The sequence below is a fragment of the Peromyscus californicus genome, unplaced genomic scaffold (genome assembly GCF_007827085.1).
Source record: "Peromyscus californicus insignis strain IS unplaced genomic scaffold, ASM782708v3 Scaffold_12__1_contigs__length_115047231, whole genome shotgun sequence".
Lineage (NCBI taxonomy): Eukaryota > Metazoa > Chordata > Mammalia > Rodentia > Cricetidae > Peromyscus > Peromyscus californicus.
The window spans coordinates 91,864,875-91,936,963 of record NW_026294413.1 but is presented as its reverse complement, the minus strand read 5'-3'; the positions used below and the strand labels follow the sequence as shown (position 1 = coordinate 91,936,963).

Sequence of the window (72,089 nt, the reverse complement as noted above, 5' to 3'; positions counted from 1 at the left end):
AATGAGGCTATTCTGCTTCTCCAGGCTTCTTAAGAACAGACCTAGATTCAAGAGTCTCTGATGCTGAGTTTAGGAGAGCCATGAAGTATTCAAGCTGCAACTGCCTTTCTGGGAACTCCTTCATTTCATTCAGACTGGCAAAGAGGGGCAGGAGAAACAGATGGACTAACGAGCTGTCCCTCTCTGGGAGGGTTTTGCTTCACTTCATCCTAGTGGATTCCTACAGTTTCCATGGGAATCTGATGCCAATAAGAAGGGAGGGAAACTCCCCTGGCCATCCACCACAACCTCAGACATTCAGATGCTTTGGTCCTGGGCAGGTGTGATCAGGATTTGGTGCTGCTAAGTTCTAGGCACAACAGGACTTACCTGCATCACATCAGATATGAGGTGACACTGTCCTCCAAATCTTCATGGCTGGGCTAGCTTATGCCTTCCAGAGTCAGGGGACTGCATTAGGGAGGGAGACACATGCCTAGCCATGGTGCTTGATACTGTAGAGGGGACATTTGGAGTAGCTGGTGGCTGCCAGCAGCTTTGACCTTCCTTGAAGTGTTGTGGTGGAAAAGTTCCCATCAGAGGTCCTGCCCCTTACTACAGAGGCTAGGTCCCAATACAAGCCTGAGTCAGACATCTGCCTGCCAGAGATTATATTCTAAAGAAATGGAGGAGGCCATTCTGCTTGATTTGGGAGAAGGTTGCATCTCATTTTCAGAATTATACATGTTGCAAGTTTCTGAAGCAGCACCAGGCACATTGTTGAATGCCAGTATTCTTGGTGACACACACTGCAGTGCCCATGCTCATCATGGGGGTGTCAACTCTGGAGTAGGATTTGTATCCTAGTGCTGCTGCCTGAAATCCCAATTGTATGAGTCTAGAGGAATTTCAATTCTAAATGGACCCTTTTTGCTTTGAAAGCAATAGGAGGCATCTAGTTGTTGATGACAATGAAGACCACACAGTAGTCATCCCAGTCCTTCCTGTTTTAGGAAGGAGTTTTTTCCCATCACAGGATGTATGGAGTAAGCAATACATGGTCTGGAGGTGTTCAAGTTAAAATTCACATGGTCTGAGACACCCTCCTCTTTATGACAGATCCAATGTGCTGTTATTTTAGGCCTTTCTTCTTTTTTTTAAAGAGCACCCATTTTTTTTTTACCTATAGACACTTTTTTTAAAACCAGAGTTATTATCAAAAATAATTATTCGAATTTCAAATCTTCAATTATAGAAAAAGACCAGATTCTTAAAGTACTGGGTTTCCAGCTTCTCCCCTCTTACTCAAGAAACCACAGACTGGTATTTCATCCTATTTCAGCCATGCATGGCCATAACACAGCCACTGAGAGTCATCATGACCATGAGATCTACAGCTGATTCCCATGTACCTGGTGATTATTGCCACTCCTTCCTTTACATCTCTGATGGAGCTCAAGAATATTAGTAGATAGGATTAAGAATTTGATGGCTATTTTTAGATGTCAACATGATGGCATCTGGGAATAATATAACCCCAAAATAGAGGGAACACCTGTGGTCAATTTCTGCTTAATTTGAACTACTTTATTGTGGAACTTTGAGGAATGAAATCACACCTTTAATTCAGATCTTTAATCCAGATGAAATCTAAACCATTCCTTCTGCTGGAAGCCTATATAAGTACATGGAAAAAGGAAGCTTTTGCTCTTTCCCTGCTTGCTCTCTCCTTGTTAGCACATCCATTCCTTCACTGACATTAGAGCCTACTTCTTTAAGATTACAGCATAATATTGCAGATAGCTGAGACACTCAGTCTAAGAACTGAGAAACTACTAGATACTTGGACTTCCCATTCATTTCCAGCCATTGTTGGATTAGCTAGAGTACAGACTGTAAACCATTCTAACAAATCCCCTTTTAATATAGAGAATCATTTTTATAACTTCTGTTACTCTAGAGGCCTGATAATACACCAGGCACGTAGAGAGGAAATTCTAGAGCAGTTTGGGTCTCATAACAGTCTCAGCTCACTTACAAATTCTCCATGGCCGTCTTCTCTTAACCTTAGCATTCCTCAGGTACTTGCTCAAATCATAGAACTCAACCCTGCTCCTCCATATCATCATGATCTAATTTCTTGGCATGCTTTATTTCTCATATTATTGAGTATGGATGTTAAGGAGAGGAAGTCCATTTTGGGCAGTGCTTATAAAGTGAGTGTTCAACTCTCCATGGGTAAAGTAGTGAAAAGATGCTAAGGAAGCAGAGAAAAATTCCCAGCTTTAGAAGGAGGAGGTACTGAATGGCTTCACCTGTGTCACAGGAGAGACTCCTGGAAAAAAATCTCAGCTTCTGGTCAGTTCAGGGAGAATATATTAGCAAGGAGGCAAAGGCTGCTCCTTGTGACATCAGGAGTACCTTCTCTGGAAATTCTATTGTATCCTGGAGAGCAGAATTCTTGGAATCCCCTGTGATGTCAATAGTGTTGTAGCAACACCAAGTGCCTTTAGGATGTCCGTTCAAGCCTATACAGTTTGCCTATGGACATGTTGTCAAGACTTAGGCATCTACTTGGGAGAGAGAATGTATTTTGTGGAGATACCAGAGCAAGGCAGAAGGAAGCTTACCCTACGTCTCACTGGAAAGAACAGAGAAATCAATCGTCCTGGGGAAGATGCATTGAGTTCAAGAAAGGGTCTGGGAAGCTTTCTGGATGTAATGGGCTTGAGCCTTCCAGGGTCAGTCAGGAACTGGCAGCTTCTGAGAAGCAATAGACGTATCCTGCTTCTCTGGGTAACTAAAAAGCAGACCCAGATCAAGAATTCATGATGGTTAATATGACATAGTCAGGAACTGACAAGACTGTAGTCTTTGTGCTGGGGACCCTCTGCTCTCACTCTGAGTGGGGAAGGAGGCACAGAGGAATGTTTAGATTTCAGTACCATCATTGCACTTCATCCCCACTGGAGTCCTTAGGGTGTGTGCCAGCAATAACAGGGACAGGAGAGTGCCATGGCAAAGCCTGAGCTTGTCTTACTTTACGTCGTAGACACTAGCAGGGCTGAGGCACCAAGTGCTGCTGTCTTTCAGTGACCCCCTAAGATTATGACTTCCCAGCTGTGGGTGGGACACAGGTCTCCAGTTCAGCCTGAGAACTGTTAGATTCAGTGGACCTGGACTGACACCGTACCCTTCCTACAGGATCTAGGTGTCCTGGGATGCCAGTGAAGATGGCTTTGTGAATCTGGTGACTATGTTCCGCAGCTGCATGGCTTCTCCACTAACATGAGACTCTGAAGCATCATCCAAGTGATTTGGGCATCCCTATACTACCTGAGTGCTTGTGAGAGTAGCAATTATCTCCAGGATTATGTCCAGGAAAGGACATGACTGAGGGCTCTGAAGCTTGTGCATCTTCTGTAGCTGTTAATAAGCCTTAGGAGGCTGTCCCCTAGGTCACCCTGTGCAGGGAGACAGAGGAAGCCAGGTAACTTCTGAGACACTCATCTCCCTATAGATAGATGTGAGAACTGACATCCACAGAGTGAGAGACTCAAGTCATCTTTCAGAACCAGCTAGGGCAAAGACTCATCTGTCAGTTACTTCCTGATAATCCTTTAGTGTGTCAGGATTGACTGAGGTGAGGTCATGTGTAGAGCAGGTGGTGTCCATTGACTTCTAGAATTGGTGATTACCTAACCTTGTCTAACATGGTTGTCAGTACGATATAACATCTGAATGGACATAGTTTACCCCACATCACTCATTTCTTCTGGGGTCCACCAAGTACACTTCTGAAGCCCCAGTCTAGACTTCTGCTGAATATTCAATCCAGGCTGAACATGGTGGTAGCTCTTCATTTTAGGACTATCAGTAAATTCAAAAGTGTGAAGTGTGGCTCTGGGAAAGGTCTATGGTAAAGGACCCCTAATAATCTGTCCTCTTGTGCCATTAGTCAGCCTCTCTCATGCTCAGGTGGATGTTGCAATTTAAACTGGCTGTGTCCCCTTTTGTAAAGGCATGAGCATTGTCACAGGCGGCTCAAGATCAATGAATTTGGCTTTCATGTAGCTCTAGGTGAAGTACCACAGCAGTGACACACTACATACTATCCCTGTGACTATGACACATTTGATTTTCTGTAAATGCCATTGCATATCTGTGTGTGGCCTCTCAATATCCATTCATCTTTCTTCAAACTTTAATACAGGAATGGCGCATCATTCTTCATGGGAGTTTTTGCTCTTGTGTCTGAGGGCTCCCCTGGGGAACTCTGGTTCTTAATATCTCCAGCCTGACATGTCACTAGTTAACACACTTTTGGTATCTACAATGGCTGGAATGAATTCTGCTGAAGTTCAGAGGTAATTTTCATCAACTATGGTACTTATCTTTGTTCTGACAAGACACCCACAATCTCCCACCACACTAACAGCTTTGTGCATCCTCAACAATGTGCTTGTTGCTTTCAGGGGACTGAACTTTCCTCCTCACTATCCTTACTTAGTTACCTAGAAACCTTTTCTTCTTGTGTTATTGACTAGAGGTTTCACGAGTTGGATGAGCCATTTCCTGGGATGTGTTTGGAAGTGAGTCTTCAACTTCCTGTCCATGATGTAGTGAATATATAACAATGAAGCAAAAAGAGATCCCTGGGTTTGTAATGAGGAGGTGATGAAGATCTTCCCTTGTGTTTTTGGGAAGGCTCCTGGGAAGGGCAGTATGGCTTCCAGTGAATTGCAGAAGATGTAATTTGTAGGTAGGTGAGGGCTACTGCTGGTGAACCCAATAATTCCTTCTCATGACGAGCTATTATACGCTGGGGAGTTCTTGGCATTCTCTTGATGTCACCAGTGCTGTGGGAACACCAAGTGACTGTGGGGTATTCCTTCACTGCCCATAGACATGTTGGCAAGACTGAGAAGGTTACTTGGGACAGAGAATGGAGAACATGGGGAGACCAGAGAGAGGTGGAAGGAAGCTGGCTTCAGTTTCACTGTAAAACATGGAGAAATAAATGGTTCTGGGGAGGGCACAGTGAGTCCTAGGTGGGGAGCTTTCTGGAGGAAGTGACGCTTGATCTGGGCCTTCCAGTAGTGGGGCTCAGCATCTGTGAATTTCTGGGAAGCAATGGACTTATCCTGCTTGTCTTGGTTCCCTAAGAACAGACCCAGAGTAAACAATGTCTGATGGTTAGTTTGGGAGAGCCATGAATTTTCAAACCTGAAGTGGCTTTTCTGTGAGATCCTTAATCTCATTCTGAGTGGAAAGGAAGGCCAGAAGGAGCAAAGTGGTAACTAATTAGGTTCCTTCTCTGGGTAGGGTGTTGCTGCACTTCATCCTAGTGGATTCCATCAGTTTCCATGGGAATCTGTTGCTAATAAGAAGGGAGGGAAACTCCCCTGACCATCCACCAAAGTTTCAGACATTCAGATGCTTTGGTCCTGGATACATGTGATGAGGACTTAGTACTGCTATGCTCTAGGGACAATAGGACTTGCCTGTACCACATCAGATATGAGGTGACACTGTCCTCCAAATCTACATGGCTGGGCTATCTTATGCCTCCCAGGGCTGGGGAACTGCATTAGAGAGGGAGACACATGAGTAGCCATGGTTGTTGAGGACAGATACATAACTCATGGAGCTAATTTGAGGATAGCTACCCTACTCTTTGGGGCCCTCAGTGGGTCCCTAGCATTTCTTCTTCCTGGGGCTTCCTCTTGGGACTAGCATGGATTCTCCTGGCCCTATGCCATTCAAGTATACAAGTTCACTTTGCTTTATCTTCCTGCAGGGACTACTGGCAAGGCACCAACCCAAACCTCCACCTCCACTGAGCAGGAACAGCAGATGACAAAGTTGGAGAAACTCACCCTTCAGCTACAGAGTATAACATACGAGCAAATTGAACTGCATGGAATCCTGGCCAGTTATACAGACAAGGAATTGCAGAACAGGTAGTCATTATGTGCAGTTCTCTGCTGACCATCTTGACCCCACAGTATGTAGCTAAGCTTTCCTGAGGAACAGGAGGCTGAACCTCCAGGGTGTCCTGGTGCCTAAACTAATTTTCCCGAGTGCACAGAATTTGGAACCTGGGTAGGTGTGAGATGGAGACACAGGCTATTCTTATTCATCCAAATGAAAAGCAGAGCCTGTGGCCTGAATTACAGTCTGGGGATAGGGACATTAGTGTGTGAGCTCTCAACATACATTTCAAGAGGCCTTGGCAGGTGTTGGCTTGTGGGAGATACTAGGTTCTGTGAGTTTGTGGTCTTTGTCCTTGACCAGCAGATGAAAGGCCTGATGCTTATCACCACTTCTCACTTGTCCTCCTCCTCATACTCTGAAGCAGTTCCACCAACCTGCATTTCATGAGCAACCTGACTATATGTGGTGTGTTTGTTTGTGTACGAAGTAATAGCCTGAAGCTTTTCTTCACTCCTCCTAATCCTCCGAGACAGTGCAAATTCTATGTATTACATGTGCATTCTGAGTATATGTGGTGTGTGTGTGCGTGAGTACATGTGTGTGTGTGTGTGTGTGTGTGTGTGTGTGTGTGTGTGTGTGTGTGTGTGTGTTAGAGGGCATGAGTGTGTGTGTGTGTGTATGTGTGTGTGTGTGTGTGTGTGTGTGTGTGTGTGTGTGTGTGTGTGTTCTCCTGGGAGTCTAGGGTCTGTGGCAGGGCCTGAGGATTTGCCATTTTCACATTTTCCAGGGGATGCCATTGATGAAGCCAGAGTGCTCCAGTTTGAGAAGCTCACATCTTGGCCACTGTTCTCACTTTGGTGGAACATTGGAATCCCTTGTGGAGTTTATAAAGCCTTCGTGAAGTTGGAACTCCTCCCTGGAAATGCTCAATGTATGCTCTGATCCTCTGTGTATAAGGAGGAGCACCCAGGCATAAGAATTCATGTTGTAAAGACAGGAAATATGTAACTATAGGTTTCCGGTGGCACCAGATATGTGGCACAGACTCCTGGGATCTTCTTAGGTAGATAATCTATAGCTCCAAGTTCACTGAGGGTGCTCATGCAGCCCTGGATAACTCTCTTGAACAACCTTCGTCTTCTGGCCTGACGACATGATAGGAAGTTTAATAAGCACCAGTAGGTCCCAGTGTATAAGTGCCAGGCTGTGGCATCCATGGGGCTGAGGAGTCTAGAACATAAAATGATTCCATATGATCCTTGTGACCTGTGTTCATGGGGTCCTTTTCTCCTGGGGCCATGCCCTACCACAGGCTGAATTCTTTTGAGATGCTGAAAAAGGAGCATAAGCAGGTGATGTCGGACTTGCAGAAATTGCCCATGGAGATCAGTGACGGTGTGAACAAGGTCAAACAGCTGATTGAGGAGAATGTATCCTACAGGTATGTGTCTGATTTATCTCAGGAGGGACTGATTCTGCCATCCTTCTCTTTCACCCAAGAGAGGGCTCTGGTTCTTGCCTGTTTTCCTCTTAGCAAGCAGCCTGACATGTGGTCCTTGGCCTTGTGCCTCTTGGACTCAGTTTTGCTAAGTGTGAAAAGACACTGAGCCCCTCCAAGCATTGTGGTGCCATCCTCAGGATACCCTTGACAGAAAAATGTTTTGTACCATGAAGGGAGTGTCAGGTATCCTATTACCTCTGGAGCTCTGACCAGGGCTTCACAGAGATGGTTTCCATGGTAGCCATAGACAGAAATGATTCTGGTTGGAGTTTTTCCCTCCTTTTGAGAGTTTTTTCCCTCTACCTGCTGCTGCTTTCCCAATATCATGAACAGTTAAGCACAGGTGTGGGCTCCACCCTGTTCTCAGGGAGACAGGATCCCTTTTGACATCAGGGTTTTCAGAAGTAGTTTGAATCTTTCTGGAATTTGGCTACTCTCTGGATTTGGCCTGCATCTAAGTGATGCTGGCTTGGCAACTGAGAGCTCCATTCTTGGGCTGTCTGTGGTCTGGGACTTTTCAGCACTGGTGGTACTTGGTGGAAGAAATGGTAAATGGAGACTGGCTGGGGCTCACCGTGTTTTGGCTGTTGTTCAGTTATCTCCACGGCCAGATCCTCCAAGATTGGACTCAACTGAAGGAGAACATACATGTGTTGAGACTGAAGAATAGATTGCTGTGGAAGGAGCAGATTGAACTGCAAGAGTCCTGTGAGGAGCTGAAGAGGCTCTTGATGGAGGCCCATGAGTTGATCATTGACTCTTCTGCTGAGCAGCAGCAGGTAATCTGAGGCAGCGGGGGAAGGTGCCCACCTTCCAACCATAAACATAGAGACACCCAAATAACCATCCACCCATCCATCCAGACTCCCACCTACATACCATCCAATGGTTAATTTTTGTGATCATTCTCAAGTCTTTCTGGAGAGTTAGCCTCTTGCGAGAATCTGGATAATTGTCAAGCCAACCCTCCTGCTCTGCTAGAAGCCGCAGTACAGTGAGAGGGCTGTGTCAGTCACATATTACACACCTACATGTCATTATGATCAGAGGGCTGCTATGCAGGGAGCTACTTCGGGAGCAGCACAAAACTTTCATTGATGATGTCAGTGGCCTGTGGCTCATTTGCTTTGCAGGGTCATGTGAGATCACAGGGAGGAAGCAGCCTTCATGTACTAGAGCCCCAGTGCCAAGTGAGTGGTTTTCATTGTCAACATTTTGGGTGGCATGTGGTCTTCTCCTTTCTTCCTGCATCCCAGTGTGTTCTCTTCCTTTTGCCAAGCTCTTGGTTCAAAGTGACAGAAGCCTGAGTACCACCTTGTCAGCCCTTTTTCTGGACATGGTGCTGGTGAGTTCTCCCATCCTGGAGCTTCCAGTCTGGAGATGACTGGATGATCATAGATGTGGGAGGCCTTTGACAGACTGATGGTTGGGGTGACAGATTTGAGGCTACATGAAAACATGTTCTGCTATCACCTCAAGATGGGTTCACCAACTTGTGGGCTTTCCCAGGAATTTTTAGGCTCCAAGGGATGGATAGCAGTGTAGTGGGGCTCAGCTGAAACACCTTATGTGCATATTTTAAATTCAACTGTTCGTTCAGCATCATATCCTCTTTATTGTTTTCTGCTCACTTCTGATTTCTGTGGTCTCTGTGTGACCTATGCAGGTGTGTGTTAATGTGTACATTGGTGGGTGTGTTCCGAGACTACATAATGAAATCCGTGTTGTCATCTGTTGCTCACTCCCTTATTCCCTTGAGCCCAGGTCTTTCACTGAACCAGAAATTTTCTGTTTGGGCTAATCTGGCTGGCCAGCACTCTTTGGATCAAGACAGAAGTTAGACCTTCTGTCTTGTTTTGTCTCATCCAATTGTTACAAGTTTCAATTGCTCAGAAAGAGGAAGGACGTATTTTTTCTCTTTTGTTTATTTACTTTTATTGTTTTGATGTTATAAATAACAAAAATCAAACAATACAGCTATTTTAAAAATAAACATTAGGCTTCTTTCCATTCACTGCACAGAGCTAACACCACAGGAAATGTCTGGTTTGTCTTTGGCTTCTCAACAGAGAATCCCACAGTGCATCTCCTTGCTGACTTTGTGTTGCTGACTATATCGTGTGCATGGTTGTGTCTCAGAACAGATTCCCTCTCATAGTTGTGCAGAGTGCTGCATTCCTGAAAAGCACTGCAGGTGATGTCACTGGCCTCCTTCTGACTGACATTGGGCTGAATTCATATCATATGCACTGTCATCTGTTGAAAACTTCCTGGGTGTTGACCATGGGTCACTTTCTTTCTCTTGGGCTATCAAGGTCATCTGTGGAGGAGCCGGGATAAGTTTAGTGAAGAGACTGTGATGGGTGAACTTGGAACCTGTGGGGTCAGGGGGTTTTGTGATGGATAAAGTTCGTTCAAGGAAAAGTAAGTGCAGGCCGGAGTAGCAGAGCCTTGCTGAGTCTAAGTGCCTTGTAGACAGCATAGAGGACCTGCTACCTCCACATGCATCAGAAAAGGTGATGCAAGGCAGCAGTTCTCTCACTGACCATACTAGGTTCAGGAAGTATTTGTGTGTGTGTGTGTGTGTGTGTGTGTGTGTGTGTGTGTGTGTGTGTGTGTGCCTGCACACACGCACGAGTGCAGGGTGGCTGTTGTGTGGTGTGTTGTGCTTTCCTGTGCATCTCTGTGTGTATGGTTGTGTGTGTGAACCTCTGTGTGTGTGTTTGTATGTGTATACTGTCTATTGCTTACACAGTAGTGTTCCTTTGTGTGTGTATGTGACCATGTGTGAGTGAGTGTGTATGTGTGTGTCCATGTTCCCTGTATACGGGTAAGTATATGTGTGTGTTTGTGTGTACAGGTGTTATACGTGCAAGTGTGTGCTTACACCTATAAACCTCTCTTGTTTGTGTGTGTTTCTGCATATTTGTATATTCACTTACTCATCTTTAATGATGATGGAACCAACTTTGTGGAAAAAGTACCTTGCCCCCTCACTTGGCATCCATCAAATATTGTATGCTGCTGCCCATCTTTCTGCATGTCCTCCTAGCTCACTAGAACAAGGACACAAAAACTACTGTAACTCAATGGTTTTCAGGTATTTGTAGAGACAAAAATATTTATTGCCTAGAAATCCTTGGAGCAAATCAAAGGAATGTGGTACATGAAGTTTAGGAGGAGGTCACTGTGGCAAATCAAGGTGTTTGAGAGGCCGGATAACCTGGCTGAGGGTTTGTGTCCTTCTCTGCTCTGGGTGAATGGTGACTGCATACTCAATGGTCACGTGGCTTGCTGTGTCTTCTCTGTATCCTGTTTTGTCCTCATCCACATTGCCTGCTACCACTTGCTTTCCCCCTTTGTCTAACTTTGGCTCAGTTAACCTTGGCCTTGGAGCTTGGCCTGCATGTTAGTCCTTGAGAGATTCTGACCTGCAGTGTGCTTCCAGCTGCATCTCAGTCCAGCAGAAGTACCCTAGCCATGCTGTGGTGTGAGAATGGGGCTGTCTCAGTGCACTTCACTTAGGCTCCTGAGGGTCTAAATTACTCGCCATGTGCTGTGTCTGTAGCACTCAGTAACTGCTTTTCTCCAAAGCTATTTACTCTGAGTTAAAATCAGCCTCATGGAGGGTTTGGAGAAATGAGGACCCTCAGACATTGCTGGTAGTGTAAAATGGTGTAGCACAGTGAGAAGCTACACACAAGTCTTCAGAAAGTTAAACTGCAATCCCCAGGTGACCCAGTGATTCCAGAACATGAAGTAGGTGTCCACATAGTCCCCACATACTTAGGAGACATTAAGGTTTTTTTTTTTTTTTTTTTGGTTTTTCGAAATAGGGTTTTTCTGTGTAGCTTTGTGCCTTTCCTAGAACTCACTTGGTAGCCCAGGCTGGCCTCGAACTCACAGAGATCCCCCTGCCTCTGCCTCCCGAGTGCTGGGATTAAAGGCGTGCGCCACCACCGCCCAGCTGACATCAAGGTTTTATCAGCACTCCTCGGAGCAGCCTCCTGATGCCTATCATTCACTGAGTGAAAAAGTACACTGTGATCGGGCTCTTCCATGGAATATTGTTCAGCATGTAATGACACACAGAATCACTTGGCACTGACTTATTCACCTTTTGTTACTCAAACACATCCCTGGCACAATCACCTCACAGGAAGGAACTGTTTCTTTTGGATCCTGGTTATGGAGATTTTCTAGTTTCCTGAGCTCTTTGCTTTGGGTCCAAAGTGAGGCAACCTGTGGTAAAGGGAGCCCCTTTTGAAGGAAGTTGCTCACTTTGGGGGAAACTGGGAAACAGTGAACAAGACCAGTGGGGTAGTCCACAACCATCCAGTAGTCCTTTGCTGGGGAACATTCCTATACTGCACAGCCTGGGGAACTTCTTAAGCAGAGTTAGTTAAGGAGCAAGGACCCCAGAGGGCCACCTGTCTGTGCACAAGGTCGCAGGATAGACACTTCAGTGACTGAACTCCCTATCTCTCATGCCCTCTGTGTTCTTCTCTCATCCAACAGGTTAATCTTCTTTTCGTTAGTATCCCTAGTGGTTGCTCCTTATGTTAGCATGAACTGTGAAGCTAAACATGTTAGTGCATTACAGTGTGCTTGTATGTGTGCACACATGTATTTGTGTGTGTTCATGAATTTATGTGTGTGCATGTGAGTGAGCAAGTCTCCACTGAGAACACAATCTTCTAATGAACAGGAGCAAGAGAACCCAGATAAAAGATTGAAGGACCTGATGAAGCAGAAGGAGCTGGTCACCCAGCAAGGGAACTTGGCAGAAAAGCTGCAACATCACTTCAGTATCTCTGAGATGAGGTGGGTTCCAAGCTGGGAGGAGTGGTTAGAACCATGTAGGTCACCTGTCCCTGGATCTCTGTCCTTTTGGGATTCCCACCATCTGAATAGCTCCCTGCCATAACCAGGGAAAGAACATCTCAGGACATTGTACTGGCCCAGTCAACAAGAACTTCTAGAGGAAACACTATGTTGATCCTTAGTGTTTCTGGGGTTGTGTACCCCTTATTGCCATCTGAGCCCTCTGAAATCTTCTCAGTGTCCCCTGTGTCTCCCCACAAATCTCCCTATGGTAGTCCTAAGCCTAGCAGGAGGAGGGTTAGTGATGGAGGACAGTGTGTGCTCCTGCCCCTTTATTTTCCTTCCAGAACATCACCTTTAGAGAAAAGTTCATACCTTTGCACAGATCTGCATGCAGCACACTCCTGCAGATTACAGGTTCTCTGCAGTGTGAATCTGTTTCCTGTGAAAAGATTTTTGTGTTAGAAGATTTAGGAGTTGAGGATTTGAACAAAGACAGGTTTCTGTTCTTTAGCAATAATCAGATCCTTCACTGCTTTTCTTTTGTAGGCTCTCCTAGAGGGTCTACATTCAATTTCCCAGGTTGCTCACATTCACCTGGTATCTAATCAAGGCCATGTATATCTGCCCTGAACTGTTACTCAGACATTGCTACACTGTTATTTTTTTTTTCCAGAGAAACGTGTCAATTTTCTTGCCCTGCACAGTGTTGTTCTCAGTTCATCTTCTAGTAGATTTTAAAAGCTGAGAATAAAATCCAGGCTCAGTTGCAATCTGACCTTTCTCCGTTGGGGAATGCAAGGAACGACCTCAGCTGAAAGGTCATGCTGGATTGTCCAGCTGACTAGAGCTGGTTCAGGCTCAACAGCTGACATTGTAGGTCCCCACCAGGCCTGTTCCCTAACTGCCTTCCTCCTCTAGGTCAGAAAATCTTCAGTCTGAGTTGGAACAGGCCACAGCTCAGGATGAGAGCCTCCTGCAGACAGAGCTGCTGCAGCAGGAGCAATAAGTCTCACAGGTAAGAGAGCCACCCTTGCATCACATCCCCAGCAAACAAGGCATTGGTGGGAGACTGGGGGCTTTTGACCTTGGCTTCCAGTGTGAATAGGTCTTCATTTTGTTCTGGCCTGTGGCCCAGCCAGGCTGCTTCTGGTTCTGATTGCCTTTCCTTCTCATATAGCAGATCTTGGGAGAACTGAGGAGGCCAAAGAAGCCACAGATACCTTGAAACTATGACATTCTATACTCTGAGATCAAGGCCTCTTCCTCAGAAGACACTCCTTTAGAGCTGTGAACTCATCAGTGAGAAAAATACCAGCTGTCTTCCAGGTGATCCAGCCCCCATCAGATCCGTGGGTCTGTTGACTCAGTACTCCTAAAGAAAAGAAAGCATCAAAATGAGCTTGAGACACAGAAAACCTGAGCCAAGAATTACTGAGAATCCTGACATTCAACAGCAAGTGGCCCCTGTGAGGGGTACTACAACATGGAGGGAAGAGATGGAGTGAACAAGACATTTCCTGACAGTTTAATTTCGATGGCTTTGGCAAGCTGACTGTGTTCTCAGTCCTACCTATGTGGTGTGAAATGTGTCATGGATGATTGTGTTAATGTCAAGCTGTTCCTGACAGAACACACCCAAAAGCATCATATTTCATTCTCCAGTTGAGTGTTGAAGCTGACACAATGTCATGCACCAGTGTTGCTGAAGATAATGCACCAAAGAGATCTCTACAGTCCATCATTCCCCCTGTAGACATTTTTTCCTCCATATGTGAAATGAGTGGTTATTCTTCAGTTTCACAGCCTGGCCTGAAGTGACTGGTCCTGAGAAAGGATTTACAGAAGACATCTGAGTAATCTTTGATGTTCTTGGGCACTCAGACGCTGCCCATGGATTTGTTGGGTCTCCAGTAAGCACAGAAGTGTCTGAAAGAATCAAATGGTGACCAGAACATTACAGGATCAGCAGTGGGTGATAATTTATCAAAAGCTTCCCAAGGGGCACAAAGTTTGCTCCAGGAAATGTCTCATTGTTAGTCTCTGTGAGGACTTGGCCTACAAAGCCTGCAGGAAGCATGGCTATACTAGCTTTGAAAAGGCTTTTTACAATCGCTGACTGCCATCCTCCCATGTTTCCAAGGCCAGCCACAGGCTGTAGGTCTGTGCTTCTAAAAGTGCAGCAAGAGAATGCTGCTGACCTTAATTTTTTGTTTGGTTTTTGGTTGGGTTTTGTTTGCTTAGGTTTTTTTTTTTTGTTGTTGTTATAGATTGAGCTTTTGCTATTTATTTGTTCTTTCATTTGTTTTTGTTGTTGTTTGGGTATTTTGCTAAGGCTATTCACTGTTTATGTTGACTGATTTCTTTAAGCCCCTATTGAGTAATAGTACTGTATTTTTGTTAATAATAAAGTGATTTTGAACTCTTCTGTCTTAGAACCAATTTCTTTGGTCAGGTGTGTTGTGTCACTCCAGTAACCCAGAAAGTCCTGTAACACCAAAACTCTTATGGGCCCAGCTTGTGCTATATATTGAGTTCCTAGTCATCAGGTCTACACAGGGCTTAGGATGTGGATATCCATCATATGTTGGGAAAGTATTGATACTGTATCTCTGTGTCCATATGTTTAGCTCTCCCTAAAAGATACTATTCTGTATACACATTTTCTGAAATGATCATGAGCACCCAATTAATGAGAAACATAACAGTATTGCTCTAAAGCCTCTCAGGAAATGAAAACATTGATTAAGGGAGCGTTAAATAAATCCATGGCATGCTTGCCACCTGGGGCCATGATAAATGTCCCTTCCTGGGCTGCTGCCAAGGGCCATGTCCTGTCCATGGCCCTGAGGAAGTTGTGGGGGTCTGTGTTGATATCCATATCTCCTCTTACCAGTGAGGGCCTTGCAGCCACCTGCAGTCTGGGCCACCACCTGTGATGATGTTGGTGTCAAAAGTATATGCCCCCCCCCCCCGAAAAGAGCATGTGTGTCTTAGAAGCCTGTGCTACCACATAGGACCATAATGACATCTGGGCCAGGGCTATTGCTGAGGGTTGTGTTTGGATCCATGGCCCTGGAACAGCCAGGGTCTGTGTTGATGTCTCAGGCTCCTGTGGCCTTCAAAGACAGTGCAGATGCCTGGAATCTGGGCCACTACCTATGCACATGGTGTTGCTGAGTCTAATCCAATGTGAGTGATCTACACTGCCAACCAGGCCCATGGTCACATCCAGGCCTGGGCTGCAGTCTAGGACCATGTCTGGGTCGATGTTGCAAAGACAGTCAGGATCTGTGTTCATGTCCATGGCCTGTGTTGTCAACAAAGAAATAGGTAGGTGTCTAGGCTTCCATCTAGGTCCATGTTAGTGTCTAAGGGCTGTGCTTCTGCTGGGGCCATACAGACCTGAGTGGCCAATGCTGCCACTAGGGGCCCTGGTGTCCTCCAGGTCTAGGTTGCTTTTAAAGGACCTGCCTGTATCCGTTGAACTGCAACAGCCTTGTCTATGTGGATGTCAGTTGCTCCTGTTACCTCCAAAGACAGGGTAGGTTAACCTAGAATTAACCTCACCCTTCACAGGCTGCAGCACTGAGGGAGCTGGACCTGCCCCTCATCAACTGTAGCAGTCAGGTGAGTGGGTCCTGTACCTGGACCGAGCAGCACATAAGAGAGTACCTTGTTAGTGGTGGTCCAGATGAGCTGTCCCTGAGGTTGTGAGAGCAAAAGAACTGAGTCCACCTCCTTCTTCTACCTTGTGTTGTTCAGAGTGAGAGAAAGATGTCTGCCCCACCTAAGCACATGCTACCTGCAGCTGGTAGGAGAGTTGGCCTCTGGGGAATAAGAAAAGGAGAGCTGGGACAGCCTCTCACCAACTGCAGCAATTGGGATTGTGGGCTCGGCACCTCACCTGGACAAAACAGCAGAGTTGTGTCTTGTGGTCCAGGATGAGTAAGTCAGAAGCGAAGGCATGAGAGCAGGAAAACTGACCTCTCTCCATTCTGCTGGCTGCATGGGTGAGCTAACTGGGACAGTGCTGGAAAGCTTGCCTGGGTGGTGAGGTGAGGAAAGGTGGTGGGCTAACCAAACTGCTACCATCCAGGCCAGAACCAGGGCTGAGTTATCCCACCCTAATATCCTCTTCATCTATAAACCGCTGGAGCATTTGAAAGGCCCAGATGTGCCTATCCAAAGCTGCAGGATCTCTATAACACAAGGCATCAAAGGGTATCCAACAAGTTCAGGTCCACCATCTATACTGTAGAGAAGCCAGAGAGGCCTGGAACACTCACAAGAAAAGATCTATGGACTAAAGGGACTCACTGGATCACACTACAGCCTCCTCTCCAAGATTTTTGTTTGTTTCTAATTTTGGGTTTTCAGTTTTTCTTTTAAATTTTGGGGTTTTTTTTGTGGGGGAGGTTTCAAGGGCAGAGCTCAGGTGTGAGGGAATGAGTTGGGGGGAAAGTGGGATTGGGATGCATGATGTGAAGCCAACAGAGAATCAATAAAATGTTTAAAATAAAAAGGAAATTAGGAAAACCAGAACTATAGTTCTGCTGTAGAGAGACTATTCTCTCCTGCCCACCTGTTCACAAATAACCTGTCCAAGGCTTAATATTAATTACAAACTCTTTTATCTATGGCTCAGGATTCTTGCTAGTTAGCTCTTTCGACTTAAATGAACCTATTTCTATTCATCTGTGTTTTGCCACACGGCTGTGGATAAAACTAGAAAATACCATCCTGAGTGAGATAACCTAGACTCAGAAAGACAAACATGGTATGTACTCACTCATAAGTGGACACTAGATGTAAAGCAAAGGATAACCAGACTACAACCCACAGCTCCAGAGAAGCTAGGAAACAGGGAGATCCTCAGAGGAATGCATGGATCACCTTGGGAAGGGGAAACAGAGGGTATCTCGATGAGTAAACTGGGGTTGGGGAGATGGTAAAGGATAGGGGATGGGAGATGAGAACATAGGGAAACAGGATGGTCAAGCTGGAACAGGGATGGAGTGGGAGAGCAATGAAAGAGATACCTTGATAGAGGGAGACATCATGGGCATAGGGAGAAATTGGGTGCTAGGGAAGTTCCCAGTAATCCGCAAGGATGACCCCAGCTTAGACTACTAGCAATAGTGGAGAGGGTGCCTGAGCTGGCTTAGCCGGGTAATCAGATTGGCAAACACCCTAACTGCCATCATAGAGCCTTAATCCAGTAACTGATGGAAGCATTTGCAGAGATCCACAGTCTAGCACCAGGTTGAGCTCCAGGAGTCCAGTTGAAGAGAGGGAAGGGATTCTCTGAGCAAGGGGCATCAAGATCATGATGGGGAAAACTACAGAGACAACCAAACCAAACTAGTGGGAACTCATGAACTTTAGACAAAAAGCTGTGAAGCCTCCATGGGACTAGACTAGGCCCTCTGCATAAGCAAGACAGTTGTGTAGCTTGGTCTGCTTAAGGGGCCCCCTGACTTCAAGCTCTACCTAGAGCTACAGTAATAAAAACAGCTTGGTACTGGCATAAAAACCAACATGTGGACCAATGGAATAGAATTGAAGACCCTGACATTAATCCGCACACCTATGAACATATAATTTTTGACGAAGTACAAGAATTTTTTAAGTGTTGCATTCAAACCCACTGTCTCATACTAGGGAAGGATTCCAACACTGACCATATGAAACTGAAAAGCTTCTGTACAGCAAAGGACACCATCATTGGAGAAAGAGGCAGGCTACAGAATGGGAAAAAAATCTTTACTAGCTATACAGTTGACAGAACTCTGCTGCCTAGAATATTAAAACTAACAAGCTAACTAACTAACCAACTAACTAACTAACTAGAAAAACAAAAATCAAGCAAAAGAGCAACCCAACTGGACCATGGTGGTGCACGGCTTGAATCCTAGCACATGGGAGGCAGAGGCAGGTAGATCTCAGTGAGTTCATGGTCAGCCTGGTGTACAAAACAAGTTCCAGGATAGCCAGGGCTGTTACACAGAGAAACTGTCTATAAATAAATGAATAATAAATAAATAAATAAATAAATAAATAAATAAATAAATAAATAAATAAATAAAAACAATGACAACAACAAAACCAGGCAACCCAATTTAAAAAATGGGGCACGAAATGTAGCCAGAAGTTTTTCTGTGTCCACCAGGCTCTTGCAGCCACTCAGACTATTTGGCCTAATGGCTCAGGCTTCTTGCTAGCTAGATCTTACACTAAAATTAACCCATTTCTATAAATCTATACCTTGCCACGTGGCTCGTGCCTTACCAGTATCTTTACATCTAGACTTCTCTGTGTCTGGCTAATGACTCCTGACCCTTCCCACAATTCTCTTCTCTGCTTGTCCCACCTATACTTCTTGCCTGGACGATCAGCACTTTACTTATTAACCAATCAGAGCAACACACTCATAGCATACAGAGCAATATCCACAGCAATGGAACTAAACAGATATTTCCCAAAATATGTAAACCAATTGGCTGATAATGTTTTTTAAATGAACCTCCCATCTGGACAAGAGGTGAGTACCTGGGGTCAGACCCAAAGAGGTCTGCCCCTAGATCCCATCCCTGGGCACCAGCCATTCCGGGAAAGACCTGCCCAACTTGGACCCAGGTTCTGGCCATCAAGCAGGATCCCCTACACCCCCACTGGGAAGGTTACCCTTCTCCAAGACCCCAGCAGACCCTGCAATCTCCATGCCCTACCCCCATGCCCATCTGCCTGAGACTCCAGCCACTTTCTGAGACTTAGAGACCAGCTGCCAGCTCCCGTACTGTCCCAGACCTCCCATCTGGACAAAAGCTCCCATCCTTGCCCTGGAGCTCCCATCTGGACAAGAGAGAGAGGTTTTCTGTATCTGTCAGCTCTGTCTGGACCCAGAGCACTGATAAGACCAAGAACGAATCCACAAGGAGATGGGCAGACATCAAGGCAGAAGTACATACAACAAAATGAAGAGCAGTACAGCATCACCAGAACTTAGCCCTCCTCCAAAAGATAGACCTGAACATCACAAAATGGAAGAAGCAGAAGAAAGCAACCTTATGAATAACACCATGAAGAAGGTAGAGGCTTATATAGAAGAAATCACAAATGAAATTGAGGAAAAGACAAACAAAAACTGGGAAGAACATTATAAAAAAACTAGAGGAAAGGACAAATAAAGCAGAAGAAAACAATAAATCCCTGAAAGAAAATCATCAAAAAGCAATGAAACAGATGAATGAAACAGTCTAAGACCTGAAAAGGGAAATAGAGAAAATGAAGAAGACACAAACAGAGGGAAGGGTGAAAATAAAAAATCTGAGTAAATCAACAGGAACTTCAGAAGCAAGTATAACCAACAGAATGCAAGAGATGGAAGAAAGGATCTCTGGCGTTGAAGATACGGTAGAAGAAATAGATTCATCAGTCAAAGAAAACACTAAAGCCAACAAAGTCATGACCCAAAATGTCCAAGAAATTAGGGACACCATGAAAAGACCAAACCTAAGAATAATAGGGATAGAGGAAGGGGAAGAATACCAACTCAAAGCCTCAGAAAATATATTCAACAAGATCATAGAAGAAAACTTTCCCAACTTAAAGAAGGAAATGCCTACGAAGATACAAGAAGCATATAGAACACTAAACAGACTAGACCCCCCAAAAAAGTCCCCTTGCCATGTAATAATTAAACACCTAAACGTACAGAATAAAGAAAGAATATTAAGAGCAGCAAAGGAAAAAGGCCAAGTGACTTGTAAAGGCAAACCCATCAGAATAACACCCAATTTCTCAATGGAAACTTTGAAAGCCAGAAGGACCTGGACAGCTGTAATGAAGACATTAAGAGACCATGGATGCTAGCCTAGACTAATATACCCAGGAAAACTTTGAATCATCATAGACGGAGTGAACAAGACAATCCAAGACAAAGCAGATTTAAACAATACTTATCCACAAACCCAGTCCTACAGAAAGCACTAGACGGAAAATTCCAACCTAAGGAAGTCAGATACACCCTCGAAAACACAGGCAATAGATAATGCCACAGCAGTAAACCCCAAAGAAGAGAAGCACACACACACTACCACCAAAAAATAATAGAAATGAACAATCACTGGTCATTAATATCCCTTAACATCAATGGACTTAATTCACCTATAAAAAGACACAGGCTTACAGAATGGATACGAAAGCAGGACCCATCTTTCTCCTGCATACAATAAATACACCTCAAATTCAAAGATAGACACTACCTCAGAATAAAAGACTGGGAAAAGACCTTCTAATCAAACGGTCTTAAGAAACAAGTGGGTGTAGCCATCCTAATATCCAGCAAAATAGACTTCAAACTAAAATCAATCAAAAGAAATCAAGAAGGGCATTACATACTCATCACAAGAAAGTCCCTCCAAGATGAAGTTTCAATTCTGAACATTTATGCCCCAAACACAAGGGCACACACATATGTAAAAGAAACATTACTGAAGCTTAAGCCACATATAAAACCCACACATTAATAGTGGGAGACTTCAACACCCCACTTTCACCACTGGACAGATCTCCCAAATCGAAACTTAACAGAGAAATAAAGGACTTAACTGATGTTATGACTCAAATGGACTTAATTGATATCTACAGAACATTCCATCCTAACAAAAAAGAGTATACCTTCTTCTCAGCACCTCATGGAACCTTCTCTAAAATCGATCACATACTTGGCCACAAAGCAAATCTCAACAGATACAAAACAATTGGAATAACCTCCTGTGTTCTATCAGACCACCATGGTTTAAAGTTAGATTTCAATAACAACAAAAACTACAGAAAGCCTACAATCTCATGGAAACTGAATAATGCTCAACTGAATCACCAATGGGTTAAGGAAGATATAAAGAAAGAAATTAAAGACTTCCTAGAGATCAACGAAAATGATGACACCACATATCCAAACCTATGGGACACTATGAAAGCAGTGCTAAGAGGGAAATTCATAGCACTAAATGCCCACATAAAGAAGTTGGAGAAATCTTACACTAGTGACTTAACAGCACACCTAAAAGCTCTAGAACAAGAAGAAGCAAAGTCTCCAAGGAAGAATAGACGCCAGGAAATAAGCAAATAGAGAGCTGAAATCAATAAAATAGAAACAAAGAGAACAATACAAAGAATTAATGAAACAAAGAGTTGGTTCTTTGAGAAAACCAACAAGATAGACAAGCCCTTATCCAAACTAACCAAAAGGCAGAGAGAGAGAGAGCATCAAATCAACAAAATCAGAAATGAAAAGTGTGACATAACAACAGACATTGAGGAAATTCAGAGAATCATGAGTTCATACTTCAAAAACATCTACTCCACAAAACTGAAGAAATGGATAATTTTCTAGATAGATACCACATGCCTAAGTTAAATCAAGACCAGATAAACTATTTAAATAGTCCAATAATCACTAAGGAAATAGAAACAGTTATTAAAAGTCTCCCAACCAAAAAAAGCCCAGGACCAGATGGTTTCAGTGCAGAATTCAACCAGATCTTCAAAAAAAAGTTAATACCAATACTCTTTAAATTGTTCCACACAAGAGAAACAGAAGGAACATTACCAAACTCCTTCTATGAGGCTACAATTGCCCTGACTCCTAAACCAAACAAGGATACATCAAAGAAAGAGAACTACAGACAGATCTCTCTCATGAACATTGATGCAAAAATACTCAATAAAATACTGGCAAACAGACTCCAAGATCACATCAAAACAATTATCCACCATGATCAAGTAGGCTTTATCCCAGGGATGCAAGAGTGGTTCAACATACAAAAGTCCGTCAATGTAATACACCATATAAACAAACTCAAAGAAAAAAACCACATGATCATCTAACTAGATGCAGAAAAGGCACTTGACAAATCCAACACCCCTTCATGATAAAGGTCTTGGAGCGATCAGGAATACAGGGAACATACCTGAACATAATGAAGGCAATTTACAGCAAGCCAACAGCCAACATCAAATTAAATGGAGAGAAACTCAAAGCGATTCCACTAAAATCAGGAACGAGGCAAGGCTGTCCACTCTCCCCATACTTATTCAATATAGTACTTGAAGTTCTAGCCAGAGCAATAAGACAACATAAGGAGATTAAGGGCATTCAAATTGGAAAGGAAGAAATCAAGCTTTCCCTATTTGCAGATGACATGATAGTATACTTGAGTGACCCCAAAGATTCAACCAAGGAACTGATTCAGCTTATAAACACCTTCAGGAACATAGCAGGATACAAGATCAACTCAAAAAACTCAGTAGCTCTCCTATATACAATTGACAAACAGGCTGAGAAGGATATCAGAGATACATCACCCTTTACAATAGCCACAAATGACATAAAATACCTTGGGGTAACACTAACCAAGCAAGTGAAGGACCTATATGACAAGAACTTTAAGTCCCTGAAAAAAGAAATTGAAGATGTCAGAAAATGGAAAGATCTCCAATGCTCATGGATAGGCAGAATTAACATAGTATAAATGGCAATCATGTAGTTAGTATTCCTATTTCATTTGTCCTCCTTGCCCTTAAAGCAACACAGCCTTGTCTCAGTCGTGACAGTGTGTTGGCATTTCATTGAGACTGATGTTGTCTCCTAAGAGGTTGGTTTGGTAGACCATGAAATTGATTTCTGCCTCCAAGCATCCCTCTCTAGCACTCCCAGAAGTCACTACAGTTTTTTGTATTTTCAAACTGCTTTTTAAATACTCCATTGACTAATAAATGCTGAAACCACCACCTGGCTGTTTTTGTGTTCAACAATTATTTTTGTGTAATGCTGAGTCCTTATAACTCAAAACCTGTCCCAAAATTTACAAGAGGACAGTAATTTTCTTCAGTACCAGGCCTTCGTAAGTACAGTTAAGAGATCCAGTTTCCAGGAGCTGTTGTTAGCAAACTCCAAGAGGAAAGCTTCATTTTATCTTCCACTTTGGAATTCACTACTGCTGAGGATCTGGTACACTGGGCTTTGAACTTTCTCTTCAGAATCATGTCCAAAGAATGAAGCCCCAAGAGAGCCTTGAACCTAGCCTTTCCTTTGCTCCCAGTCTTGTCAGCAGCTAACTCACCTGCTGTGGGATGTTCTGTATGGCAAATGTGTTGCTCTGATTGGTTAGTAAATAAAACACTGATTGGCCAGTAGTCAGGCAGGAGGACGTATAGGCGGGACAAGGAGGAGAATAAAGCTGGGAAGTGGAAGGCTGAGTGAGAGACACTGCCAGCTGCCACCATGACAAACAGCATGTGAAGATGGCGGTAAGCCACGAACTACGTGGCAAGGTATAGATTTATAGAAATGGATTAATTTAAGACATAAGAACAGTTAGCAAGAAGCCTAGTATGGCCATACAATTTGTAAGCAATATAAGTCTCTGTGTTTACTTGGTTGGGTCTGACCAGCTGCGGGACTGGCAGGTGAGAGAGATTTGTCCTGACTGTGGGCCTGGCAGGAAAACTCCAGCTACACTCACCCCAAATCCATGAGTTCAGTGATGTCTAATGTTGTATGTGTGTATGTGTGTGTATGTACATGTGTGTGTCTGTGTATGTGTTTGTGCCTCTATGTGCTGGTTGTGTGAGATATACAGCTTGTTCTTGTATGTGACCCCCAGGCTAGCTCTCTGGGGAACTTCCAGGGATTTCCTGTCTTCATCTCTAGTCTCTCAGTAGGCTCCTTCAGCCACAGACGCACCCTGGCATGAATATCAGGTCTTATGTTGCTTCCTGATACTCAAGCTTGCTTCCTTACAAACAAGTGGCAAGTTTTCTAATGACTGAACCAAATCATAACCCTATATGTTTGGCATAATTTCACACTGTTTCAGGTGTTAGAAGTTTCCCCATAAGCTTCAAATTTGTAGACTCTACCAATTTTCATGAAGCTTGTAATTAAAAAAGAAATAAATGTAGAGACAATTGGCTAAACAGGCCTGCCTCCCAACATGATGCCCTAAGTTCAAAATCCAGCACATAAATGGTAGAAGGAGAGAAGCAACTCCCTGAATTGGTCCTCTCATCTCCACACACACACACACTGACACACAACCACACACTGGTGTTCATAAAAGTAGTTCATCATTCCTGACACTGAAGCAAAGGGAATCCTCAACAGACTACCAACATTCTTGTACATAAACAGTAAACCTTGACACAAGCTCCTTAGTCCTCTTAACCACTGTCCAAACTGAGAACTAAATTACCAATTCTTTTAAAAACTGTCCTGTTGCAAGACTGTCTGTCTTCCAGGACATCTCAGCCTACTGCTTTCTCACTGACTCATCAGCTGAGGGGCACACTTACCTAGACAGAACCACAGCTTGGATATCACCATTGTGTCTAACTACACATAATACAAATCACATTCATCCTCATTGCATCCACAGTATGGCTTTGACATTGTTACCCTCTGATGTGTCCTTTTTCTTTTTCACTCTCTCCTATAATTCCCCCTTAGTTATCCTAACACCCACCATCCCTACTATGAGACACTCTACCAAGAGCCATCAGCACACAATCACCTGCTGGTCAAGTACAAAGACTCAACATAAACTCACAACACCCTGCACTTCCCGCAAGCCAACACCTGTCAAGACATCTTGAAATACATGATGAGCAATCACACAATACTGCCCCTATACCCAGACTGTGATTCAGGCCACAGACTCTGCTCTTCATGAAGCAGACCAGCCTGTGTCCCCATCTCACTCCCACCCAGGCATCAAGTTCTGCCTCTTAGATGCACTCAGGAAAGTTAGTTTGTGCATGAGGACACCAAAGAGGTCATCCTCCTGTCCATGAGGAAAACTGGGCTTGACATAGTGGTTTCAAGTCAGTCAACAGAGAACTAGGCATAAGGACTACCTGCTGTTGAAATCATTATTAGTATAATGGTCCAAGATTCAGTGTGGTTCATTCCTCTAACAGGTCATCATCTATAGCTGAATGGTCAGTTTCTCCACCTTGTTCATGTCCAGATCATGCTCAGTGAGTGGAGAGTAGAAATGATGCCTTCCCAGTCATTCATGGAGGTAGATTTAAAAAGTATATTTACAATATTGAATATCATAGGGCCAGGAGAGGTAATGCTAAGTTTAGGGTAAAAGGGCCAAGGAAAGAACTTGACCATGAAGGCTCTGAGACCAGGGCCAAGGAAAGAACATTTTGACCCTGACTTGATTCCAAGCCCATGACCTGGGCCAGGAAAAAGAATCCTATCAATCTCTGAGCTTGCCCCCAAATCAGTTCACAAATGTCTCATCAATCCCAGGTCAAACTGGAAAACTCCACACCCCCAAGAAACCCCTTGTATAGACTGCCTTCTGCTCAGTTCCCTGTGGCTTTTCACCAAAGCAGAGGAGCCACCTTCTTGATGTTTCCATCTCAATAAGTACCTTGTGTGAGTTATGTTGTGTGGTGTGACTTTGTGGAATTTCTTGTCTCCTGATTTCCAGGATACGTTTCAGAGTAGAGCTGTAACACTTGCATTGAGAAACCTCCCCCTACCAGAGCAGAGCTGTTAAATTTGCACTGGGGAAACCTTGCCTGCTGGGGCAGAGCTGTAACACTTCTGTTGGGGAAGCCATTCCCCCTAAAGCTGTAATACTTACAATAAGTCCCAAGTTGAGGCCTGGGGAAGAAGTGCTTGGAACCTTAATAGCTCTGAAAGAACAGGGCAGCTATCTTCAAGCTGGGGCACATAAGCCACATCTGGGTCCCCCACCACAATGGTTAGATATGTGCCTCAACACCCACTGCAGTCCCATGGCCCTGGAAGCCATGCTGGTTTGAAGTACAACCTCAGCTCATATCTGATGTGGTACAGGAAAGTCCTGGAGTCCATAGTGCTTAGCATCACCAAGCCTTGACCATCTGTGTCTAGTACCAAGAGGAACTGAATGGCTGGAACCTTGGTGAATGCCCAAGGGAGTTAATATAGCTGTTATTATAATTAGATATCCATGGAACATAAAGGAATCTGCTGAGGGTGAAGTTCAGTAACACTCTACCCTGGCAGGGATTCCTCATCTATCATCCTGTGCCTCTTGCTGCCCTGTTTCCACTCTGAATGAAATTAAGGAGGTCCCCAGGCACAGTAGCTGCAGACTTGATAATTTCTAGATCTCTGCCAAACTAACCCCAGAAATCCTTCTCTGTGTCTGCTCTTTAGGAACCTAGAGAAGCAGCATAGCCCCATTGTTTTCCAAAGTCTTCCAGCTGCTGAGCCCCATTCCTGGAAGGCCCAGCTCAAGGCCTTCCTCCTCCAGGAAGCTCCCCATTCCCTGCACAAGACTCATTGAACCTTCCCCTGGAACATTTATTTCTTGATGTTTTACCCGGAGACAGTTGGCCAGCTTCCTTCTGCCTCTCTCTCTTCTCTAGTCTGTCCATTCTCTCTCCCAAGTAGCTTTCTCAGTCTCACCAACATGTCCTTGTGAATCCCAGAGGCACTGTAGAAATGCCCTAAATGGCAGTTAGTGTTGCTTCAACAGTGGTGACATCAAAGAGGATGCTCAGGGCTCTCCAGGGTAGAATAGAATGTTCAGGGAAGGTACTGTTAGGGTCACTGCCAACAGCCTTCACCTACGTGCCACTGAGCTCTTCCCTAATTAACCAATAGTTGCCCTTTCCAGGAGCATTCCCATGGACACAGGGGATGCCATTCTGCACCTCCTCCTTACAAAACCAGAGGTCTCTCTCTGCCTCATTAGAACCTTTTCATTACTTAACTGTAGAGAGTTCAAGACTCACTTTTCAAAAACAGCCCAGGGAATGGCTCTTCCCTTCCTAAGATCTCTAATCAATTAGACGAGAAATAAAAGTTTCTAGGAAATGAGGTTAGGATGTGTACTTGTTTGACCCCAGAAAAAATGTGTGACATGAGGTGTACTGTGTCCTTTTAGATGGTGTATTATACTGACAAGCCATAATAGTAGCCAAGATTAGCTATCTCAGGAATACCTGATTCCAGAAGCCAAGGGACAGGACCCGCCCTACACACTGCTTCATCTCAGGCAAACCTGACACACAGATGCATACACATTCAGGAAGTGTCTGGCAAATGAGACTCTGCCCTAGCAGGATCTGAAAGCCCAGTGCAGTCTCACCCCACTCCGTGGCTATCAAATCACCCACCCCTTTATAGGTAGGGGGTGTCTCAGAGTTCAGCTACTCCTTCTGCCTCCCTGCATAAGACAATCTCCTTGGGCTGATACACAGTTGCACAGAATGCAACTTGGCTTCAGAGTCTTCAGTCCTCTTTTGTCAGAGCCAGAGGAAACCTGGTACTATCCACAAGCACTTAGGGAATGGGGGAGTGCCCAAGTCACTGTCTGGATGCTTCAGACCTTCATATTGATGGAAATGTCATGCAGGACAAAACTTAGTCATCAGATTCACCAACACTTCCTCACCCTGTGCTGTCAGGAAACGGACTGTCTCTGTCCTAATACACTGCCTCTAAAAGCTCTCAGGCTACACTGGAGATCTGGGTGCCAACCATGCAGCTGGGATCTCAGACACCTTAGGACTCACTGGCAGACAGCAATGCTTGGTGACTCCGGCCCTGCTAGTGGTTGTGATATAAAGTATGAGAACCCCAGGCTTTGCCAGGAAAGTTTCCTCTCCCTGTTTTTAGTGCAACAATTCCTAAAGGAATGAAGTGGGGATGAAGAGCAATGATGATATTAAAATAGCTCCCCTGACTCCTTCCTCACTCAGAGGGAAAGCAGAAGACATCCAGCAGAGCAGTCTGTAAGCTCCTGGCTCTCATAAACTAAACATCAGAAATCCTTGACTCTGGGTCTACTCTTTAGGAACCCAAAGAAGGATAGGCCCATTACTTCCGAGAGGAGCTGCTGAGCCCTCTTCCTGGGAGGTCCATGTCAAGTCCAACTCCTCCAGGAAGCTCCCAACCTCCTGTCGAGGTATCACAGTGCCTTCCCCTGGAACATTGATTTCTTGCTGTTTTACACTGAGACCAAATCCCACCTTCCTTTGGTGTCTCTCTGGCATCTCTGTGCTCTCCATTCTCTCTCTCTAGTAGCCTGCTCAGTCTTTTCAACATTTCTTTGGTTGAAACACATAGGCACTGGACAAATGCCCCAAGGGTCATTGGTATCTTCACAACACTGGAAATATCAGAGATGATGCCAGAGCTCTCCAAGATACAAGAGACTTTCTGTGGAAGTAATTGCTAATGTCACACCTTAGAGTCCTCTCCTCCCTGCTAACTATCTCATACCAAACTGACCTGCAGCCAAGGTGCCCTTTCCAGGAGCCTCTCCATGATCATAGCAGAAGGATAAGAGAGAAAGTGTCACCAGCTAGATACAGATGGAGCACTGGGTTCAACCAGATCCTGCCCCCTCAGTGAGCTGAAATGAGATGGAGGGCAGGAAGGCTGCTGGGGCTGCTGGGACTGCAGCTCACCTGTGCCCTCTGAGGACTCCTGAGGCCCATGATGCCTTTCAGGTAGAGAATGGGCATCAGGCAAGACTGTGTCTTCTCCAGCACAGCATCCAGGTACTAGAAGTGGTCCTAATGACTCCAGCTATAATCTTCTTTATTTTCCCAATCCCCTGGCACCTCCACAAAAGTAACTTGTCACTTAAGAGGGAACTACTTCTGCAGTTTTATAAAGCAGCCAGAGGGAGCTTTACAAACTCTCTCTGATGCCCCTGAAACTGGTGGCAGGTGGGAGCTTGCCATAGCACCAATAATTATGCTGGACTCAGGTCTGCCACCACTGGTGTGCAAGATAGCAGCTGCACTCCTCTTCCCTACAAACCCAAGCACAGAAATATGGCTAGAAGATTCTGCTAAAGGTCTAAGTCCCTGTACTCTTGCTGTGAAGAGACATCATGACAAAGGCAATTCTGATAAAAAAAGAGGATTTAATTGTGGGCTTGCTTACAGATTCAGAGATTTACTCCATTACCATAATGGTGGCACCAGTGCTGCTGCAGCAGTAGCTGAGAGCTATGTCCTGATCTTCCAAGGGAGAACTGGGCCACCCCTGGCTTCTGAAACCTCAAAACCCAACCCCCAGTGACACACTTACTCCAACAAGGCCACACATCCCAATCCTTCTCAAATGATGCCACTCCCTGATGACTAAGCATTCAGATATGGGAACCTATGGGGACCATTCTTATTTAAACCATCACAATACCCCTGTTCACAATGCAAGATAGATCTCATCCTCAGCATTAGTCACTAGGCATCCCTGGAATGATAATCCTGAACACAAATCCTGTAGGAGAAAGATGCCTTGGATTTTGAGGGTGCCACCTGATTCTTCCCCACTCCCTGGTCCCCTCTAACCTCAGTTCAGCTGCCATAAAACACACTTCCTCTTACTTTGAGAATTCCAGAGGTCTGGTTACTTTCTTTTTTGTTTCTGCAAGGAACCTGGCCTCCAGGCAGGTAATATGCTTACTATTGAAGGTGGTGCAATTGTTACAGCTCTGGAGGGAAAGGTATCCTGACTTGTAGGGTAGTCAGGCTGTGCCTGCAAGTGTTATAGCTCTGGAGGGAGTGGTTTCCTGACTTGTCAGGAAGTCAGGCCATACCAGCAATTGTTACAGCTCCTGGCGGAATGGTATCCTGACTTGTAGTAAGGCTATACTTACAGCTGTGAAGGGAGGAATCCTGGATACCTACAGCTGTGAGGAGAAAGTATACTGACTTGTTGGAAAGTCAAGGTATAATTGAAGCTGGGATGCAGTGGGAGATGGTCTCCTGATAGGATGTAGCAATGTTACTTCCCTCTGAAAGAGAGTCATTACAGATGAGTTCTGCTCTGCCCCTTCCCCTCAAGAGAGCATCCCAGCAGAGGTATCCTTTTCTTCTGCTGCTCTGCTCCCCTATATGGTGATATTTTATTTGTACTGAAATGTGATTTTATTTGTATGTTAAATAAAGTTGCCTGGGTGTCAGAACTAATAGCAAGCCATCGCAGAAGCTGGGCAGTTGTGGTGCACACCTTTAATCCCAGGACTTGGTAGGCAGAGCTAGGTAGATCTCTGTGTGTTCAAGGATACAGTCAGCATTGGAGACACATGCCTTTAATCTCAATACCAACCATAGAAGACCTGGAGGTCTGTACAGACAGGCAGTGACTAGGAGGTCATGTGGTTGGGTTTACAACCAATGAGGAGGCAGAACAGAAACTCTATAAAAAAAAAAAGACTGACTCAGGAAGTGGGTCTCTTTCGGAGAGGTAGGACCACCGCGATAGTGAAGGGTAAGGTTTTCAGCTCTTAGCTATTGCTCTGACCTCTTGGCTTTTATCTCTGTATTGGCTCTGTGTTTCTTATTTAGTAAGATGTTTGGTTACTTCTACACCCCTATGGAAATGTCCCAGCAGAGATATCCTTTTGTTTTCATCTCTAGTGCAAGGTGTTACTTCTTCTGGTTTGCTCTGCAAAAGAAGAACCCCTCCCAGAAATGTAGCAATATGCTCAGGCTCTGACATAAAGTTGTTAATTCTGTCCACTGCCAAGGGAGCTTCCCAGCAGAAGTATCTGTTTCTTCTGCACTGCTCTGCTCCCAAAGGAGCTTCCCAGCAAGTGAAAGATCTTCCTTCACCTAAAAATCTTTTAAGAAAGAGATTTATTTTTGAAGGAGGAATCCAAGAGAAGAGCTGCCTCTGCAAGGTTGGAGAAGAACAGCTGATAAATGAACAGACATAGGTGCTTAGGGATGGAGTTTTTTTCAGGGAGAAGATATTTCTGCACAGGGATAGGTTGGTTTTCCTGCTCAGCAATTGGTTGCTTTAGTTGATCAAGGACAGAGTTGGCTCTGGTTTCAGGGCCAAAGTGTGTTTCTTTCACTGACCCTTTTTAGACTTTTGGCTCTAATTTCAGGACCAGGGTGTATTTCTTTGACTGGCTCTGGTTCCAGGGACAAAGTGTGTTTCTTTGGCTGTGGTTTCAGGGTCAGGGTGTGTTTCCTTGGTTCTGGTTTCAGGACTAAAGTGATTCTTTCACTGGCTTGGGTTTCAGGGCCAGGGTATGTTACTTTCACTGGCTCTGGTTTCAGGGCCAGGGTTGGTTTCTACAAGTGAACTTCTCCACAGGTCTCTACACAACAAGTCTTAGTGTTGGAACTCTTATCTACTGATCAGAAAGAAAAACAACCTCATAATGTTTGTGGGAAATTCTGACTGTTTCAGGTTATCCCTATGAGGAGAAGCAAGAGGTCTCAGAGCAGACACACACACACAGACATGAGTGACCCTGGGAGCTTTCCAACAACATTCTAATAGCAATTGCTTGGGAAAACAGTGCTGTCATCCCATGGCATTTGATTTCTCTGGTTTCAAGGATTGTGAACTGAACCTGCTGTCTAAGCTTCCTTTATTCATGCAGGCAGCTTCTCTCTCCCTGGAATGACGTCTACCCAAGACTGTCACAGCATTCAGAAGGTTGATAACTACTGCCAATGATGGTCTTGGTGACATGCAGATTCCTGAACTTTGGCCTAGACACTTTGGCCAGGCCAATAATATAATAAGCCTTCTCTGCACACTGTTCACTTTATCAGTAAGACTCCAGTGAGCCAGGGCCACATGAATCCCCTCTAGGAAGTATCCAAGATGCTTATGACTGCATGTAAGCTTGGAGAGCATCCCTGACTTATACCTAAGGCTTTCATGTCCAAAGGCCCAGCAATTGTCTCCAAGGCCTTGGCTCTGCTGGGTGGTTAGGGAGGGTTCTGCCTGCTGCAGGATCTCTAGGCTGGTCTATCAAATAAGAGACTTCAGCTCCCCAAATGCTACATGTTCTGGGAGACAGAACCGGACAGCACACAGGGCCAAGTCAGGCCATGTTTCCACATATTTCTCTGTCAGCTCTCTCTCCACTGTGAAGACAGGCTGTTCTTCACTTTTTTTTTTTTTTTTTTTTTTTTGGTTTTTCGAGACAGGATTTTATATTGTTGTCTTAGGGATTGACTTAGGGAGGTTCTCTTGTATCCCAAGATTGCCTCAGACTCCTGATTGTTCTGTTACTACTTGTCTGGTGCTGAAATCAGTGGCATGTCACCACACCACCATGCCTGGTAGCTCATCTTTATTGGATGTTCCCTTCAGTGTTACCCTTTGTGCCTGCTGACACTTATAACCTCCATAATTGTCAGTTGAATGAAAATATGAAGAGAAGAAAAAGAGATTGTTGACAGCTAACAATAATATAAATAGAATGCAGTAGTGCTAAATGCTAGTGGAATGTTACAGAGACAGTAGGGAAGGAAGGAGGAAGGACATTGCCTCCCCTATACTGTTACAACATTGTCAATGTTTCCTCACTGAGGGTCTCTATCCATTTAGAAAACATCAGAGATGTGTGTGTGTGTGTGTGTGTGTGTGTGTGTGTGTGTGTGTGTGTGTGTGTGTGCTTATTGACATGCACAGATCCAAGTCTTCATCCTTGCTGTATGTGAAACAAACCTTCCAGAACATCCAAAGTGTTTGTGGTCTGCCAACCCACCCCAGCATCATTCTGGCAGCCTCATGTTCTTTCATCCAACATTTGTTTAGAAATCTCGACAGAAACATGGTTTTTCTTCATCATTTCCCCTAAATGTCTGTGTCACTTGACAAGACAAGGTTGAGAGTTGCCAAGTGTGGAATTCTGTTCTCAAAACTTTAATACATTTATTCATCTGTATACTTATATATGTGTTTGCACACATGTGCCAGAGCATGGTTGTGGGTCAATGGACAAGTTGCAGCCATTAGTTCTCTACTCTCACCATGTTCATCCCAGGGTCATACTCAGGAGTTCTGTGAATTCCTTGGCTCTGGGTGGTGTATAGACTGCTCACAGCTAAGAGGAATGGGGATGACAACAGAAGGCAATGATAGTGACCTGGACCAAATTTGAATCATTCAGAACATGTCATCCTCATTAGAGGAGTCTGTTAGCATCAGTGAGGCACGGGCAAGCCATAGAGACTGTCTTGACATTCCCAACAGTGTATGGGCTCTTGGAGAGAATAAGAAAGAGACAATAAATGTTAGCGAGGCATCTCTAGAAGATGTGTTGGGGCATTTGGGGAGTAACAAAGGTTAGCAAATCTACAAATTCAAGATGACCACATTCTCTTAATCTGTTTTTATCATAATGATTTGATATTGGCCTTCTTTATTTCTATGGTTCCTTATTGCCAAACTAAAATAAGGAAAAGTCGAAAATCACTTGAATGGAACACGTAGTAATATATTGATATGAGTGCATCAGATGGAGATATTCTAGCATAAATGAGAAATGGGAAGACAGTTGTCTTAGTTTCAGTGGGTCAAGACCTGGCACCCCCAACAACATGCAACTCAGAGAACAATTTCTGGCAGATTTTTTTACTCTTTCTATCAATAAGGTGGGAACCAGGGATATAAATAAATGTCTCCAGGCTTGTCTGCATTAGACATTTTCCAGTCCATCATCAAAGCCACAGATTTTAATAAGCTACATATCTCTGTATATGGTCTCTGTGTATATCTATCCTACTTTGGAAATATTTATCCTCAAAATGAATGTTTGTCACAGTTAATGAAGGGCAAGAATCAGAGTCGGGAGAATTTTAAATCTTCTACGATAACTAACAGTTTGATGTATTTCACTTCATAGGATGTAACAGGGTAAATTTTCCATCCCTGACATAAATAAAGTACTAATTTTCAAAATAATATATTGCACATGCTAGGGAAGTATTCTGTCTCCAAGTTGTATTCCTGGCTTGTAACTCCATTCATCTGCTACAGCTACTACAGGGCAGACATCAAGATGAGCTTTAACTGTCAGTTTAGTCCTCATAAGAATGATCGTGTGAGTACCTGACAAAATGCTTTGAAGACTAGGCATGCTTATCTGAGATAGAAGAAGCACCCCAGTTTAGTGTGAAAGGTTGATAGTAAACTATTATCTCCCTCCACAAATGCAAGGAGAAGAAACTGTGTTAATCTATATGTAGCATTTATTAAAAGAAACAAAGCTATACTGAGGATTCACATGGAAGTAAGGCATGACTGAACATAGGCTCCTTCCCAATAATGGAAAGATGGACAGGGAAACACATGCTGCAGTTCAGTGATTGTTAACGTAGGATGAATGAAGTCTCAACTGGTCCCAGTGTGTCTACAGGTATTATGTCAGAGTCAGTGAAGAATGAGAAAGTGACAAATGAAAGGGAGGAACTGAAATGAACCACCTGCTTCTCTGCTTTAGAGATCTTAAAAGCTATGGTTTGAGAGAAACAGACTTGAATTTACAAGGATAATTGCTTCACACATTAACTCTCTGACTTACTGTGAGTCTCAGCTCAGATCCATTCCAGGAGAACTTCAGAAGGATAAAGCCCACATCTGAAAGAAACCTTTCCTCAATACACTGTGACTTCTGCTGTGGTGAAAGTGCAGCATCAACCATCCCTCTCCCTTTCAAACCTTGCAGAGATACACTCTCCGCCAGAGGCATGTGGCTTTTGCTGCAGATACCATCCACCCAGACAAATGTGAAGTTTCCACTTAACACTGCTTAGCTGGTGCATCACATGTATATCTTACCCCATCTCCATCCCCAGGCGGGTCTTAAAAGCCTGCATTTCATCTGATGGGCCTACTCCGCATTGTTATCTAGATGAGAGGTGACATAAGTGCTCCAATCTGACAATAAGAGATGCTGAGCGATGATCCTGAACCCAGGAGCACTCTGCTTGAATGCCTGGCATCCCAAGTAATCTCCCATGCCTACCTCATGGTCCTGTCCCTACAATTCTCCAGAAATATCTCTCTTCAGTTAGGTGTAATCCAGTCCAAGTAATGCACTAGAGAGACTAGAAGGACAAAAGTCAAGTGCAGGGGCTGGAGAGATCACTCATCCTTTAAGAGGGTGTGTAGCTCTCCCAGAGGACCCAGAAATCAGCTAATAATCTTCTGTGACTCCAGTTCCATGTGGAATCCATTGCCCTTTCTGGCTTCAGTGCAAACTGATTGCTTGTGGTGCATAGAAAACAGGCACAATACCCATATACATAAATAGAAGTAAATGAATCTCAAAGATTTCCATGCAAAATGAATGGTCAAGGCAACAGCACATTAAAAGGACCACATCTCAATATGTCTTAGAAGGTTACTACCCCTGCATTGCCGCTGTCACTGGTGCTATATTTCAGGAAAAGAAAGGCAGAGAGCTATAGGTTTCCTCATTTCTTCTATACTCCTGTAACAAATGTTCTCACTTACTGAGATGCATTAGAAAACTTAGGTGTATTTCTGAAAAATCTGATATGAATGATCACGTCATCAACATGTGTGTATCGATTCTCTGTTTTTTGAAGTAGCTAGACATGTGAAGTCAGGTGTTTTATATGGATCTTTTTCCATCATGAAGTGGCTATTCATGGAGTAGGCCATGGAATTCACACCCAAGATACCATCTTGGTTTGTAACCCTGTCTAGCTGAGAACTCACAATGTAGCCTAAGTTTCCTGGGACTTTGAGAGATCCACCTCTGTCTGTTGATTTCTAATGTTACAGGAGTGTGACACCACACCTAACTACAAAGCTACTTTCAGAATGAAGAGAATGTACCAGGTTTAGCTGTCCCCTATGGGAGCACTTACCCTTTTGGAGGAGGGCAGGAGGGGTGGGGGGAATGTGGTAGGCAGGAAAGGGAGGAGTGATGAGAGTTGGATCTATGGTTGGTAAGTAAATTCAGTAAAAAAATTTAAAGGAAAGAATGAAGAGTTGGACATTTTTTTATTTGTGAAATTACAGAAATTTGATTGAATAGGGCCTTAAAGGGGTGTTTAGTATATCCAATGTATAGCTTTAGCAAAATATAAAATCAAAGAAAGAACAAAGAACCAAAAAATAAAAAAACAGCAAAACAAAACAAAGAACAACAAAACCCAAATTCATGCAAACCCCAAAACAAACCAAAACTATTTACATAAGAAGCTTTCTCTTCATGCAGATATCCTGCAGTCTTTGGCTGGCTTTGGATACAAGTTGGAAGACAATCCTGAATTGAAATAACCTCTTCAAGACAAGTGTGGTCATGCCATTTTGGGGCTTCAAGGTTAAGTCCTTGCCAAAGTTGATCTTATGCCATGTTGGCCACTATATGATTCTGTCTGCCAACATGTGTCTGTGTGCCCATTCAAGAGCAAAAAATGACACGGGTAGCATCTGTTACCAAAAGACATAACAGCTCATGGTGACATCCTTCCTAAATCATCTCTCAGAACAATTCACTTCACCATCGCGTGTGCATGAAATTGAGTAGTTCCCACACTGGACTGGAGTGAGAATATGATGCTTCCTTTGTGTGGTCTGTCTGGATAGCAGCATGACATCAACACAGTCTCTGTTGACATATCTCCCTCCACATATGAACCCTCAGTCAGCTACCAAAAGTGTGTAGCAATAAACTTTCAGAGTAACTATGAGTGGAAACATATTCTCTCTCCATGTTGTTGTGGCCCTCATTGGGAACACTTGCTGGTAGATGTCAGCTTCTTCTGCATAACTCTCGGTGTTTATTTTTTTGAATCTCAAGCATCTTCTTAATGGTTTCATTATTCCATAACTAGTGAGTCAACAGACACATGGATCAGATTATGGATGGATGAACTTCAGGGCAGATGATATTTGCCTCACTGGTGATTTCACAACCAGTAGTAGATGTCTTGTTCTGAGGAGGCCTTGATCCTAGAGTGGAGAATGTCAGGGTTTCTAGTTGACTATGGATTCCTTCAGCCTCCTCAGTTCTCATAAAGGGTGCTGTGAGAGAAGAAAAGGCAATCAGATCTAAAAGCAGCCTTGCTGGATCACTAGCTAGATAAATTCAGGGCCTATTCACACATAGGAAACCAGAATCAAGGAAGAACTCCACCCCACAAATGCCGTGTTGCTGGGGATGGGATGTCATGATGGCTCACTTGCTTATGACACTTAATGCTCCTGCTGCAGCAGCTCTGTCGGCAGGAGGCTCTCATCCTGAGCTGTGGATTGTTCCAGCTCATGTTGGAGATTTTCTGACCTAGAGGAGGAAGTTAGTAAGGGCAGAGTCCTGATGGGGATCCACCATGTCACCTGTCATTCAGTGATATCACAAAAACTCAATTGTGCTGGACAGTCAACACTGATCTTTGGCAGCAGTCATTGTATGTACATCTAAGGAATAAGTGTCACAGAATAGTTGGGCCTTGAATTATTTTCTGCCCTTAACAAGTATCAGATGTTGATATGAGTACTATATGTACTGTGCTCTAATGAGAAAGAACAGGACTTTTTCCTACAGTATGGAGACATCATTTAAATAAAAGGAGTAGCATATTAAAGTCATATATAATAGCACAATGGAGATACACAGACTGTTCATGATGAGTTTCTCATCAACTATCTCATTTTTCTCTTGTCCAATTTCTGTTTATTTCTTTCTAGGAAGTGTTAAAATCTGCATCTCTGGCTGACTAGATACATATTCTAGGATGGCTACAAGAGGCCAGAGATTTCCTGCCTGTGCTCCCAAAGAACTTGGATTAAAGACATGAACAATCACATACACCTGTCCTTATTCCTGATTTTAACTGATATTATTTTATTTTCCTCTCCATGTTTTCCAATGCTGTCACAGGTTGATAGAGAAAACCTTAAAATTCCAAGATGTGCTCCTTCTTGTCTTTTTTAGAAGGATTACATGAGTAAGGGTGGTAAAGATCATGATGGGGATATCTACAGATACAACTGAACCAAGCTCAAAAGAAGTCAGGAAATTTAGACTGACAGTTGTGACCTTCTGCATATGGGCCACAGTTGTGGAGGTGGTTGTGTTTGAGGGGCCCCTGGCAGTGTGATCAGGATCTATTCCTGGTGCATGAGCTGTCTTTCTGGACCCCATTACCTATGGTCGGACACCTTGCTCTTGCTTGATAAAGTGGGGAGGGGCTTGGTCCTGCCTCAACAGAATGTATCAGGCTTAACTGTCCTACCATGGGAGAACTTACCCTGTTGGAGGAGGCGATGAAGGGTCAGGGAAGAAGGTGAGTAGGGAGTGGGAGGAGGGAAGAAAGTGGGATCTGTGGTTGGTATGTAAAATGAATAAAAAATAATTTTAAAAAGACCACCTCATTTTATATACATAGACATAATACAACTTTGCACCCAGGTAATACACAAGATAGAGCCCGTCATGCTAGAGTAGTATTTCTTGAGCCATGTGTCTGAGAACATTGTCACTGCATAGTCTCTGGCAATAAACAAGAAGAGCTGTGTTATCCTTAGGCCTACAGCTGGGAATCTACATCCTGGCACTCTAGAGGAGTCTGTTCCACAACACTCGGTGAAGGTTCAGAGACATCTACCTGGGTTCATCCTGCCAATGACTAAACATATTATATCCCCAGTACACTTTACATGGGAAATGCTCAAACAATGAAGACAGCCAGTGTGACATCAAATAGTGACAAGGGTGCAAATCTCATCCTACAGGTGCTAATCCTGAATAAAAATGTAATTTCAGTCAGATATGGTGAGGCACACCTTTAAATCCCATCACTTGGGAGGCATAAGCAGTCAGAGCTCTATGAGTTCAAGGAAAGCCTGCTGAGAACATACCAGATTGATCAGAAGGGAGGAATGGGACACAAGTGTACAGACCCAGGGAGTATCAAACATATTGTTTGCTGGACAGAAGTTCTTGTTGACGAGACCAGCATAATTCTCTGAGTTCTGAGTTAATCTACCCATGACTGGAGCAGGGAGTCTTGCTGATAAGCAAAAGCCCACAAAGGACAGAGAGCCCTGGTACAGGGGACCTAATTGACTCCATACCCCAACTTCAGCCTGGCTTCCTACCTCATCTGGGAGACAGTCAAATGATGATGAGGTTTTATTGCCAGGTGTTTTTGCTGTGTGACCACCTCCCTCTGCTTCAGCTAGCTCTGGAGTATCTCTTCCATTTTTTGCTGCTCCTATTCATTACAAGATTGGGTCCTAATTGGAGGGCTGAGTAGAGTATAGTCAATACATTCTCACACAAGTGAAAGCACACACACAGAATCTCAAGAGCTTATTGGTCAGTCAATCTCACAAAATTTCAAGCTCAAGGGCACATGAGAAAGCCTGCTTGAAGTTCATAAGACAGAGACTGACAAAGAGAGAAACCCAGTGGTCTCCTCTAGCTGTCATCCACATGAAATATGCACTGCACTCCCACATGCCTCTATTACACACACACACACACACACACACACACACACACACACACACACACACACACGGAGAGACAGAGAAAGGGTTGAAACGAAAACAACAAAGTGTTAGAGGAGCAGTTATCTTTAAAATAAGCACACCAGCCTTTAAGCAAAGTCCCAAAACTCAGCTTTCCATTCCTGGGAACTAAAATGGCCTACGGGGGCATACTCTTGAACTAGTGGAGATGGTTAGAAAAATTTTTACTCTTGAACTCAATTCTGTGTGTAGCAATCCTCCCATCATGATGACATGTAGCTGTGTGATAAGTGATTGACCTGTTTCTCCCCATTGACTACAGGTTCAAGAAGAGTATCAGGGATTGCATGCCAATGACCAAGCTTCTCAGAGGAGACTCACTTCTCAGAAATACTAATGCACAGACACAGAATGAACAATTTTATGTCATGAAGTGGGTGGATGGATGGGTGTATGGATGAGGAAAGTGATGAGATAGAGCACAGGTGTCTGGATGGTTAGATTTGGTAAGGTTACATAAGTAAATGATGCTCGACCTAACTGTGACCCAGCTGCCTGTCCCTACCTGTTGTTGCTGGTTCTGGAGGTCACTGATCTCTTCTTGATCCTTACTGAGCACTTGCAAGTCACCCAAGTGGTGCTTCACCATGACCCAAAACTCCAGTATGTTCTCCTTCTCTTGCCTCAGCATATCCAATTTCTTTTTGAGCTGACTCTGCTCCATCAGGAGCCGGCTCTGCAGATCACTGGAAACACACTCCAAATGGTAAGATCATGTCAGCCACCTCTGCTCACCCACAACACCATGCCTCAACAACCCAACTCTATCCCAGGTTCACAGGAAGATGTAAACAAGAACCTTCAACAATAATGACAGTGGCACTCAAAGCCAAAAGCAGAGAACAGTTATTTCCTGCAAGAATCAAACTATTTCTGAAAACCCCCCCAAATAACAGAAATTCATGTACTTCCATAAACAAGAGGAGTACTCCATCTGTCCTAATCAGTCCACTGTCATGAGGAAACACCAGCAGGTAATGTGCAAGTACACTTGGGGAAGTAGAAGACCCTAAGGGTGCATAGATCCCGTATCAGTCAGCTCCTGCCTGACAACCCTCTCCTGAGGACAATTGCTCATCTAACCAGTGGTTCTCAGTATGTGTGTTGTGAACCCTTTGGGATCTAAGGAGCCTTTCACAAGGGACACATATTAGATGTCCTATGAAGACATTTACATTAAAATTATTAACAGTAGCAAAATAAACATAAGAAAATCCTACAAAATAATTTTATGGTTTGGGGTCATCAAAACAATAAAGCAATGTATTAAAGTATCACAGTATTAGGAAGGTTAATAACCACTGATCTGGAGGCTACTGGATGACAATATGGTGCTTGGAAGAGCTAATAACTCTTTAAACCTTAGCAAAACTGAGTAAAGAGGCATAAGTCCAAAGGCTGCTTGCTAATGCTGCTGGCTAAGAAGCAGAAAAACTAGAAGCACATCTACAGACCCTACAGTTCAAACACAAAGAAAATGAGAACTGGACATTGTACAACAGTTGGGGTCCCTGCCAAGATAAGCACTTACAAACGGAAGACTTTCCCTTTGGTCAGCTCACTGAGCTTCTGTGAGGCCTCCAAATTCTCATTCTCAAACTTCTGCAGGGCTGACATGACCTGCTGATGTTCCATCTTGAGCTTTTCCCAGAAAGGATTTGGCCTGTGGTAGGGCCTGGACCCAGAAGCAAAGAATTCCATGAATGCAGGCCTCAAGGTTCACATGAATTCAGTGTGTGTTCTATATTACTGGAATTAATAAGATGCCACATCTTGGCTCCTATGTACTGGGGCCTCTGGCTGCTTATTACACTAGCTCTTCTGGTCCCAGGCCAGCAAAGTCAGGGTGTTAAGAGGGATGCAGCTGGAATATGCTCCCTCAGGAGTCCTGCACAGCTTGCTATGGAGTTCCCATGAGTCTATCACAGGTCTGGGCCCACCAGAAACTGTGATGTTTCTGCTGTCTTCAAATAAGAGATTCTCATTCCAGGGTGCTTATATTGACAAGGAGACTAAAATCACATCATGAGCATTTCAGAGGATGGGACTCAATATTATGACAACTTCATAAATTCCCCCAGGGCATTCCCAGTTGACACCAAGGTGTTACACTGCAAAGGGCTATGCTGCTCAAAATGGGGCTCCCAGTACACCAAGTAGACAACACCTAGATACTGAGACAAGCAACACTTCATGTGCAACCATAGACTCTTGATTGTAGGGTGAAGAGGGACACATATGCACAAACAAACAAACACATAGATTCAGAAACATGGAGGGAAGGGAGAGAGAGAGAGAGAGAGAGAGAGAGAGAGAGAGAGAGAGAGAGAGAGAGGGAGAGAGAAACTGAGAGAGGGAAAGGGGATAAAATGCTCTCATTGAGATGACAAATTAATTCATGCAATTGTGTCATCTTAGAGAGGACCAAGAGCAGCAGACATCAGTACCAGGCCTTGCTGCCACATATTAAGATGTGGTACAAAAACTCTCCAGCTGCTACTTGAAGCATGCAGCACACAATGTCTTCCCAGGCAAGTAAAAAAAAATAATAACAGCATTCTCACACTAGCCACCACTTGACAAGATCTCTCCAAATGCATGCTGGGAATTCACACACTACTGCTTCAGTTCCTGAGTTATGTGATTCAGGCCACAGGTCTGATTTTCATTTGGAGGAAGCAGAACAGTCTATGTCCCCATCTCACTCCTGCCCATGTGTCAGGTTTTGCTTCAGGGAAGCATTTAGAGAAATGGTGTTGGGCAAAGGGACACCCAACCTCCCAGAAGCCCATTTCTTAGACAAAATAAACTAAGGGTGAAATTGTGGAACCGAGACAGTCACCATGGAGTTTGAAACAGTAAATACCTGTTGTCCAAGGATCCTTCAGTTACTAAGATGAGGCGATCTCTCAGATCATTCCGTTGGGCGGTCATCACCTGGAGCTGAGTGGTCAGGCTCTTCACCTTCTGCTTCACTTGCTTCTTTGTGAGGCTGGTTGGAGTGGGTGGTGGCTCCTTGGAGGCCCCTGTGGGTAGATGAATGAACACAAGTGAACATGCATTGTGACAAGACATAGAGAATGAGCAGGTCATCCTGAGACCTGAGAAGGTGTTTGAGAAAGGATGTAAGCAAGCAATTCAGTGACACCCCAAAGAATTTTGCCCAGGACTGAGATGCTCCCGCTGGGCATCTTAGGTCTCCCATCTCTGTGACAGGAGATAGGTGTCTCAGCCAGCTGATTTCCTCTGCTTCTTTAGCACATGTTTTAGGTAACTAAGGAGAGAGCCTCCTCAGGCTTATTAACAGCTCTGGACTCTGCATTCAACTTGGCTGCAGGGTTCACTAGTCTGTGGCTTTCAAATGCAAGATAAAATTGACACAGTCCACAAGCACTCAGGTCATTAAAGATGCACAAATATCCTGACAGGTCACTCTAAGCACATGGATAAAATGGAGAATCCACCGTGCGGTGGTGGTGCACGCCTTTAATCCGAGCACTCGGGAGGCTGAGCCAGGCGGATCTCTGTGAGTTCGGGGCCATCCTGGTCTCCAAAGCGAGTTCCAGAAAAGGCGCAAAGCTACACAGAGAAACCCTGTCTCGAAAAACCAAAAAAAAAAAAACAAAAACAAAATGGAGAATCCACACAGGGACAGAATATGGTCACCATCCTCACCAAGAGGCCTCAGTGACAAAGGAGGGTGCATAGAGCTGGTGGGCTGTAAATAAATGAAGACACTGAGGTTGAAGTACATTGATGACCTGCTTTTTCACTTGAACTTCCTACCCCAATGCTGGCCTTTTTGTCCCCTCTCAACCCCTACCCTCCTGTAGGATTGAAAGGCAAGAGCTCCCAGCACAACAGCTTTGGCCTTACCCGCTCCTGATTTCTGGGACAGACAAATTACTCTTCTGGAATCCTTGAATTTCAGGAGCCACGACAAGCAGGGAAGTCCAGTTGGTTCCCAGAGACTCCTACCTCCTATGTCCCATTACTGGAAGATTCAGCTCAAGCCCATGTCCTGCAGGAACATCCCAATTTCCTGCCCACAACTTACTGTACCATCTTCTGGATCATTTCTTTCTTGATGGTTCACATTGGAATGGCTGAAGGCCAGCTTGTGTCTGCCTCTCTCTGGTTTCTCTTCCCTCTCCTTTCTCTCGACCAAATAGAGTCCTGAGTCTTCCCAACATGTTCATGGCTGAACTGTAAGGGCACTGAACCAACTGTCCAAAGGCAGTTGGTGTTGCTACAACACAGGTGACATCAGATAACATTCTAAAGTCTCCAGGATACAATAGAATGTCCAGGCATGAGACACCCCTGATGTCATGGGGAACTGACATTGCCTCCCTGCTAACCAGATCTCCTCATAACTCTTCAGAAGTCAGGTTTTCCATTCTAGGAATCTCTCCTGGGACTCAAGAGAAATGCTTCAGTACCCTCTTGTTCCATAGCCAGAGATTGCTCTCTGATTTTTTGGAAATGCCTCAGTACTTCCATGTGGGAAAGAAAGTGAGTATTCATCTCCTATTAAAGTATATGTCCAGAAGGTAACAGTATTATAGACATTGATGTGAGGTATGATTCTCCACAAGTACCTGCATCTCCTTATCAAGAAATGATAGACTTAATGATAATGGAAAGGACACTTTTTAAAAAACTTCCCGGTATGGAGCCTACAGAAATTACTGCCAGTAAATAATATGCAGCTTATTTGATTTAAATTGATGACCACAGCAGATTGCATTAGCATGTTACATGGGATCTATAGATAATCACTACCCAGTACATCAACTTTTAAGAGTTTCTGAAAATGCTCAATGGGTATGACCCAAAATTACATCTAAAAATCCTGTAGAGTTTGCTCTTAGTGATTTTACAGATTGTTCTTCAAAAAGACAAGGACCATATATTTTATACACAAATTCTTCACCCTCCTCAGAATGGTTAGTACCTTCCCATGACTGTACAGCTCAACAGTCAAAACTTACTATATTCCATTAGTTTTTATTAGACATTGCTCAGTAATAGGTTACTTTTAACTCACTTCATGTATATATTTGCACATGAAGGATAGAGTTATACTAAAAATGGAAACTGGCCAACACTGATAGAAAAAAATTGTTACAAAAGTATTTTAAATTTAAAAAAATGTAATGAAAGATGAAAATCTCTAAACTCTATTTTGTACTCTAACACATTTTATCGCTAAATTTCTTTGCCCCCTAATCTCAAAAAATATTATCTTATGATGTAATTTCTTTAACTTTGGATGAATACATTCCTGGGGCTTGGTTAAAATTTGTAAAATGCATAACAAAAATTAGCTGAAAACTTGTAACAAAAGGTTATCACTTTTAAAATCTATATATAGGCAGCATGTATAAAAGTTATTATTCCTACTATCCCCTTTGGTTATTATTGTATCTCCTTTATATACTAAATAGGCAATCACTGCTCCTCAAAATATTTTGGAGAAAGGTGGAGTTTAATATCATGAAATATCCCTAAGGAAATATAGGTCTACTCAGGATAGAAGAATCTGACTCAAAAGATGTATATCTAACCACTCTTGTATTTGCAAACTGTTCAACACCAGGATTCTGGAAAATTTACATAAGAATCAAATATGTGATTGATAAATTGGGTATATTTGATAAATACCTAACGTCTATTTAGGCGAGCAGAATGCACTTGAAAATAATATATCTAGTCTCTTTGTCTTTCCAAACTTTGTTAATCTTTAGCTCTTTGCATAAACTGAGTCATACAAACTGTGATATTCTATTATGGCATACCCTGAACAAGTAAAAAATAAAATAAATTTCAATTCTGGGGACTGTATTTATTTAAGTTTTATATTTGAGGCTAAAGGATCTTAAGTTAAATCTTCAATCCAAATTTTTAAAACTCAAACTCAACAGGGATGAAATTGTAAAATCCTAATCATAAACAAAAGCTTCCTTGTAAATTGTTAAAGACAATTAGGTCATACAAGTTAATGTTAATCACCTCGTAAATAATAAAATTCTTTAAAGTGTTCTAAAACTATGCTTGTAGTCATACTAATTACAAATCTATTTCATTTTACAGGTAAAAGCTTTAGTTAGAATGCTGTTCATATTTTCAAGGTTAGGCCAAAAGCAATGATTAAAAATGAATGAAGTTTGTTTACACAGACCGTTTACCTTGCTGACAGACTTTAGGTTGAAAGAAATAAACCCTCATAGTGTGTTTCAGTGGAACTTCTCACTATTCCTTTATTTCAGGGAACTTGCTATGCAATCAGGTAAATAAAAAAATAATAAATTCAATTCTATTAAAACACGGCAGTAATAGTGAACTGCTTGATCATTCCTCACAGAGAACCTAGAACAAAGAGCCTCCTCAGGAGAAAAGCTAGAAGCAGCCTTGACTCAGGTTGCTGGCAGGAGGCTTAACCAAAGGCTTGGTGCCATGAGTTGTCTGTTACTGTTACTATAGGAGCTTTCCCTGCTTATGCCTGGTCCAATAATGCACGCATCCAATGTGCGCAGTGCTAGCAAAAGAAATTTGGTCTTCTCTTTAACATAAAAAATGGAGACCTTTTCATTGTATGTCTTTCAGAAATTGAAAGCCAGAACATCACCTATATTTCTTGTATTTGTGATTACTAAAACTGAATTCTTTTAAATTTATATTTGTGTATATCATAAGAACTTAAAACAACGTAAACAGGTTTAGCCAGGTTTAAACATAAGAGTGAATTTTTTAAAAGGGTTTTAAAAATATTTCTACTAAATAATATAAATATAATGGCCAACAATGCCAAAATAATTTCATGTTGCTCTAATTCCCTTGGAGGTCAAAAACGGGTTAAACAAAAATGCAATCAGTAGAAGTTAGAGTATTTGGGAGTTTTCATCAAAAACTATTCTTTCTCAGCTGTCAGTATCTAGATGTCTATGCTCAGAATTGGCTCACTACAGGCATACATGAAGCCTCTCTCTAGCTAATCAGTTGCAGAGCACAACATGTGTTTAGCACGGGGCACTTCCACAAAAATACAATAGTGTCTTATCTAAAACTTGACTTGTCAAATAGCTCTTTATGGGTGTCCATGCTAGGACTCCCGTTACAACTTAAAACTGGTAATGATCCTGCTTATACTAGGCAACCCCTTCAAGAATTTTACACTTTATGGAATATTAACCATGTTACTAAAATCCCTTACTATCCATAAGATCCAGCTGTTGTAAAACGCTCTCAAATAATTAAATGGGCAAGTTTCAAAAATAAAAGGGCAATATTTCTGAACTTAGGTAAAACTACACACAATACTACATTTAGCCAAGTTAACCATTAATTTTTCCACTTTAAAGTATAATTGTTTTCTGCTTCCCTTAAAGCATTTTGCCTTAAAGTATATACAGCCTAAAGGAAATGTTAAGTCAAAAGATATACAAACTGATTGATGGAGAGGGACTAATAAACTAACCTTGAGGCAAGGATATGTTTATATTATTCTGGGAAATTCATAAAGTCCTAGATGGTTTTCGAACTGACCAGGATAGCATCCCTGAGACCACCTAATAATGAAACAACTGAATGTAAACAACAAACCCATGACTGTGGGATGGAGAGTAAACCTATCTTTAACTTGGAGCAAGAGACATCAAGATGCTTTCTGATCACTGAGAGTTTGGGGTGAAAACAAGGACACTTATATTACTGAATCAAGAATGATGTTTTATTTCTTGACTTATTACATGTTAACACTAACCTTCTCAATGAAAGATATATTTTGATAGGAGGGATAAAAGGCACACCTATAATTGGAAGCACTATGATGTTGTTTTGCCATGCTAAGGTTTGTTTGTAAGCTTTTATAACCAATCCTAGGAATGGTTACTAGAATATAAATAGAGGTGTCAAATATGGCCTCTGTGATCTGTAAAAATACTATTACAGCAAAATATTATCAGATACTAATCAAGAGATAGATGAAATGATCAATACCCAAGCAAGGGACCATGACTGGTAGAGTGTACTACTTTATTAAATCTGAATACTACTCACAGTCATGAATACTACACTAGTCCTTACTTTGAGAAGCCTATATCAAAGGATTTTGCAGAGCTCTCACCAAGGCTTATTCATTTCAGAAGACACCAGGTAAATATTCCATCATTGAGATTTTAAGAAAAAAAAAATGTAAGAAAACTTTTCCTGATAGAAGGAGCCCTAACTCTTCCTATCTGGACCTGAGAAAACAGTAGCTGACATTCTGCTCAGCAGGGACCTGACTCTTTGCACATTTTACCTTGTACACTGGAGTAATAACTCTGCTCCTCTGACCAGCACTATCATCTTTGTCTACACAGGGGACAACATCACCTCAATACAGTATTTGGGAAGGCTCTGAACAGTCTGGAGGAGGCAGGAAGATCCTGAACACCCTGGATATCTACAGTTGCTGGTCTATAACCAGGACCAGTGATTTTTCATTTGATGTCTTTCTTCCACAAGACTTAGTAACAGGTCAAATGATTTTTACCTGTGAATCACTATGGTGTATCTTTAGTTCTTCTACTATCAGGTCTCTTGAATAGCTGGGTGAATCACTAGGGGCTTACAGAAAATGGCTACAAAGCAAGCAAGAGAAATAGAAATCAGAGTTATTTGGGTTTGTAGGAAGGACACCAAATGGCTGGAATGTCTACTGAGGGTGTTCAATGTTTCTAGATTATTTAAAATTTTCTCTTTCATGTTACTTATAACCATGAAGCATAACAATGATGCTGGGGCAGTGTGAGTATTAGTTTTTTATTAATCATATAATTACTCAAACTGGAGTCACATGGGAAGAAGGAGCCTCAATGAGGAATTGTTTAGATGCAGTTGACTTTGAGCACATCTGTTGGAGATTTAGATATTGTTAATTAGATGGAGGTCTCACCCTAAAGTATACAGAACCACTTCATTTCTGGGACCTGAACTGTGTAACAGTGAAGAAGCTGGAGCATATGCAGAGGCAAGTTGGCAGCATGGCTGCATTTCCATCTCTCTGCTCTTAACTGTGGATGTGATGTGACTGAGTTCCTGCCTTGATATCCCCCAAAATGGACTATTACCTGGACCTGTGGGCTGAAATCAATTCTCGTCATGCTGTGCTTGGGAAATTGATATAAAGAAGATGCTAAGAAACCACCCTGTGACACAAGGGTTTGTACAAGTCAGGGAGATGTGAAAGTAATTCATGTGCTTTTCCTGGAACTTGCTTTGGAGATCAGGCTGGCCTTGAACTCACAGAGATCCGCCTGCCTCTACCTCCCAAGCACTGGGATTAAAGGCGTGCGCCATCATTGCCTGGCCTAAATTCTTTTCATCTACAAATAATGCAATATTAATTTCAATATAATGTATTGTTCTATGGGTTTCCTGACTATTGAAATTTGGGGATATGGGGAAATGGATCTGAAATCACAGTCCTAGAGATGAATCTCAACCTTATTCTATGTCCTTCTTTGGAGGTCAGGAGAAGCTCCTTTAAGGCCAGATCAGGGAAGTACCTCAACTGCCAGGTGTGCTGAGTGTTAGTAATGAGTGGCAATGTGTCCACTAATTACCTTAGGCCAGAGATTAACTCTAGGGCTGATGCACACACATGCCTGTGAAGAACTCTTGTTTGCCCTCTAATTCTGTGCTTCTTCAGCAAGATTTCTGGAAACAGATCTTTGACAAACTTCCTTCTTCAGAAATAAAAAGAACTACTTATAAGGGATAAGTCATTTTGATTTTGTCCTTCTCCTTCTAGAACATGTGACAGCCCCTTCTGAGCAACTACAAAGGGCTATAGAAGGAGGTTAAGGTCTCGGCCCAGGAACTGCAATAGCCATAGTTACAGGGACAGAGTGCAGGTCTGAGGAACAGAGTGCAAAAGCCAGAAGTTCAAGGAGGAGACAGCAGGGACACTTATGAAATGCTCTGTTATGTGGTTGCCATTTTAGCCTCTCTGTATGTGAATTTCTTCCACCTAAAGAAAGGAGGGTGGAGATGGACCATGGAGGTAGGTGCTGCAACCAGGAACAACTTGTAAAATAATGTCTTTCATCATTGGGACTTTTTTTTTTCTATTTCATTATTTTCAAATTTATTATTTTTAATTTGAGATTACAATGACATCATTTACAAGAGATTACATGACTCTCACGTTTCTCCCCTTCCCCTCAAATTCATGGCTGCTTTTCTCTTTTTGGTTGATAGATAATAATCCATTGTGCAAATGTACCACATTTTCCTTATCCATTCTTTGGTTAAGGGGGATTTAGGTTGCTTCCAGGTTCTGGTTATTATAAACAATGCTGCTATGAACATAGCTGAGCAAGTGTCCTTGTAGTATAATTGAGTATCCTTTGGGTACATGCACAAAATTGGAATAACTGGGTCTTGAGGTAGATTGATTCCCATTTTTCTGAGAAACCGCCATATTGATTTCCAAAGTGGCTGAAACAGTTTGCACTCCTACCAACAGTGGAGGAGAGTTCCTCTTACTCCACATCCTCTCCAACATAAGCTGTCATCAGTGTTTTTGATCTTATCTATTCTGATGACTTAATTTTATCCCCACCGATCAATGTATCTCTCAATCCTCAATCTATCAAACTAGAGAAGCCTCTATTTACAGTAGATGATCATTAGCATAGAGACCTACAACTGGTCAGGTGCAGAGAACTAGAAACTTGGAAATCTTTTCTTTAAAATTTTTGCTATATTTATTTTGTGTGCATGTGTGTGTATTCACAGGGCATAGTACATGAATGGTAGTCAGAAGACAACTTATGAGACTTGGTTCTCTCTTTCCACAATGCGGATCCCAGAAAGGCAGTTATCTTTTCCCACTGAGACATCTCTCAAACCCTCCTTTTCTTAAAGGCATTTATTTCTTTTCTCTCTTCTCTCCTTTCTCTTATTTCTCTTCCTCCTTCTATCATGCCCTTCTTCCCTCCTTTCCTCCCTCCCTGTTTTGTTGACATATGGTCTCTATGTGTAGCTCAGGTGATCCTTAGACTTTCAGTCCTTTTGCTCAAGCCTCCTGGGAAAATGGGCATGTCCCACCATACCCAGATAAGGGCATCTCTTTAATAATATATTACTAACGGCAAGCAGCTGCAACACTGTTTTCATGATCTGCGTCTCTCTCTCTCTCTCTCTCTCTCTCTCTCTCTCTCTCTCTCTCTCTCTCTCTCTCTCTCTCTTCTTGTGCAGATAAGACTGTCTTCAAATTTATTATATACATAAGACTGGTCTTGAAATCTTGGTCTTCCTGCTTCCTCTTTGATAGTATCACAGGTGTGCACTACCTCAACTGGCATGATGCCTTTCCTTAGCACTCAAGTGCAGTACACACAACAAAAGTGGATCTCTGGGAGTCCAATTAACGAGAATGAGGAGGGTTTATATGAGCGAGAATTGTTGAGACCAAGGTTGGATAAAGCACAGGGACAAATAGCCAAATGAATGGAAACACATGAACTATGAACCAATGGCTGAGGGGTCCACACTGGATCAGGCCCTCCGAATGGGTGAGACAGTTGATTGGCTTGATCTGTTTGGGAGGCATCCAGGCAGTGGGACCAGATCTTGTGCTCATTGCATGAGTTGGCTGTTTGAAACCTGGGGCCTATGCAGGATTGTTTGGCTCGGCCTGGGAGGAGGGGACTAGACCTACCTGGACTGAGTCTACCAGGTTGACCTCAGTCTGTGGGGAAGACTTTGCCCTGGAGGAGATGGGAATGGGGGGGGGGGCGTTGGGGGGAAGGTGAGGGGGACGGGAGGGGGGAGAACAAGGGAATCCGTGACCGATATGTAGAACTGAATTGTATTGCAAAATAAATTAAAATAAATTTTAAAAAAAAGGGACATACACACCCATTCATACACACACCTCTTTAGAGTCTCTCTATCATCTTCTATCTTTGCTTTCTTTATTTTTTAAACACCCTTTTTAGTATTCCCCACATCAAGTTCATTACAAAGAGGATTTTATGGATAACCAAAAGTTAAACAGTTACTAAATATTAGCAACCTTAGTGGTAAGAAAGTTAGCACTGGTATACTACAGTGAGGCATGGGAACCACTGCCTTTGGAACTAAAAGCTTTTGTTGTGTGTACTGCACTTGAGTGCTAAGGAAAGGCATCATCATTGGGACTTTTAATGGACACAGAAACAGGTCTTTGAACTATAGCCGACAAATTGCTAAAGGATTTTGTTTTTGTTTTGTTTTTTGTTTTTGTTTTTTATTCGTTTTTCCAGCTCCCTTCATTCTCTTTCCTTTACCAGCTTATGGCTATTGATTTTGTTATGTGGATTAATTCACACTGAAGAAGGCAGGAAGCACAGAAGACTCAATCACATGCTCTTTCAATGGTTGCATGTATTAAATATGCAACACACGATAATTCAAATCTTGGCATTAAATCCTTCTTGAGCAATTTAACCACAGCAGCCATAGTTGACTATTTTGTTAGAATATAAATAATTGATAGAGCACATACAAATAATGGCATTTCGACGTGATAAGGTAAAGTTCCTGCAAGGATATACACCATGAGTGCGAGCTCTCCTCCTTCCTCTGCTCTATGCCTTCCACTCTCAGCTCGGTCAGGACAAGCCTATCATCAGGAACAAACTCCCAGAAGAATCCCTCACTGAATATGCACTCATGAATCAGTCACTTCCACATCAAGAACACGGTTCCAAACCACACCATTCACAGGAATCAGTCACCATCTCTCTTCCAGTGGGAACTCAGCCCTCAGGGAAGGAACTGAGCCTCACCAACCATTATAGGATTTTCACATGCTACCATGTAACTTCCTAAACCGAGCCATTACTTCCTAAAGCAAAATGGGTATGGCATTGTGCATAATTCACAGGTAATCTGGACCAGAAAGGATACTGACCTCCAGGAAGCAAGATGGAATAAAGCACAGAGAGAATAGACCCTCATGATACTTAAATGGATAGGCAGGATCAAAACTTAGGCTTTGTACCCCCAGTGTAGAATCTCTTCTTACTGATTTCAACTTCTGGTGAGGAGTTTGAAAAGAGGACGAACCACATCTTTCCAAAGTGTTCTACCACCTCCACATGACACAGGACATCATGTCCCACTGAGGACAACCAGGACAGGGAAGGAAAGGCTTCTGCTATTGTTGCTTGAGAGAATCGGAACAGAAGCAGTAGGTATAAATTCATGTCCAGCCACAGGTCCCTTCCCTGTGGGCTAAGAGAGAAGGTGTCACCCTGGACATTCAGGTAGAGTAGTGGCCACTACCAGATCTAGACACACTGAGTGAGCTGCAGAGAGAAGAGGTGGGTGGCAGTCTAGGGGAGTCCCAAGGAACTAATACTCACCCATGCCCTCAATGTGCTGTGGCAGTCTGAAGATGCCCTTCAGGCAGATTGGGCAGCAGTTGAGGCTGTATCTGCTTCAGTGAAGTAAGCAAGTCCTGGAATTCATCCTGCCTCTTAGGAGGGTGCACCTGGAGCCGCAGTTACACTTTGGTGTCCCCAGCCTCCTTATCAAGCCGCTGTCACTTGCCTGGGCTCAGAGTGCCTACTGCCTTGAAGCATGGCCTCCACCTTGGTCATGTCCTGGGCCAGGGTCTGAGGCCAAATGCCTAGCAGTTCCTGGTGCTGAGTCTCTATACGGTCTGACCAACCTGCCTCACCTTGCCGGCTCTGTGGGTGGCACCAGGGCTATCAGAGACCTTGGTGCTGTGGGCTGAAATGGGTGGCTTCTTAGTATACTGATAGGCCCCAGACAACAGGGGCCATGGGCTGGAGTCTATGGGCCTGGGTCTCCAGAATTCCAGTGGTGCTCAACACGTACACCCTGGGATCCCAGGCATAGCCAAGATGACTGAAAAGGCAGGAAGATTGGAAGAGGAGGAGGATGTGGAGAAGACAGAAGGGACCCTGGTGGGGATGGTAGCCAGGTGGGCCTAAATGAGCAAAATCTTATTTAAAAGCATGTGATAAAGTATAATATAGAGCAGCAATAGTAAAATGATGTTTAGAATGATTTATATTGAGTGTAAGATGCAAGGGTCTTCTCCTTATTTTCTTGGCTGCCTATAGTGGGTGAAGTTTAAACTCTATTCATCCCAAATGTCAGCCTTCTCACTGCTTGAATTGGCACAGCTCTAACTATCACTATTCCCAGAACACTGTACAAATTAGGGAGGATTCTGTGTTAGACCTGTGCTTGACCAACACAGCTCTCCCTTACCACACACAGCAATAACTTCATATATTGTCTTGTTGGAGAAAATGAAGTCTCTTCAATGATCTTGAATTATTGTCATGGTGTTTTTTATCGTGACAATAGGAACTCCTTGACAAGAGATTTCCCATTTCCACAGTAGCTTTTACTACATTTGCTATTTATACTTATTATGCTAGTAACAATTAAATAACTTTTTGTGGGGTGTTTTTTGTTCTACTTATTCATAGTTAATACAATCATAAATACTGACAGAAGAGGAAATACTGATAACTACGAAGTTGGTACTTCCCTTTTACATGGAAACTTGTCAGTATGAAGGCTTTAAAAGATTGTCAGAGTTTTTGGCCAAACACCCTAACTGTCATGATAGAACTCTCATCCAGTGACTGGTGGAAGCAGATGCAGAGATCCACAGCCAAGCCCCAGGTGGAGCTCCAGGAGTCCAACAGGTAAGAGAGAGGAGAGATTATATGAGGGAGAGATATAGAGACCATGACTGGAAAAAGCACAGGGACAAATAGCCCAACTAGCGGAAACACATGTACTGTGAACCAATAGCTGAGAAGCCCCCATGGAACTGGACCAGGCCCTCTGGATAAGTGAGACAGTTGATGAGCTTGAACTGTTTAGGAGGCCCCCAGGCAGTTGGACCAGGATCTGTCCTTGGTGCATGAGCTGGGTTTTTGGAACCTGGGGTCTATGCTGTGACACTTTGCTCAGTCTTGGTGCAGGGAGGAGGGGCCTGGACCTGCCTCAACTGAATCTACCAGGCTAGGCTGACTCTCCAGGGGAGAACTTGCCTTGGAGGAGGTGGTAATAGGGGGTGGATTGGGTGGGGGGGAAGCCTGGGGGTTGGGAGAAGGGAGGACAGGGGAATCTGTGGTTGATATGTAAAATTAAATTAATTATAAAACAAAAATATTTGTTAAAAAATAAAATAAAATGACCATACAGGTATCTCTGAACTGAGAACTTGGCCAGAGGCAAAGGGGAAGAAACATTCAGTTCAGATTTCAAAATAAATTCAACAGAAGGATGGTGCTGGTTGTAAGAACAACTCAGGGCAAGCATTCATTCCAAGCCAGTTCCTCTTTATTCTCCTGTTCTACTTTGTATAAGTGTATTTTACTTTCAGGTCCCTTTTGAAGAAAGAGAAAGCAATACATTTTCATCGAGAAATGGAATCAGAGCTCACGTGATTTCATTTTGTTAGGATTAATACCACAAATTCACACAGGCCTACTGCTTTTGCTGCTCATCATCTCCAATTCTCTGAGGCCTTGCTTGGCAACTCAGCAATGATCCACCTCATTCGTGTGGATCCCAAACTCCACACCCCCATGTGCTTTCTGCTCAGTCAGCTCTCTCATGGACCTGATGCATATCTCTACCACTGTTCCCGAGCTGGCATTCAACTTCCTCTCTGGCCAGAAAAGCATTACCTTACTTGCTGTGGAGTGCAATCCTTTTTCTTTCTGAACATGGCAGGTTCTGAGGGCTTGTTCCTGGCCTCCATGGCCTATGACCATTTCGTGGCCATCTGCCACCCTCTTCATTATCCTGTTCCCATGAGCAAAATGATGTGTCTGGAGATGATCATATGATCTTGGACACTGGGCTCCATTAACTCCTTATCACACACAGTCTATCTCCTTCACATTCCTTACTGCCATTCTAGGTCCATTAACCATTTTTTCTGGGATGTCCCTGCCATGTTGCCCCTGGCCTGTATGGACACTTGGGTTTATGAGTACATGGTATTTGTGAGTACAAGCCTGTTTCCTCTACTTCCTTTCCTTGGCATCACAGCTTCCTGTGGATGGGTCCTTTTTGCTGTCTTCCATATGTGCTCAAAGAAGGAAAGAAAAAGGCCTTCACCACATGTTCAACTCACTTAACTGTGGTGACATTTTACTATGCACCTTTTGTCTACACTTACCTTCGTCCCAGGAGTCTCTGTTAGCCCACAGAAGATAAAATTCTGGCTGTCTTCTATACTATCCTCACCCCTATGCTCAACCCCATCATCTATAGCCTGAGGAATAAGGAGGTCCTGGGGGCCATGACAAGAGTCTTTGGGACATTCTCTTCCACAAAAACTTTGTCATTTCCTCTCTACTCATATTTCAGTCCCTGGAGAATGACAGTGTAGTGTTGCCTATTGGAAATGTAATGTGTCCCCCACACATGTCATACCTTTCTGGTGACTTATAATTGGTTAAGATTAAATAGTATGTTCATTATTACAAAGTATAGCAATTATTCACATGTTTAAATCACAACATTATAGTCAATTATATCAATAGCAGAAATTAGGCAATTACTATTCTAACATAACATGACACATTATACCTTATGAGTGTATAAATATTACTGTAAAATGATATTGTATGCTGATATTGACTTGTTTCTACAAATTAACATAATTAATTGCTTTGATTATATGTTTTGCTTTCATTCTTTTCATTATTAAAAGTTTATGTATATTGAATATTTAAAAAAGATTGTCAGAGTTTTTAATGATTATGATTTGTAAAAAAATTCTGAGAATTGATCTATATCCAACTTTTAAAGTGACAATTAATCTAATCTTTAAAACAACACTTGGGGTAAACTTCATTTACTCATTCAATGAATAGACTGTGAGTAGTCACTTACTGCGTGCTAGGCCATTACCTAACCAATGAGGTTAGAGTGGTAAGTAGACAAACACCTACTGGAGTTGAAGTATACATAAATTACAATAAATGAGACAGACAGACGTATAGTAGTTAGAGGACAAAAAGCAATTTTTCTGGACTGTAAGGGAAGATGGAAGGAACTTAGATGAGTAGGACCAAGTGGGAGAAGCTGAGAGCATGGCATATAAGGAAAATGGAAGGAAATATAAGAAAAGCCTTGTTCAGCCTTGATGCATGGGGGAGGGGCTTAGTACTGCCTCAACTGAATGTGCCAGGCTCTGCTGACTCCCCATGGGAGGAGCCCTGACACTTTTGGAGGAGGGAATGGGGAGGGTGGGTCGAGGGAAAACCTGGGGGAGAAGCAGAAGGAAGGATGAGACAGGGATCTATGGTTGGCATGTAAAAGGAATAAAAAAATGTCTTTAGAAAAAGACTTAAAAAAAAAGAAAAGAAAAGCCAGACAAAAAAAGATTCAAGAACAGGAAGATTCTGGAGTGTTCAGTGTCACTTCCCTGCAGGGAAAGGGACAGAAAAATCCAAGTTCAACTCAGAGATGAAACAGGAGCCAGATCTATCTGTGTCAGGAGACACTGGCAGGTACTGTGAGTGGAACTGGAGGCAAGTGGGTTCTTGGTGAGCAACAGCAGTCTGACTTCTGTGTGGATGAATTCCTCTAACCACAGGACAAGGCAATGGGCTTCCCTCACATTTGCCAGCTGTGATGATTGTATTTGTATAACACTGCTTTCCATGCAAGTAGAAATGGGATCCAACTAGGTAAATGATTGTGATACTGAGAAATGCCTGACTATGGTCTTGAGTATAAACCCATCACAATAAAATATGTTCATCACAAATGTTAGAAAAGAGAATTTGTTTTGTAAGTCAAAAATGATTATCTATTTTCAACATATGTCACGGTCTTACTTATCCTTTTCTCCTTTCTCCTTAATAACAAAATCCTAGCTGTGAGTACGCCCACTGTGTCTTTGTAGAGTGGGTTCATTTTCTTTGTGCTACAGCAGCAGTAACAACAGGTGTAACACATGTAGCAGAAGCATCTGCAGCAGAGGGTGGAGGAGCCTCTGGAGAGGAAGCAGAAGCATGAGAAGCAGAAACAGCAGAAGCAGGAGCAACAGCAACAGATGTGGAAGTGGAAACAGAGGCAGAAGCAACAGTTCAAGTGTTTCTGTGATCAGAGTTCTCCAGTGTGACCTCTGGTTCCTGGAGTCGGTAATTACTCTCTTCTTGAGCCTTTAAGGAAAATTTGAGATGTGTTATTTTTTCATTAAAAGGGCAATTTATAGTGTCATCGATTTTTATCACTTGTCAAGGCCACAGTCTTGATTTTAGTCCACAAATATATGTGTGTTCCTTTTAATTTTATCATTACAGACCACTGACACTTTGTAACCTCTGCTTCTTTTCTGCTTGAGTAAAAGACCCATGGTTTTCAGATATGTCAAAAGAGGACATGACCCGTCTGGCTTTTAAAAGTCTGCACTTTGTTACCTAACACATTCACTTCCTGCATGGTGAGAAGAAGTATCAAGAAAGGGACAAAATGTGTTCACTCTAGTCTGTGCTATCTAGTGTTTAAACAGCCATATTGAGAGAATGTGACAATGAAGTACTTGGAAAAGGAAAGAAACCTCTCCCTTCTGCACGATATCAATCCTTTCCCCATAGCCTTTCACAATTGTCCGTTGAAATTCTGGGATAGCAAAAGAGTGAAGGTGACCTATGAAATATATAAACCATGTGTGCCATAATCCAGAGCTGAAGTAACCTGCTAAGATGCAAGTATGGATTCTGGAGATGCCTTCTGACTTCTCACTACTTATCCATGATTGTTAAACCTGTGATCTCAGGTAGAGTAATGACCTGCTCTACCATTGTAGCGACCCACAGAGGTTTCATAGTGAGAACTTACTCAGGATCCAAGAATCTGAGCTTGTTTTACCCAGCAGCACTGCCTAAGGGGATGATTTGACCAACAGCCTGGTTACCAGATGTTTGGAAGGGTCTACACTTGACTGTGTGGTATACTTTGATCTAGCAAAGGGTAGGTCTTTTGCCCTGCCCCTTAGCATTGTTATAAGAAGAACTTTTGAAGAGGCAGAAGGGGCTAGTAGGTTTTGATCCAGGTCCTCTTGAAGCTATCCTGTGTTTTCTGTCTTTCTCCTCTTCACTATCTTTCTATCTAAAAGTTTCTTATCCCTCTCTCCTCCTCATAGGAACCCTTTTAAAAAGTGGGAGCTGGCCTCCCACAGATGGCACCCAAACAGGGACTTGTGTGCAGTGGAAGTAAGTGAGAATAGGGATCACTGCAGAAGCAGTTGGACATGTCCAGTTTTGTATTGAAGTTAAGGCGGTGGTATTTTATTCTTCAGGAGCAAAAACTGTATATAGAAAAGTTAGGCTTCAGCAAGTATATCTCTCTCTATCTCTCAATGTCTATCTATTAAATTAGGAAAAAATATAGGGTTTAGGTATAGGAGTATTGTGTAGGAAGAAACTTAGGGTAAGAGCAGAATTTCCCTAGTGCTGGACCTGAAAACAGCATCTAGGAACAAGCAGCCACTCCAGACTTAGCAGTCTGAGGAAGGAAAACCACTATAGGGCAGGGAAATAGTAAGCAGATGTTTGTATACTCGCTTGTAGAGAGTTTGGAAACTAGGGGAGTTAAGGCAGAACAGCAATAAGTGCAGAGGTTTTCGAGTTCATAGAGGAACTTTGTCCTTGGATTTCTGACCATGGGAATCTGGATGCAGACTCCTGTGGGAAAATTGGAGTCAAAATTCAAAAATATTATGAAGAGCATTGGCTGGAAAAGATTCCAGTGGAAGCGTTTGGCCTTTTGAGCATTAATTCGGGACAGCTTAGATCTAAGTCCTGAGTTGCAGGGGGAATTTTCCCATTGGCAAATACAGACAGAACAAAACCCTCCACTCTGCCAGAGCTGCTGCTAGATGAGAATGCTTTTGCATTGTTCAATCAGGGTCAGTTCACTCTTGGGCATAAAACTGAGTTTAAGGCATGGAAGTCTTAGGATGATACGAGGGAGTAACTGAAGGGCTTGAAAAACTGAGTTATTTCTCTTTCCCCAAAACTGGAGGCTCTTCACATCTCTCCTTCTCAGAGGGATACTCCTCTTCCTTCTGTAGGGGCAGAATTATACTCACGGTGGGGGGAGATCATCTATCAGAATGGGAAAGTCACCCATAATTGCCCTGGCACAAAAACCTCCCAGAATATGGCAAACCCTTGCTACTAGTCCTGTGTCTCCTCTTCAAGCCAGTATTAGAGAGGCAGCTAGTAGAGGAAAAGAGGTACAAGGCTTTCAAATAGTCCCCATAATTGAGCAGCAGGATAACCAGAAAAATGTCTTGTGAGTGCATGTTCTGGTTCCTTTTTAAATAGTTAATAGAAGTGAAAGTGGCATGTAATCAATATGGCAGATGACTCTATTTACACAAACATTGTTAGAAAGCCTTTCTTTAGAAGCCTTGCCTCCTGGGGACTGGAAACAAATGGCCAGAGATTGTGTGTCATTTGGAGATTATTTGCTGTGGAAAAGCAAGTTTGTGGAGCAATGTCAGGCCACAGCTAAAATAAATCAGGTCCAGCAGATTCCCATTAATTTTGATATGCTTGCCAGAGAAGGTCCTTACTGGGAGACAGGTCAACAGTTAAATTTTGATGTGGCAGTGTATGCTCAGGTTAATGCAGCTGCCAAAAAGGAATAAACTGGAAGACAGACAGAGTATTTATCAAAAATAAAGGCAAGGGCCTGGTGAATTGTTTCAGGATTTTGTTTCCAGGCTAATGAAAACATCAGGCAGGTTAATTGGAGATTCAGAAGCTGGACTGGACTTCTGCTTATTAAACAGCTAGCCTATGAAAATGTTAACACCACTTGTCAGGCCACTTTAAGACTTTTTAGAAAGAAAGGAAACATCTCTAACTATATTCAACTTTGCTCAGATATAGGGGCTTCATAAAATCAGGGGATAGTTATGGCTGTGGCATTACAGAGAAAAACAGTCAAGAATGTTCTTTACCAGCAAAGAAATTATGGCTCTAAGCAAGAGAAAGGTGTCAAACCACTGGGAAGTTGTTTTGGGTGTGGTCAGATGGGGCGTCATGTCAAGAGGTATCCTGAAAGGGGAAACAAGAATAAGAGCAAATAAGGAATCTGGGTTGTGCCTTAAATGCAAAAGAGGGATGCATTGGGCTAATAAATGTCTATCAAGTATGGATACACAGAGGAATCTATTTCAGGGAAATGGATGGAGGGGCCAGTCCCAGGCCCCAACAAAGTAGATCTTTGGGGTGATTTTGCAGTCAGTCTCCCAGCAAAGAAATACATTCAGGAACTCTACAGAATAACCCCAGGTAGTGCTGGATTAGATCTCCACTCTTTCATCTGCATGGTTTTGACTCCTGAAATGAGGATGCAGGCACTCCCTCCTGTTTATGGGCCTTTGCCAGCAGGCACTGTAGGGTTATTGCTGGCAAGAAGTAGTACTACCATACAGGGGATATTTTTAGCTCCTGAAGTAATTGACACTGATTATGTGGGAGAAATTAAGGTGATGACTCATTCCCTTAAGGGAATTTCTGTGATAAAGACAGGTCAGAGACTTGCACAGTTAATTTTACTTCCTCAGATGCAAACAAAATATCCAGTAAAAAGGGATAAGAGAGGAGAAGCTGGATTTGGTTTGTCAGATGCTTATTGGCTACAAGCCATAGGACCACAGCATCCAGAACTCACTTCGGTTATAAATGGAAAAAGTTTCTTGAGTCTTTTAAACACGAGTGCAGGTCTGTCTGTTATCACTGCTAGTCAATGGCCTTCCATGTGGCCAAAGATGAAAACTATTACACAGCTGGAAGGGATTGGTCCCAAGCAGAGTAGCAATGAACTCTCCTGGAAAGATGAAGAAGGTTATGAAGGAGCTTTTCAGCCATACATTGTCCCTCAGTTGCCTTTAAATTTGTAGGGTCGAGATGTTATGAGCTGTATGGGAGTATATTATATAGCCTCAATACAGTCATCACTAAACAAAAGATTCCTGACCAGGAGTTAGTAAAAAAAAAAATAGTGATGGTCAAATGTCATCTTTACTCCCTAAAGAAAAGACTAATAGGGATGTATTAGAGTATTTTTAGAAAGGGTCATTGAGCAACCTGTACTCCATACAGATCTTGTAACTTGGAAATTTGATCATCCTGTGTGGATAGATCAATTGCCCCTAACAGAAAAAAAAAATATAAGCCATCTAGCAGTTAGTACAGGAACAGTTGGATGGTGGCTATATTGAACCTTCTAATTCTCCCTGGAATTCTCCTATTCCTGATCAAAAAGAAGTCATGGAAATTGAGATTATTACAGGATTTAAGGAAAAATTAATGAGACCATACAGCCAATGGGACCTTTGCAGCCTGGATTGCCTACCCCTATGGTCATACCAGAAGATACTTATAAAATTATTTTGGATTTAAAGGCTTGTTTTTATACCATCCCATTGGCTCCCCAAGATTGTCAAAGATTTGCATTTAGCATTCCCTCAGTTAACTTTAAAGAGCCCATGAAAAGATTTCATTGGAAGGTTTTGGCCCAGGGAATGGTCAATAGCCCAAAATTGTGTCAGAAATTTGTGGCTCAAGCTATCCAAAAAGTTAGAGATCAATTTTAGCAAGTTTATATTATTTATTATTATATGGATGATTTTTAGATGAAGAAATTTTGATTGACACATTTGGACATCTTCAGCACTGTCTTACTCATGCAGGGTTAATTATTGCTCCAGAAATGTACAAAGAGAGCCACCTTTTCAATATCTAGGATATATATTGTACCCTAAGGAACCAAAGCCTCAAAAATTTGAAATAAGAAAGGATGGATTAAAAACTTTAAATGATTTTCAAAAGTTATTATGGGACATTCAATAGTTGTGACCTTATTTAAAATTATTTACCAGTGATTTGGGACCTTTAAGTGGTATTTTAAAAGGAGATAGTGATCTTAATTCACCCAGAAAGTTAACTGAAAAAGGTAGACAGGTTCTTTTGCAGGTTGAGAATGCTATTCAATATCAGCAAGTATGTAAATTATGATTTGCTTTGGCATGTGTGTATTTTGCCCACTAGACATACTCCTACAGCAGTATTATGACAAAACAGTCCTCTTTTATGGTTACATTCTTGTTTTACCAGCTAAGGCATTAAATCCATATTATGAACCTGTAGCTTGTTTGGTGTAGAAAAGCAGGATTGAATCTAGATGTTATTTTGGCAAAGAACCAAGTGTGATTAGTGTTCCTTTTATGAAATAGCAAATTGATTGGCTTTCTCAAAATAATGATTTTTGGGCAACTGCCTTTTCTCAGTTTCTAGGTCAAATTGATGACTAGTTTCCAGCTGATCAATTGTTACAATTAGCTCAAATGCATTCATTTATATTTTCTAAAATTGTGATGGAAGATGCCGAAAGAGATGCTATTGCTGTGGGATGTTCTGTATGGCAAATGTGTTGCTAATTAGTCAATAAATAAAACACTGATTGGCCATTGGCTAGGCAGGAAGTGTAGGCAGGACAAGGAGGAGAATAAAGCTGGGAAGTGGAAGGCTGAGTCAGAGAGACACTGCCAGCCACCACGATGACAAACAGCATGTGAAGATGCTGGTAAGCCACGAGTCACATGGCAAGGTATAGATTAATGGAAATGGATTAATTTAAGCTATAAGAACAGTTAGCAAGAAGCCTGTCATGGCCATACAGTTTGTAACCAATATAAAGTCTCGGTGTTTACTTGGTTGGGTCTGACGACTCTGGGACTGGCAGGTGATAGAGATTTGTCCTGACTGTGGGCCAGGCAGGAAAACTCTAGCTACATGCTATGCTAGTTTATACTGATGGTTCTTCCAATGAGAGGGCTGCTTATGTTATCAATGAAAAAAGCTACACAGTACAAACAACCCCAGCCTCAGCACAGATAGTAGAATTGTAGGTGATGAATATGGTATTTCAGTTTCTTGTAGACAGTTCATTTAATTTATATACAGATAGTTAATATATTTATAGAGCTCTTCAAGTTATAGAAACTGTTCCATGCATTGGGACTAGTAACAGTCAAGTTAGAATGCTATTTCAACAAATTCAAGATGCTATTCACCAAGAAAGCTACCATGTTTTGTGGGTCACATTAGAGCTCATTCCAATCTTCCTGGTACTTTAGCCAGTGGTAATGCAACAGCTAACAAATTAACATGGATGATCGCCTTATCCCAAGTAGAACTAGCTCAACAGTCACATGCTTTTCATCATCAAAATAGCAAAAGTCTAAGAAAGCAATTCAATCTTACCAGGGAAGTTGCTCGACAGGCACTTAAACAATGTGGTGTGTGTACAAATTATTTTCCTGTACCTCACTTGGGGTTAAACCCTCAAGGTCTTCTTTCTAATCATTTATGACAAATGGATATCACTCATATTGTTTAATTTGGCAAGTTAAAATATGTACATGTAACCATCAACAGTTATTCAGGATTTTCAATGGCTAGTGTGTAATCTAGAGAAGCTACAAAGCATGTAATTGCTCATTGCCTGAAGTGTTTCTCCTATATGCAGATACCAAAAATTATTAAAACTGATAATGATTCTGGATATAGTAGTAAAGCATTTCAGCAATTTTGTTCCTAATGGCAAATTGAGCATAAAACAGACATTCCTTATAATCCTCAAGGACAAGGCATAGTGGAAAGAGCCCATGGCAGTCTCAAGATGCAGCTTCAAAAAATTAAGAGGGGGGAATTGTACCCTCAGTGATCACATAATGCTCTTTTGTTCTGAATTTTTTGAATGTGGATGTCTGTGAGCAATCTGCTGTGAATAGACTTTGGCATGATGGCACCTGAGTGACTTTTGCTCAGGTGAAATGAAAAGATCCTTGCTCAGTATTATGGAAGGGTCCTGACCCTGTTTTAGTATGGGGTCAAGGGCATGTTTGTGTTTTTTCACAAGATGAAAATGAAGCTTGATGGCTGCCTGAGCACTTGGTCTATGCATGTAACAGAGGAATGTCAGCTCCAATGATTCCATAGCTGCTGATGCTCTTCTAGAGGAGCTGGAGTAAGAGCAGCTGAACCAATGTTCCTGACATTGATGTTCCATCCAGCAGTCTGGAGAAAGCAGGAGACTAACCCCCACAAGACTGCTGAGAAGGAGTTTGGGACAAATGTTTTGTTGCTATTTGGTATTCAAGGGCTGAGACTGTAAGAGCTGAAATGAAGCAGAGCCTGGAGCCACACCGCTTCTGATGGCTAGTGCCAAACCAAATGAGTGGCTCCTTTAAGAAACAGTTCCTGACTCCTACTAGCTGAGCAGAAAGGCAGTTCAGTACAGTAATTTCACCTTTGCCTTTGGGCAGCTTTCCTAGGGGAACACTAACTGATAGTGCCTCAGTGACTGAAAGTGAAGTTTCAGAGCTACTTGTTTGAACTTAGTTGAATTGTTGCATTCAAAGGAGCTGCAAAAAAAATGGGTAAAGGGATCACTTTCTGGCTGGTGACCAGCCACTGCTAGGGGCACTTCTACCATGATGGTGTGCAGTGACCAGCTCCAGGATGGCTGGGAGGGCTTGGGGGAAGGTGATTGGGGAGGTTGTCACCCTAAGTGTTACAGCCCCCCTGGCAGCAGCACTCACAAAATCCTAGAGCCAAGGGATCAGAATACAAAGATTCTGGAGTCGCAGATTAGGCCCTGATTTCAAACTTTCAGGGAAACTATAAGACTGTTATTAGAACTGACTTTTTAAACTTAAAAGTTCAGAAATGGAACAGTTTTGAGCTCACCTACAATTTTAACTGTGATGACTCATGATTCATATACCCTCTGTCTTGTTGAAAGAAAATGTAAATAGTTCTGTTAAGAGATCTCCTTTAGATGTTTCCTAAAGTTTGCAAAGTAGTCCTATAGAGTTTGGCTTTGAATGTAGGTTTGTAAGAATTGTAAATATGTATAGTACTATTCATGCTAGTTGTAAATATGTATAGTAACAGTCATACTAGAATTATGTTAATCTGTTGATATTAGGGAACCATTAGGTTTGATGAAGCTAAGGGAGTCTTTAAGTTTGATGCAGTTGCATCAGGAACTTATTAATTTATTTGATGAATTTGCATCAAGAGTTCATTGATTTTAAAAAGAACTTGGCAGAGCTAAGGCTGTTATAGACATCTTAGACCCATCAAGAAAGGACATTCTTTCTTAGCCATCCTCTACTCCTTTACTGAGGGGTGTGCCAGCCCTAGGAATTGCTGTGGTCAGTCCAACTACTTGCAAGTTCTTCGTAGGGACCTGAGTCAGAGCTGAGTTAAGCTCTGTACTTCCCCTTGCCAGAGGATGGCTGTCAGGGACAGGTAAAGTTCTTCTTGCTAACTGCCAACCTAAGGCAGAGTATGCTTGGTGGAAAGTGTATCTTCATGATGGGTAAGGCTGATTATGGAAGAAGGATGACCTAAGGCAGGCACAGTCTATCTGAGGGGTCTGAATGTCCTTTAATATATTAAGAATGGGGAGCTGTAGAGACCCACAGAGGTTTCCTAGTGAGAACTTACTCAGGGTCTGAGAATCTGAGGTTGCTTTATCCAGGAGGGCTGCATAAAAAGGATGATTTGACCACGGCATGGCTAACAGGTATTTGGAAGGGTCTACACTTGGCTGTGCATTGTGTTTTGATCTAGCAAGGGGGAGGTCTTTTTCCATGCCCCTTGCTATTGTTATAAAAAGCCTTTTTGAAGAGGCTGGTGGGTTTTGATCCAGGGCCTCCTGAAGCTATCCTGTGTTTCTGTCTTTCTCCTCTTCACTATCTTTCTACCAAAGTTTCTTATCCCTCTCTTCTCCTCATAAGAATCCTTTTAAAAGATGGGAGCTGGTCTCCCACACATCACCATGATCTACTTTGAGTAGGAATATTGTGAACAAAGCCTGTAGGATTCATTCAAAGCTCTGAAATGGTGTTAGCCATCCATTTATCACACAAAATAGTTGACAAAATTTCCATAAGAGTTACTCACATAAGTTACCAAGAAAACCCATTCCATGTGATAATTTGAAGAGGTGTGAGATTGGGGTTTGGGAGTTGTCTTTGTAGTAAATAATACTTACGTTTGGTTCCTGGCATCCATAAGGGGATAACATCTGTCTGAAACTCCAGTCCCAGAGGATCTGGTGCTTCTGGACTCAGTGGGTACTAAGCTTGCACAGGGTGCACAGACATACATACAGGGAAATCATTCACACACAAGCATGCATAAAAGTAAAATAAAATGGGAGTTTTATAAACTGACTCAATGCTACTTGGCAGCTGAGAAGCCTCCTCTGCTTTTACTTTTACATAATGTCTCTAGATTTTTGTTAGGATTGACAACTCAGTGTATCTCAGAATTCAGGATTTTGTTTTGGCCTCAAATACAAGGTTGCTCATTTTATATGCTTTGTAAGGTTTTAAAAAAATCCAAAATTTGCTCAAAAAGTATAGCCAAAAGAGATAATGAAAAAATATTACAACAGATTAATCCTAAAAATTAAGATGTGGTACTAAAAAAAAGTACTTAAAGTGGAAGTGTTAAATGATCTCAAAGGTTTTTGTTAGAAATGAACTTGAATCACGATGAACACATGAGTTTGGTGGGAGATTTGTCAACCTTAGATACATTTTCATACTTCTTCTAATGTATTGTCTCCTCCTCATTATGCAGTTTATCTCAAGACAATAAAGAGGAAACCCCTACATTTATAATACTTTTTTCATCTCTCTCTACTACTTAGTCAGAAGGTCCCATGGTACATTCCCATAGTTACTTTACCATGAGATCCACCAGGTAGAAAAATGAAACAATGAAGAAGATTGAGAAACCTTTTCCTCAACTCCTATTTAGACAACAAAAATAATCCATATCACAATGTGTGATAGTGTATGTCTTTAATGTCAGCACTGGGAAGGCAAAGGCAGGGTGAAATTTGTGAGTTCAAGGACAGCCTAGTCTACACAGCAAGTTCCAGACTAGTTAGCGAAACATCTCAAAAAGTATTTCAAAAAAAGAAATCTATATCTAGATACAATTTCATAAACAGATAACCTAGGATATTTTTGTAAGCAGAATAAAATTGATAGAGAAAATCCAGAAAGAGCTGCTCCTCCAATACAAGCAAACTTTGTCTTTTTCCAAAGCCATGCACCATCTCTATAGTAGTCCAGTGTCATTGTCAACTTTTCCTGTCTTGCTGTAACCCTTAATGAAAACATACAACATGTGATGCCTTGTTAGAGTACAGCGGAGAAGAACTGATAGTGTCTGTCTTGGTCCATCAGTTTACACTTTGCACACTGCCTATACCAGGTAATCCTTGCTACTCTAAATCTTGTATTGGTCTGGGCTTAAATGTGTTGAACTGCAGAAATATGGTTACTTTTATATCAGTGTCATGATACGTTTACAAAGTGTGTAAACCACTGCCATTTTGGTTTACTACATTTGCATATATGTCTACTATCTAAATTTCAATTCATGATATGTTGGTTTGTTGATTTATCATTTGGGGTAACTTTTTTCTAAAAATTTTTTCAAGGAAAACCACCAAACATTTACAGTACAATGATTACAGTCACAATTTGTAGTCAACTGATTCTGCAAAGTAAACTCAAATTGATTTCTCTTTTTACATTCAAATCTTACTTTTGTCAAAGTAGTGCAGAGTCCACAACAGGGTTCTCCAATTGTACCTACATACACACTAAGCCACTGCTCATTTATCCACCATCCAGGAAAGCCTTGGAGACATTCCTGCCTTTTGACATTGAAAAATAATATACAAGTTTTGGACTGTCATTAAACAAGACATATTCATGTATTACAAACCATTTCAGCACTAAGAGATGGCCTCTTCATAAAGTGAAGGGCTATATAAAAAAATGTAATTCTTTTCCTTTTGTTCAAGTGAACCCATCTGACATTCCAATTCTCTCAAGCATTAATGAAATACTTTTTTGGTTGAGGAAGTTTTAAGGCAAATTTAGGCCCTATGGCTGTGCTGAGACGATTTCCCCATTATTGCTGCAAGTCTTTATAATCAATGTCACAGTAGAACTGGTAGATTCAGCAACCATTTTTTTCTTGCTGGCTTCTAAAGCTGGAAGTAGAAAATCATGCCACATGTGAGTCTGACTGAAAAGTACGTAGTCACTCTTTTTTCTCTTTAAAGTCAGAGATGGGCTGCAACCATTATACATTCTAAGAAAAACCTCAATGTATTCCTCAAACCACTTTCAGAGCTTCAAGATTGCATGATTTCCTTTCAAGACTGGGTGTTTTAGCCCATGCCTTTAGTCCCAGCACTTAGCAGGCAGAGGCAGATGGATCTCTGTGAATTTAAGACCATTGTGGTCTACAGAGAGAGTTCCAGGACAGGCAGGTCTACACAGAGAAACCCTGCCTAAAAAAAATAAAACAAACAACAACAACAACAGAAAAACATGGAATGGTGCTTGGTAGCCACTGGTGCTCGGCTGATTTTATTTTATTCTTTTATCAGAGTTTCAAACTCATCTGAGACCTGAGAAAGTGTGTGAAAACTTTTGTTCTTCCCACATCACAGCTGCCCTGATGTCAAAAATTTGTTCATCCATACAGATAGTTTGTTGGCTTTTATTTCTACAAGAAGGAAACTTTGTAGTTAATAATAACACTAATAATAACAATAATAATAATAATAGGAGAAAAGTAAAAGAATAATAGTTGGGCCCTTCCCAGAGAGTTCAAGTACAAGGCTTGCAAATTGGCCTTCTGCAAAGCCATCTCAGCCTGCTGCCCCCTGCAGCACCTCTCCCAAATCCTCTCAGGCTTCCCCTTGCCTCGGTCCTTGGAGATGGAGAGGCAGGTGAATGTGGGCAGGTGAATGTGTGGGTCAAGGCTGAGGCTGCTGGAGGTCAGTGAGCAGCTCAGGTGGCTGTCAAGGTCCTGCAGCAAGTCCAGGTTCTGCCAGGGGCACATTGATCACAGGCAACTCTGAGAGACAGCAAGGCAACTGGAAGCCAAAGGGAAGCAATGGCAAGCAGGTCCAGGGGCATTGAGCATGGGGCAGCAAGGGGCATGCCAGCCCTGCTGCCCCCTGCTGCAGTAGGCTGCAGCTGCAGCCGCTAACCTGTGGGTATGGATGTGGAGCTGCATGATGAGGCTGCACAGCTCTGGCCCAAGTGCACCCAGCAGAAGGTGCAATGGGCTCTGGGGACCAGCAGGTCATCCAAGCTCCTGCGGGCATATAGCAGAGTGGCAGCCACTGCAGCCACTAGGGTGGCCCAGTACCTTGGGGGCACCCAAAGGCGTGGATTCACTGAGGTGGAGGAGTAGGAAGAGGCAGATTAGAAACAGGATAAAGCCAAGGAGCACTAGGTTAGCAGCAGCATGCATGAAGTGGGGCTGTGGAGCAGCAGGAGCAACTCCACATCTCCCAGGAGGCTGATGGTGGCCAAGCTGGAAGCTGGAGAAATTAAAGGTCTCTGTAGCTGTCCCTCACCTCCAACTTCCCATCATAGCAAGGGCCTCAGCTTCTCTGCTTTGTGAATGAAACGGCAGCATTGGCAGCATGGGCCATAGGGGCAGAAGCTGATGTGGAAGGTGTAGCACAGCTCCTTCTTGTACTTGGGGTAGCAAGTGAGGCTGCACCGCCGGCAGAAGCCCTGTGAAAACTGACACTTCTTCCCGTATTCGCATGTGCTGCTCTCCTTGAATGGTCTCCACAGCTTGGTCTTGTAGTGCTTGGAGCTGATCTGGGAGCCCTTGCTCTGCTCAGCTGCTGCTGAAGCAGGAGGTGCTGGCTGAGTTGGGCTTTCTTGCTGAACAAGCATTCCAAGAATTTGCTTTCCTTCTTGACCACTGCCATGGCACTGCCCGCTGAAGACTCTTTGAGCTGGCAGTAGGAGACCAGGCCGCTTGCTCCTGCTGGGCCTAGGCTGCCCCACTGGGGGCAACCAGGAACGTGGGTGAGCAGTTAACTCGACTTGGAGCTGGGTGAGTAAGCACATATAAGTTGCTGGGCATTGCTGAGCAGTTCAGAACACTGACTGTTCTTCCAGAGGACTTTTGTGTGAATCCCAGCACCCAAATAGCAGTACACAACCAGCTGTAACTCTAGCTTCATGGACTCCATCTCCCTATTCTGACCTCTGTGGATACCACATGCACATGGTGCACAGAAATACAAGCAGACAAAAACCCTCATACACATCAAATAATCAGTAAAAATTAAAAACTGATTTAGGTATTTCATTTGGGTTTGTTGTAGACATAGTATAATTTATTCTTACCTTAAAAATTAGAAAGATATAATAAATGAGAAAATTATTGCCAGCTTAGAAAAATGAGGTAAAAGCAAAATCATGCAGCATAAATAGGCCGGATAAAGAAAATTGTTGAAGTTATGGAAATGTAGACTCAAACAAAGAACAGTAGTCTGTAATGAGATGTTATGCACAGCCCTATAAAGAAGCCTGCATAACTGAACCCCTGTGGGAATCAAAGCAGTGACGACATTGTGGCTAATTTCTGAAATACATTTTTTTCTTTTTTTTCTGAAATACAAATTTTAGATGAAACACAGAAGTGACATGATAGGATTATAGTTGGGGGAATGACCTTCTTTGTAAAGCCTGTGCTAAAGAATGCCAAATAATATATAGGTATGCTATTATATTGAGTGGAACTTCATCACTCATCATCTTTAATAAACTGTTGGCCTACAATTGGACATTTGAGAGCAATGGCCTAGAATGACGTGGTCAGATATGGCAGAGTAGCTCTTAAAACATTAAAACAAGTGCCCCTTCATTTTGTAATGCCCATTAATTGTGTTTTCTTTAGAAATGTTCTCCTCATGTAAGGGGTAATTTTATAATTGTGAGTTTTAGAGTGATTTTGTGATTCTGCGCTCAGGAAAGCCTCCAACTGTCACGTGTAATGTGACCTTTTCTCATTTAAACCATCACAATGTCCCTGTTCACAATGCAGGCCAGCTCAAACCCTCAGCATAAGCATCTAGGAACTACTGGGTGGCTCAGTTGTCTTATCTTTAAAATGGAATAATAATTCTGAGCATAAGTCCTGTAGGAGAGAGATGCTTGGATTTGGGGGGAGCCGCCTGACACTTCCATACTCCTTCGTACCCTCTAACCTCAGTTCAGCTGCCATATAACACACTTCCTCTTACTCTGAGCATACCTGGGGTCTGCTTCCCTTTGTTTTTATTCCAGTATTGAGCCTGGCATCCAGCCAGGTAATGGGTTTTCTTATTGCAGGTGGGCTTCTCCAGAGGCCTCTAAGCAACTAGACTTGGTTCTGGCTGTCCTCTCTACTGATTGGCCTGAAGAATAAGCTCATGAGCCCTATTGGAAATTCTACCTGTTTCAGTTTAGGACTGTGATGAGAAGCAAGGGGGCTGAGACTAGGCATACACATAGAAAATATGTGA

At 42.7% G+C, this 72,089-nt stretch overlaps 1 protein-coding gene and 2 pseudogenes across 1 annotated transcript; 1 reads left to right on the top strand and 2 right to left on the bottom strand.

Moving 5' to 3' along the window:
- Positions 1–36,040: 36,040 nt before the first annotated feature.
- On the bottom strand, positions 36,041–42,982 carry LOC128107666 (disks large homolog 5-like). The gene is made up of 4 exons (XM_052733878.1): positions 42,463–42,982; positions 41,128–41,271; positions 40,102–40,282; positions 36,041–37,085 (listed from the first exon to the last, which is right to left on the bottom strand). Exons 1-4 carry the CDS (start codon positions 42,687–42,689, stop codon positions 37,074–37,076), a joined length of 564 nt encoding a protein of 187 aa, XP_052589838.1. The 5' UTR covers positions 42,690–42,982; the 3' UTR covers positions 36,041–37,073.
- A 10,521-nt stretch (positions 42,983–53,503) lies between these two features.
- LOC128106985 (olfactory receptor 2L13-like) lies at positions 53,504–56,025 on the top strand (annotated as a pseudogene).
- Positions 56,026–69,293: 13,268 nt separating this feature from the next.
- Positions 69,294–70,780, bottom strand: LOC128108032 (mRNA decay activator protein ZFP36L2-like; annotated as a pseudogene).
- Between the last annotated feature and the right edge of the window lie 1,309 nt (positions 70,781–72,089).

Excerpts from the sequence above, each read along its gene's own strand:
- LOC128107666 (XM_052733878.1), bottom strand. The coding sequence starts at position 42,689 with ATGACCTGCTCATTCTCTATGTCTTGTCACAATGCATGTTCACTTGTG. Across the intron at positions 41,272-42,462 it reads GAAGGATCCTTGGACAACAG|GCCCTACCACAGGCCAAATC; the intron begins GTATTTACTGTT and ends TTCTGGGTCCAG. Across the intron at positions 40,283-41,127 it reads AAAGGGAAAGTCTTCCGTTT|TGATCTGCAGAGCCGGCTCC; the intron begins GTAAGTGCTTAT and ends GTGTGTTTCCAG.